This window comes from Tenrec ecaudatus, chromosome 5 (genome assembly GCF_050624435.1).
Source record: "Tenrec ecaudatus isolate mTenEca1 chromosome 5, mTenEca1.hap1, whole genome shotgun sequence".
NCBI lineage: Eukaryota > Metazoa > Chordata > Mammalia > Afrosoricida > Tenrecidae > Tenrec > Tenrec ecaudatus.
The window spans coordinates 72,140,888-72,201,835 of record NC_134534.1 but is presented as its reverse complement, the minus strand read 5'-3'; the positions used below and the strand labels follow the sequence as shown (position 1 = coordinate 72,201,835).

The 60,948-nt window shown below is 41.3% G+C and overlaps 1 protein-coding gene, 1 long non-coding RNA gene and 1 other non-coding gene across 3 annotated transcripts; 1 reads left to right on the top strand and 2 right to left on the bottom strand.

The window, feature by feature from the left end:
• Positions 1-4,243: 4,243 nt before the first annotated feature.
• MCMDC2 (minichromosome maintenance domain containing 2) lies at positions 4,244-33,918 on the top strand. Its single transcript, XM_075549609.1, has 14 exons — positions 4,244-4,406; positions 4,498-4,628; positions 4,705-4,764; positions 7,136-7,331; positions 8,820-8,942; positions 10,050-10,154; positions 14,086-14,211; positions 16,531-16,768; positions 18,717-18,922; positions 23,645-23,811; positions 24,393-24,572; positions 28,224-28,366; positions 30,436-30,545; positions 33,577-33,918. The coding sequence occupies exons 1-14, from the start codon at positions 4,313-4,315 to the stop codon at positions 33,741-33,743; spliced, it is 2,046 nt and encodes a 681-aa protein (XP_075405724.1). The 5' UTR covers positions 4,244-4,312; the 3' UTR covers positions 33,744-33,918.
• A 202-nt stretch (positions 33,919-34,120) lies between these two features.
• On the bottom strand, positions 34,121-36,897 carry LOC142448098 (uncharacterized). Its single transcript, XR_012784502.1, has 4 exons — positions 36,748-36,897; positions 34,775-34,883; positions 34,464-34,528; positions 34,121-34,255 (listed from the first exon to the last, which is right to left on the bottom strand). It is a non-coding gene; the product is annotated as an uncharacterized LOC142448098 (long non-coding RNA).
• On the bottom strand, positions 34,597-34,683 carry LOC142449693 (small nucleolar RNA SNORD87). Its single transcript, XR_012784812.1, has one exon. It is a non-coding gene; the product is annotated as a small nucleolar RNA SNORD87 (small nucleolar RNA).
• Positions 36,898-60,948: the final 24,051 nt, after the last annotated feature.

Here is a 60,948-nt window from a genome sequence, read left to right as displayed (position 1 = left end):
GTGGGGCTTGAGACTAACTCTTTATAATAGAAAGCCGCATTTGGTGATTTCGAACATCTGGCCTTGTAGTTAATAACCTAAATGTAAGCCACCAGGGCTGAGTCAGAATCGATTCCGTAGCAGAGAATTTGGTCTGGTTGTGACATTTCCTGGGTTTCCTATTTCCTTTAGAGGCCCATCACTTTGAAACCAGAACCACGCCCACTGACATCCAGTGGACTGACTTAGTGATCCTCTAGGACAGAATTCCTGTCTATTGCTGGGGCGTGAATCTGTAGCGCAGAGATATCTCTTTCTCCTCAGGAGTGGCTAGTGCGTGTCAACCTGTAACGTGGTGATTAGCCCACTAGGCACGAGGCTCCTTCCATTTGCTCGTGCCCATATTAAAAACCCAGTTGGTGCCTGGCTACTTCCTCATAGTGTGTAAATTGGCTCCATGGCCAGTGCGAAATCTGTAAAAGTCTAATCCAGTCCATTTCATCCCTAGTCTCTTAATCCAGGGTTTCTTCAATCTCTTGAGAATATTGCAAAAATTAGAAATGGATTATCACGTTTTGATCCAGTTTTCTCACTGGTAGCAGGCACTAATTTACCAAATAAAAACCTAGCTATGTTAATCTAGGTTTTCACAAAGCTTGATGGCCTCCCTTTCGTGGCTCTCAAGAAATTCCTAATCTGGGCTTCACCCAGACATTGATAGTCATCCAGCTTCAGAAACCTGTGTTCTGATGTAGCAGAGATGAGATGTCAGATACACAACATACACTGAAGATTATTTAATTGATGTTCACGAAGAAGTAAAGTCTGAGGTTTTATCCCTACTACTACTGAAAAGGACAGTCTCAATTACTTTTATTTGGAAAATGGCTTAAACTGCACTTAGGGTTGTGGTCCAGTCGGGCGTGGTTAACGGGATGAAATAGTACTAGTGGAAAGTAACCTCTATCTCTGGAAAACTTTCTCCTCTTTTCCTTCCCCTTCAGTTTGTTCAGTCTTACTCATCTGTCAAATGTCACCCATAAAGTAGCATATGTAATTTCTCTGTGACACCCACTGTATTCTATCAAAATGTCTTAAAATGTTATAATAGAAAATACTAACATGACCTCCATATAAAGCTGAACCCAAACTGAAATATTTCATATAGATTATTCTTTCTATGGTCCCTAATATATTCATATTTCTATAATAGCACTTATTTTGTGCTGTATTGTTGATATGTTTGATGTTTCTCACTGAGCTCTTTCTAAATAAATTAAAGCCTACTACCATTAAGTCAATTCTGAGTCATAGCAACATTATAGACGGCAGGGTAGAACTATTCCCTTGGGTCTCTGGGATTGTAAAATTTACATGAGCCGACAGCTTCATCTTTTCCCCTCAGAATAGCTTGTGGGTTTGAAATACTTGGCTTTGAGGTTGAGCAGTCCAGCTCCTGCCCCATCATGCCAACAGAGTCCCTGAAGATAAGGACCATATTTTACCTGTCATTGTATCCTGGACTTTGTCTAGGACCCATTGGTATCCAATAAATAGTATATGGTCAGCAAGTATTTGATAATGAATAAATGTATTACCATATATACTCATGTATTAGCCAAGGTTTTCAGCACAAAAAAATGTGCTGAAAAACGGGTTTGGCTTATACACGGGCCAGTGGTACCCCAGTGAGGTGTAACAACTCACGGGTGATTGCGTTCCTCCGCTGTTGATTCAAAGCCCTGCTGACACTGCAGGGCTTTGAATGTTTGTTTACTCACATCTAACCAATCAGAGCTGTCCTATGACATGGATGGCTCCAATTCGCAGAAGCACCCATAGTGATTCACTTACGCTGGCAGCTGAACTGGTAAGGACGTGTCTGTGGCTACGCTCTGTCTCTCCCCTCTGGTCTCTGTGTTAATTCACATCCTGCATTTCCCACCCCAGGCTTATACTCGAGTCAATCAGTTTTTCTGCTTTCCCAGGTAATAATTAGGTACCTCGGCTTATACTCAGGTTGGCTTATATTCGAGTATATACCGTAGTCATCATTTCCTCTCTTAATTGGCAACCCCTAGAAAGGTGGGTCCAATCATCACAATGGCCAAGACACATTTTAGTGCCTCAAATGTTACACATGTATCTGGGTATATTTTACTTACTGATTCCAAAAAATAGCACTAATTTTCCTCTATCAGCTCTACTTTTGGAGATGCAGAGCATATAAGACATACCATTCTTCACTCTGCTTGCTCATAAAAAATCAGGGCAAGAAAGAAAAGGTACATGCTGAATGTACTTAAAGTATTTTGTGTTGCACTAAATATTTAGGTCAAGTTATACTTTTCCTGGTGTCCTTTGCTTCTAAGATATATTTGAGCAGTAAAAACTACCATGAACTTGGAATTTCCCCAATATCACTTCACCTTTATGAAGAACTAAATCATAGGCAGTTCCAATTTGTTTTTTTTAAAAGGGGGACCAAAAATGAGAGTTACTGTCTATAAATAAGGAGCCTGATGACGTAGTGGGTTATGTACTTGACTGCTAACAACCAGGTCAGCTATTGAAGCCCAACAGCTGCTCTGCAAGAAAAAGTTTTTGGTCCCATAAAAATGTATAGCATTAGGGACTCACAGGAAAAGTTCCCCTCTATCCTACAGGGTGGCTATGATGAACCATAATCCACTAACTGGTAGTGAGTCTGATACAATAGATAGAGATTTAAATGTTCTGAAACCCAAAATGGGTCTGAATTCAAACTCCTTTATTAAATTTAAAAGGTTCCAGTCTTGTTATAAGTTGGTACAATTTTTCTATCTGTTCACAGAAATTTTCTTAAATTAGAATTTTTCTTTAAAGAAATTTGGGGGGAAAAGGAAAAAAGTTAGGGTCAATCTCACCACTGAAACATTTAACATGAATTATCCATTGACTTCTATACATTAAAATGTGTTCTGAAATGTTCATTGCACATTTTGAAGAACAATTTTGATCTTCAAAATATTTATGAAAATTGCTATGAGGTCTTACAATTTCAATATTCTAAATTGCCCTCACACATTCCATATATGTGCCTTTTCAATTAAATTTTTTTCACACTTCTCAAGTTGTGTTTCAGCTTTGCAGTCTCCAGCTTGTAGTCTCTCAATATATTACACAGCCTCTCATTCCAAGAAGAAAACTGCTCCCATCTAACTGATCTAACTCATAGTGACCTTCTAGGACAGAGATGAACTGCCCCTTTGGGTTTCTAAACTGTAAAGCCTGCAGTGACTGGTATAATTGGTAGCTTGATACAGAGCCAAATAGCCATCAGGGGTTCACGTACAGCATCCCTTGGAAATCCCTTAACACGTAATTCTTTTTCACATATTTCTTACCTTTGGGAGCTTATACTGAAATTGTGGATCTGAATTATCATATTTAAAACTAAGGTGTAAAACAAATAAACCAGTAAAACAGCTGAAAATATAGTGGAACACTTATCTAAGAAATGAGCTGATGTGGTCTATTGAATGCAATTTTCGGATTCAGCACCTCAGATAACCTCAGGAACAGGCCAAAAAACCAAGACACCAAAAGAAAAAAAATTGTTGTTGCTGTGCTGTGTAATCGTTTTATGTCTGGCACCCACTACAATCACCGGCAATTAGCCTTTGCTGTCTTTAAATGAATTTTATACCCGCTAGTAATTACTGTAGTTTAATATTTTATGTCTGTCACTGACCCAAGATTTAAAGCTGGACAGAATTTTTAATCACCGAAAACCCCTTCATTTCCTACAGATAACAATATTGAGCCAAGAGAGATCAGATTTTTCTCAAGGCAACCAAGCTATTGTTGAGTGTAGAACCAAGATCTCAGATTTCTAAGGTTAATATTCTTGCTACTACTCTATTGCTTTCACTGAATTTATGAAATAACTTCTACCACTTTAAAAATTGCCTAAAAATAGACCTCAACATCTGATATTGTTTATTTCAGCAAGAATTTTTTGGAGTAGCTAATCTGTAAAGAGCAAGCCTTGGTGACACTGTGAGTTAGGTGTTGGGCTGCTAATTGCAAGGTTGGTGGTTCAAATACAGTAACCACTCACAGGAGAAAGATGAGGCTGTCTACTCCCATAAAGATTTACAGTCTCGGACACAATATATAGAGTCATCATGAATCAGAATCACCTTGATGACAGCCTAGATTTTCCTAACAATATATTTTTTTAATTTCTAGGAGGTCTCATCCTTCCTATGAGTTGTACCTTCTGTACTTGTTTACCAACAACGGTGATTGGATCAACTAGTAATAGAAAGGAACAACCAACCAGGTGATAATGTCAAGTTTAAAAATGAAAGAAGCAGCACTTATCTATCTAGACAGAAGTGGAGGCCTCCAAAAATTCATTGAAGATTGCAAACATTACAATGGTATATTCAGTAAAAGGAACTATATTTTAGAAAATTAAAATAAATTCATACATAGGATTACACTAACTTTTATATTTGTGTGTTTCTACAGATTCAAAACATAGTTACGCCGTCTATCGATTCAACATTTTAATAAATCCCTCTGATGTTGTTCAGTTAGATGCTGAACTTGGAAATCACATTTTACATCAACCCTTGAAAGCCGCTCATGTTTTTCAGTCAGTAAGTTAAAAAAATAAATAATTTTAGGTCACATGGATTTTGGAGTAATTTTTGTTTTGTTTATTTCAAATCACAGGTCTGTTTTATTGCGGTTAAGACCCTCTCATTAATTGGACAATTACAAACTGAAACTCAAGTAAGTTTTAGTTTAACAAAAATAAGCTAAGTTGTACTGCTTTTTCAACTTCTTTTTAAAAATTTCTTATAAATTAAGGTATTTATATTCATAAATTATTTTGTTTATTAAAAGTATACTACATCTTTCAAAAGTTCAATGGGATGTTTTACACATACATGTATGTTTCCTTTATAATTACCTATAACATTAAATATTTTTATAGTGAAATACTTCAAACTTAAAAAAGTAAAAATAATAATATAACGAACCTTCATGTACATATCACTCAGGTTCAATATTTACAAGATTTTGCCAAACCTCCATCATCAATTTCAAATCCCTAGGATTCTGCCATTTTATCTCTACATAATTCAGAATCTACCACTGAAAACTGCACTTTTTTCTTATATAAGTACAATGTAATTTTTACCCCTTTAAAATTATCAATAATTCCTTAGCATTATGTAACATGAGACCTCAAGCAGTTTATGAAAATGTCATTATCTTTTCATTTATTTCTAGAAACTTTTTTTTTTCTAGAAACTTTTTAAGCCCCCGCTATATAATCCATATTTAAATTCTCTAATTGTCTCAAGAATGTATTAATAGTTGGTTTGTTCAAGTCAAGAGCCAAGCAAGTTCCGTACATTATAATTGACTCTTAGGACTCATTAAATCTCTTAATCTAAGACCATTAACTCTTCCCTTTTTATACCATTGATCTTTTTTTTTTTTAACAAATTGGTTGTCATGTAAAATATTTTATAATCTGGATTGGTCTAACCAGACAAATCCTTGTGGTGCTATTTAATTTATACACCGAATTTCTATAAAATAATATTTGGCTCTAAAGAGGGACTTAATTTAACTTCTTTCGACAGATATCCATCATAGTTAACATCATTGTATTTTACTGTGCGCTATGTCAAGAGAACTATAATATTTCTTCTCCCACTTTCAGTAAATTCACAATTGATCAGTGGGTTCAGGTGACATTAGTCTGATCATTTCATTAAATGAGGGTAAGTCAGAAAGTATTGATACAAAATCAAGTAGCTCTAAAAGCAAACATACCAAGATGTGAAATGATTGCTTTCCATGTGTTCTCCTCTAGCTTTATGCGCTTCTGAAGGCGCAGTTTCCGCCCTCAGACACTTCCCCAAAGAAGTTTACGTTCTTCAAGTCTTCTTAACACATCAGAATGACAGTTTGGGCTTCTTCAGAGGACTCAAATAATGTTCCTTTCTAATTATTTGAGTTTGGGGAACAGAAAGTCTGAGGGGGCAAGCTTAGGGATGGATGCATGGGGTAAGGATTCCCAACAAAATACTCTTGGGATGGCCTTGCTACCCTTGAAGAATGAGCAGCTGTATTCTTTGGCACAACTTTCTGGCCCTTTAAAAAAAGAAGTTGGTTTTTTTTCAAAGTTCATTATTTTGTAGCAACACCGATGCAATTTTAGGTTTTCTGAAAACTTCTTAATAAACTTCCATGATTGTCCTGTGTTAAGAAAATCTATCAAGATTATCCCTTTGGAATTCTAAAAATCATTCACTGTAATCTTATAAACTGACGTACTGTAATCTTATAAACAGACCTCGCTGCTTCCGATCTCACTGGCCCCGCAGATCCCCTCAGAAGCCACTGTTTTAACTGAACGTTTTTCTTAAAGGCACCAAATGAGACTGAGACAGGTGTATAACTGACAACTTATGTGCAGCCATATGCTAATTATACAAACATGTTTAAACATGGGTGGTTTTTTTTTAGTTAACTATATAAGAGAGCTTTCAAAACCTCATGGAAGACATGGAGCTAAAAAATGATGACATCATCTCTTGAACTGTTTGAAGTCCCCTGGTCTAACCTGGAATTCTAGTAGCTGTACTGTTTATGTACCTGCATACGGTTTCCCAGCCGTTCTTTCCTAATGGCTTTATAGCCACAGATGATCATTACCTAAACCCATGCTTTCATTATCCCACACCCATTCCTGCCTTTGAGTTGATGATCCAACTCAGACTGATCCCACATAGCGTTTCCAAGAAGGTAATTCTTTATGGAGCAGACAGCTTCATCTTTCTCCCTAGGAGCAGCTGGTGAGTTTATTGCTAATGGGCTGTCATTGTTTTATAAATGTTTTTAGTGACTCTAACCAAGAATTTAAGAATAGAAATCATTCATAATGATATTTCATTTTAAAATATAAGTTTTTAAAGTTTTAATTAACTTTAAAATTTTACATTTGAATCTCATGCTTAAAATTTTGATTCCTAACTATACTAGCAAGTCACTTACTTAGTTTGCTCTATAATATGTTTACATTTATTAGATTGTAGTACAAGACCAATTGGATCTACAAGTTTTATTAATATTATTTTCTCATTAGATTAATATAGTGCTGAAATTAACACATTTACCTCCTCTGCCAAGTTATGGGCTTGATCTTTGTAAGTTTCCACTTGACTATACATCCCAGAGATTTTATATGATGCAAGGAATTGTAATTGCAATGACAACTGTAACCAAGTATACACAAGGTGCAAGATTCCTTTGTTCAGATGAAGCATGCCCGCTTTCACAAGGTAAATATTAAAATGTAAGATACACGCATTAAAGAATTAATCTTTAATTCTAAATCATGTTTATAATTAGTTATGAAATGTCCATGGAATAGCAAATATGGAATAAAATTTGGCACGCCCTAGTGTTTATAGGTTGATTTTGTATCATCTTGCAATACGTCCTTTTGAGGTTCCACATACTGACAAGAGCTCCTGTAACACTGATGTCAGACAGCAATGGAAGAGCGGGACATGTTCTTCTCACGCCTGATTTTATGATTGGTCTTGCTCACGATTTCCCATTGCCATACAATGTCCTTTCCCAGTCATTTCGCTTAATAACAGTTCGTTCCTTCTGCAAGGAATCTTTCCTATTTGTTCTCTTATTGCAAGATATTCCTCCTCTACTCTGCCTCAACACGCTGCAAATAACTAGGCACTGTGCTACTAACTGAAAGGTTGGCAGTTTGAGTCCACCCAGAGACTTCTCAGAAGAAAGACGTGGCAAAATCAGTGACTTTGCCTTTGTGACTGATCACACTTACACTAAGCACCAGATCAGACAGATGGAAATGAAGATTTTTTAAGGGCTTTAAACTTTGGCCTGGGACGCCCTCTGCCCGTGCACTTCCTCCAGAGACACCCAGGGTTAGAGAGGTTGATGTTGAGTGACATACTTTGGTCAAATACCTGATGGAACTGAGTGTGTTGAACTAGTACTATATGGTGCACTTTCCTCCTCTGATTGCAGCAGGAGCTTTTTGCTTAGCACTGAAAATTCTTGATAATGGTGAATGGACACCAACTCAGCAGCGTTGCCTCTCATACACTGAAGAATCTCTTTATCCTGTTACGCAGCACCTGGCTAAGAATTTATCATGGTGAATCGGACTTACAAAGCACATGACGATCAAGAACAAGTATGCCACATGTAAACATACTGAGATCAGCACTCTAGCACAGATGAACTCTGCGATAGTTCAAGATCTAGTCCAGGCTGTGGCCAAGGTGTAACTTGTGAACTCGAGTTGGAATATCTTAATATCTACAAATAAAATTGGCACTATGTGCTATCTGTAGATATTATATGATACATTTATATTTAATAAAGTCTACAGCTCTTTTTTCTTTTTATAACTTAACTCATTTGAATGTGATTGCTTCCTCATTTGTTGGCAATCTACTTCCCAAAGACCCCAGGCATGAACACTGTATGGAAGACAGTTTTACTGCCAGACACAGGGAGTCACCATGTGTCAGCATCCACCTAATGGCAACCGGCTTTTCTCCCCCCCTTCTAAATTTTATTAATGCAGTTGTCACATATTAAAATGATCTGTTTAAGCACTACTGAGCACAATGCCTAGTAAGAAAGATGAGTTCAAGAAATGTTCATTGAACTGCTGTTCCCACATGCAAAATTTATTCAATTATACTTTGAATTAAACTAATTTTAAAGGATTAGAAATGAATGGCTGAATCAAATTTAGTTAACCCGTTTTCTTTCAGGATTCCAATATATAAGAGTGCATGTGCCTGGTGCTACAGAATCTGCAACAGTAAGAAATGACTTCTTGTGTAAGCTGTGTGCTTCTTCACTTCAAGAAGACAGAAAATTTAGAGTACTTGGTGGTAAAATGCTTTTGTATTTTTAATTGCAGTATTTATTAATTTATAACAATTTATTGGGGCTCATACAATTCTTTACACAGTTCATACATATACATACATCAATTGTATAAAGCACATCTGTACAGTCTTTGCCCTAATCATTTTTTTCTCTTTTCTTCTTTTACATTTTATTAGGGACTCATACAACTCTTATCACCATCCATACATATACATACATCAGTTGTATAAAGCACATCCATACATTCCCTGCCCCAATCATTCTCAAGGCATTTGCTCTCCACTTAAGCCCCTTGCATTAGGTCCTCTTTTTTTTTCCCCTCCCTCATGTGCCCTTGGTAATTTATACATCGTTATTTTGTCATATCTTGCCCTATCCGGAGTCTCCCTTCCCCCCTTCTCTGCTGTCCCTCTCCCAGGGAAGAGGTCACATGTGGATCCTTGTAATCAGTTCCCCCTTTCCAACCCACTCACCCTCCACTCTCCCAGCATCGTCCCTCACACCCTTGGTCCTGAAGGTATCATCCACCCTGGATTCCCTGTACCTCCAGCCCTCATATGTACCAGTGTACAGCCTCTGTCCTATCCAGCCCTGCAAGGTAGAATTCGGATCATGGTAGTTGGGGGGAGGAAGCATCCAGGATCTGGGGGAAAGCTGTGTTCTTCATCGGTACTACCTCACACCCTAATTAACCCATCTCCTCTCCTAAACCCCTCTATGAGGGGATCTCCATTGGCCGACACTTGGACCTTGGGTCTCCACTCTGCACTTCCCCCTTCATTTAATATGATATATATATACATATATACATATACACATATATACACATACATACATACACTTATATCTTTTTTTTTTTGCATGATGCCTTATACCTGGTCCCTTGGGCACCTCGTGATCTCACTGGCCTGTGTGCTTCTTCCATGTGGGCTTATTTGCTTCTGAGCTAGATGGCCGCTTGTTTACCTTCAAGCCGTTAAGACCCCAGACACTATCTCTTTTGATAGCCGGTTAATTGCAGTATTTAAAATAGTGATTGTAACTTAATGTGGAAGTTGACTTGGATATTATAGTCTAATAACTCCCCCACTTTTTTTTTTACTCTTAAGATAAACAGATTGTTGAAGTAATTTCCACAAAGGCACTCCAGGCTTTTCAAGGAGTTTCTAACAACCAGCCATTTAGGTTTCAATCTCTTATAATATTCCTGAGAGGTGAGTAAATAGCATTTGACCTCAAAATAAATTGCTATATTTAATTGGTTTATCCTGATATTGAATGATATTTTCTAACTTTGTTTTTGAGACACTTACGTGTTAATATTCCTGAGGGTTTTTTTTTTAACATTTTTTTCTTTTTTTAATTAAAAGATCATTTAAATTGGGGATGCTTACATCTCTTTTTTTTACTCTGTATCTCATTTCTTTTTCTTTATTTTAAGATCATTTTATTGGAAGCTCTTACAATTTTAATAATCTATACATCAATTGTATCAAGCATATTTGTTCATATATTGTCATCATTATTTTCTAAATCTTTACTTTCTATTTGAGCCCTTGGTATTAGCTTTTTTCCCCCTCCCTCCTGCACTCCACCCTCGTGACCCCTTGATAAATTATAAGTCATTATTATTTTCTTATCTTACATCACCCACTGTCTTCCCCCATGGTTTATATTGTTCATCTCCCTGGGGTGGTGAGTGGTGGTGATGGTTATGTGTTGATTGTTGCAATTGGTTGCCCCTTCCTCCCCTCTTCTTCCTATTTTCCCCTCCACTCCTAGTATCACTACTCCCACTCCTGTTCCTGGATTCCGTGTGTCCTGAGCATTTATCTCCTATCTGTACCTGTGCACATGCTCTGGTCTAGCCCTCAGTGAAAGGAAGGACTGGGGTCATGAGAGTGGGGAGTGAGGAAGCCTCAAGAAACCAGAGGACTATTGTATGTTTCAGCGGTGCTATACTGTGTCCTGGTTGTCCCATCCCTTCCTTGTGAACCTTCTGTGAGGGGATGTCCCATTGTCTACAGATGGGTGTGGGGTCTCTGCTCTGACCCCCCTCATTCTCAACAATGTTCTGTTTGTTTGTTTTGGGTCTTCTGATTCCTGTTACCCCATCCCGTGGATACCTCATGATCGCACAGACTGGTTGCTATTTCCATGTAGGCTTGTTGCTTCTCTGCTAAATGGCCACTTGTTTAACTTCAAGCCTTTAACATGAGTATTTTTAAATTCTTGTTTCGCTAATGCATCAATCATTTATCCATTCATTCAAATAACAGTTATTTTAAAAATATTATTAAAATGAATAAAGATAATCATTATCTGCTATTTCCCAAGCACTGTGGTAAGTTCACAGTCATTTTAAGCTAATGGATCTCCCATCTTTCTATGTGTATATGTCAAGTGTAAATCTTGGGGAATTGTAAGGCACCTTGGTGCCACAGTGGTTAAAGTACTCAGCTCCTAAATGAAAGGTTAGGGGTTCAGCTTATCAGCTGCTTCCTGGGACGAAAATGTGGCAATCTGCTTCTATAAAGATTTACAGCCTTGGAAATCCCATGGGGCAGTTCTGCTCTGTCCTGTGGGGTCTCTATGAGATGGAACCGACTCGACAGTAATGGACTGGACATGGGGATTTTGAGTTAGAGTAGAAGCTTCATGAGGGTAGAGATGTTAGTATCTTGCTACACATAGTAAAAACTCAAAAATGTTTGTTAAGTGAATGAATGAACATTGCAATAGTCAGCTGGCAAGGACTACCTGGATAGAGATCTGACAGTACCTGACAAAAAGGGCATTCACTCAGCAAAGAGGTGAGTCTTCACTGAGAGACCAGATTTGTGGAAATAAAAATGGTTTTCAGACTACTTCTTTTGTCTAAAATTGAAAGAACTAAACTGTTTAGGAAGAGAGGTTATATATATATAAATCATGTAGAGGAAACTCTCAAGATTTAGAAAAGCAGATATTCAAATTAAGAACTCTTTTACAAAGTTTGAAAAGCTCAAGATAGACACGAAGCTCAGATGATAATAGGTGAATTTTATATATAGCAATTACTAAGGGTCCTATTACATATATTAATTAATTTAAGCATAGCAACCCTATAAGGTAGGTTCTACTGTTATCTCATCTTACAGTGAAAAAATTGAGGCACAGAAGCAGGTTACCCAAGGTCATATAGTTACTAAATAGCAGAGCAAGAATTCAAACGCAGGCAATCCAGCCTCAAAGTCTACTTTAACTACTATATACTGTATTTAAACCATACATTGCAATATAGATATACAACTGGCTGCCCATCTCACAAGCTAACTGCAAGATCACCAGGCACTCCAAAGGAGCAAAGCTAAGGCTGTTTGTTTGCGTAAAGATGGCCAGCTTGGAAACCCTAGATGGGGTTGCTGTGGGTCAGAATTGACCCTATGATAGCAAATTTGGTGTGGGTTTTATCCAAATTATATTTTAGTAGAAAACACTTTCTTTAAATAAACTCTTGCATAGAGCCTAAATAAATAAGTGGGAAAATCAAAATAACAAAAGCAGGTTTTTTCGGTTGACATGGGAAGAGATCCCCAGACGTGCTGGACTTCCTTCTTTATCTGTTCTTCACTTCATGACACATGTTCCAACCTGTAAGATTCTAGGAAACAACTGAAAAGGAGATGATAGTCTCTATTTTTATTTTCACTTGTCATTCATCCTTTGACTGGTGTGTTTGTTTAGTTGGTGGTTTTTTGCTTTTATTTTCCTAACTGTTGAACTTACGTCTTCCCTTTCAGCCTTACATGGTGTGCCGCATATTCTCTGGGGTCAAAAGAAAAGAAAAATAGGAAAATAAAATAATAACTCTTCGCTTTCCTTCACAGAGGAAAATTCATCCTTGTTTCTCTTTAGAAATCTTCCTTTCATAACTTTTCAGCCACCCCGTTTCTAATTGTGGAATGGAGGGCAAGATTTTTGGTGCTTTGGCTTTGGCTTTTTCCAATAACCTTTGGGCTTGTGCCAGTGGTTTGTCCAATCTGGAGAAGTGAGAGAGGAACAGAGTACAGTGTAAGGCTTTGACTTTGGAAATAAACAAACCTAGAAATGAATGACAGTTCTGCCATCAACCAGTTATTAGCCTTTTACCAGTCTCTTAGCTTCTCAAGGACTCAGTTTCTTCGTATAAAAATTGGAGATAGGGCAAGATATGACAAAATAACAATCTGTGGATTATCAAGGGCTCATGAGGGAGGGGGGAGCGGGGAGGGAGGGGGGGGGAAGAGGACCTGATGCAGAGGGCTTAAGTGGAGAGCAAATGCTTTGAGAATGATTGGGGCAAAGAATGTACGGATGTGCTTTATACAATTGATGTATGTATATGTGTGGATTGTGATAAGAGGTGTATTAGCCCCTAATAAAATGTAAAAAAAGAAAATGATTAGGGTAAAGAATGTACAGATGTGCTTTATACAATTGATGTATGTATATGCATGGATTGTGATAAGAGTGGTATGAGCCCCTAATAAAATGTTTTTTAAAAAATTGGAGATACTGTCTAGCACATGGTTTACAATAGAGATAAGGCATGTAAAGGCATCTTGCTTTCATTGTAGGCACTATGTAACACACTTTTAAATTATTTTCTTCCCAAATGGAATTGTTAATTATAAGTTTGTTTTAATTAAACACCTTGCCCTTCATTGCAGATACCAAAAACTCACTATCATGGAGTTAATTCTGACTCATAACAACCCTATGCGGGAGCGTAGAACTGTTACCCAGGGTTCCAAGGCTTCGAATCTTTATGGGAGCAGACAATGTTTAACCCTTTACTCTACCAAGGTTCCTTCAATGTGAAGATAACTCATATCATAAACAATGATTTTTCTCTTTCCCTTTTGACTATAACAGCGTATCTTGCTATGTTACTTGGTTATGGAAGTTCACTTGTCATTTCATGTAAGCATCAAAATTTATCAGCAATAATATTGTTCTAGTTCACATTACTGTTACCACTCTATATGAATATTACAATAAACAAAAGTAAATAGTGTACTGCTAACTCAGCTAGTGAATTGTTACTGTCTCTAGATCTTTTATCCATAGGATCATGTGCATGTTTCATTTAGTGAATAAATATTCAATGTTTAATTATTTTAGATGAATCCGTGAATAAAATGAATGTAGGAAATGAGTATAAAATTATTGGAATTCCAACCTGTGTCCAAACCTCACAAACTGCTGTGTGTGTAGAGGCAAGTAGCATCACTCTTTGTAATCCTAAAGGTAAGGAAAATGCTAGTATCATAATTTTTCAATCTGTTCAGCATATAATCACTCACTAGCTATATGCTACACACTCTTGTAAGCACTACGTATCCAGTTATGCTCTCGTGGGACATAAATTCTATGCTGGAAAGTCAAGAAGCATATAAACAACTATCCACTAGCTGCTTCCAAGGGAGAAAGATGAGGCGATCTGCTCTTGAGCAGGTTGACAGTCTCAGAAGCACTCTATAGGGTCATGATGAGTCAGGATCAACCCAATGGCAGTGGGGAAAATGCTAAGTAAATATTGGGGTCTGAGTGGGGAGAACCCAATAGAATAACATCCTTTTCCCATATGAATTCTCAACCAATTGAGAATTAAGACAAAAGTATGAGATAAATGAAGACCAAAAAATCACCTATATTATTCACAATTTTCTTTACAAACTCCAGCATAATTAGACATTAAGTGAATAACATGAAATCTGATCTACTCTTTTAACTTGGCTGACAAATGTCTGGTATGAGCATCAGCTCAACAGCAACTAACAAAAACTATATGTACACATCTTTCTTCCAAGACATTTCTGATGTACATATATATCACCTATATCAGGAGTGGGGAATGTTTTTTCTGCCATAGACCATATAGGTATTTAGAACAGCATACTGGTCAAACATTTAATTAACTCATCCCTAGTGTGTTGGTTGAAACTGCTTCTCTTTGGTGAGGCAAGTAATGTTAGCCAGCATTGATAATTTCACTAGGGCCAGCCTGCCTTATATCACCCCAGGGCTGAATGGGCCCAAGAGCACTATATGAAAAAGAATACAGCATCAGAATTGGAGGAAGACTCACTACCAGCCTGGGATATGCAGATGACACAATCTGGTTGCTGAGAGTGAAGAGGCCTTGAAGCACTTATAATGAAGATCAAAGACTACAGTCTTCAGTATGGTTTCCAACTCAACATACAGAAAGCAAAAAGTCTTAACAGGGCCAATAAGCATACCATACTAAATGGAGGAAAGGTTGAAATTGTCAAGTTTTTTACATTACTTGGAGCCTCGATCAACATCCACTGAAGCAGCAGTCAGTACTTTCAAATATCACCACCAGGACCACCAATTGCTGGCTAGATTCTTACTAATGGGCGCCCATAGAGTTTTCAAAGGCGGAGTTTTCAGAAGGAAGCCTCTTAATGGACACCAACTTCCAACTTTTGGTTAGCAGCCAAGAGAGTTAACTGTTTGCACCCCATGGACTCCACTTTCAAAATGTTATTGTTTGTTGTCATCCACTTTCAACTCAAAGCGATTCCATGTAACAGAGTAGAACGGCCCCAGAGTATTTTATAAGCGGTAGTCTTTATGGGTGCAGATATCAGATCTTTCTTGCAAGAATACACTGTTTGAACTGCCAACTTTTTGGTTACCCATAGAGCCCCTAATTATCAAGCTACCAGAACTCCTGGTTTTCAAAGTGTGTGTTTATCACGTCGATTCTAACACATAGCAGCCCTGTACGCAGTGGAGACCTGCCCCATATGATTTCTTAGGCTGAAATCTTCATGAGAGTAGAACACCAGTCTTTTCTCCCTTAGACAGCTGAGTTTGAACTGCTGACCTTCCCATTAGCAGCCAAGCATACACCACCAGAGCTCCTTAATCTCAAAATCTTCCCTTTCAATAGCCACATTTAAGTTTGGCTGCCATTCTGCTTTGTAACCCTCAATGAAGGTGGTATTATTCAAACAGAACTATAGGAACAAACAACAATATGAGAAGCCCTTGTTCCAACTTTTCCTTTGTTGTTGTTAGCTGCCATGACGGTGGCCTCATGCAAAGTGGAATTAAATGCTGCCCAATCCTGTTTGGTTGGTGGGTCAGACTTAGTGTGGAGGTTCTGTTGAGCCCTTTCAACATCATGGCAAGAGGCAAACCTCCAAGGCCAGCTGGGTGGTGGGTGCTGTGAGGAGCATTGTCTGGGAATCCAAAAGGATCTATTTCATCAGGCAAGAACCACCACTGCCCCCTGCCTGTGCTTACATGTCTTAAGAGAATGAGGTATGTGCTTGCAACCAACAAAGCTTGTCTAGGTGGACACACTAGGTTGACTGCTTACTTTTATTACATCCCCTAGGATGGAAATAATAGGCCAGTGTGACTGCCCCCTACCAGTCATAACATAATATCATGATGAGAATTCAAATATTGTATCATTAAAAGAAGTGCACCTTGATAATATTTTAGATGAGTGGGATAAAAAAATCTACCATGGTATCTTCTTATGGGTTTACAGTCCTTTCTAATATATGTACTAATGTTTACTTTCAGTTCCTTCAGGAATTAGTGACAACTTCAGGTGTCTTCTCTCCTTAACGTCCAGCTCCTGCTGGAAGTTTACAGCGATACTTGCCAACATCTTTGCATCACAAATTGTTCCTCCTGGGACTTACAATTTGCTCAAGCTCTGTTTGTTAATGAGTCTTGTACAGACAAGTGACCGTAACAAGGAACTGGAAGATTGCCTAGATGTTTTAATTATAACAAATGATACTCTACTTGTAGACAGGTAAAATAGTAGTATGAATCTGTATACTTATAAATCTTTTCCATGAACATGATGACAAGATGAACATTTAATATATCTGAGTATATTTAAATAAACTTTTGTCCATGAAGTTTAAAACTTTTAAAACATGAATTAATAAATGAGTTATTTGCCTTCAGTATTTTAAGTCTAATATTTAAATTTTCAATCTATTTCCCTTCTCAGACCTTTATAAATAAATGTTTTTCTCCTATGCTTCTTTGCCCCCCCATATGCTACCTCAAACTCTATAGGGCTTTTGTACTTTGATTTAATTTTTAAATAATCTACCCTGAAAGTATCAGCAGAAGAGTCCTGATGGCATAGTGGTTATATGTTGAGCTGCTGACTGCAAAGTTGGCCGTTCAAAACATCAACCACTCTCCAGGAGACAGAGAAGGCTTTCTATTCTCACAAAGTTAGCATCTTGGAAACCCACAAGGGCAGTTCTACCCTATACTATAGTATAGGGTGGCTATGAACCGGAATGGACTGGATATCAATGAGTTTGGTTGTTTTTTGCTTGTTTGTTTTACTTTGAAAGTGTCAACGAGTCTTTATTTTATTAATCTAAAATATTCCATTCAAAAATTGATTCACCTGTACCCAAATAGTCTATGGAGTCAATACCAAATCATGGGGACCCCATAGGACAGTATATAAGGGTTCATAGGTTTTCTGAGGCTGTAAATCTTTATGGAAGCAGTCTGCCTTATACCTTGAGTATACCTTGGAACAGCTGGGGGGTTCGAAACTTGGACCTTTTGGTTAGCCCCCAACACATAACCTATTATGCCACCAGGATTCATGTACACGAATAAACCTCTGGAAAGAATTCTAAGATTGCCATTTGGAGGGAATCTTGAAAGGATCCTCTATTTAACATTTTGAAAGCTACATAAATGCATACAAAGTAACTCTGTGTGTCAGAGTAAAACTATGCTTCAGAAAGTTTTTAATGGTTGATATTTTGAAAGTAGATTACTAGGCCTTTCTCCCATAGCATCTCTAAGTAGACTCACACTTCCATCCTTTAACTGAGCATGTTAAGTGCTTGTTCCAGCTAGGAATAAGTTATTTTCCCATGTTAATATCTTGTATGGAATTCTAAAATCAAAATGCATGTATTCAATGAATTTTAAAATAAAAACCCAAGTGAACATTAATTGCACAGTTGATGTTTTGCTAAGACTAAATTGCCATCAACATTATAATATGGTGCTAACTACTACAGATTGTACCAATTTTTTCTTCCACTAACGAGGCATGAAGGAGTCCTGGTAGTTTAGTGGGTTAAGTGTTGGGCTGCTAACCTACAATTTGAATGCATCAGATGTTCTGTGGGAGACGGATCAAGGGGTTTGCTTATGTACAGATTTACAACTGCAGTAACTTTGGGAAGCAGCTGTATTCTGCCTTACCAGATCACTATGTGTCAAAATCAACTCAATGGCAGTGTGTACATGGATATTCTCAAGAAGCCATGGTAACACAGTGGTGCTCAGCTGCTAACTGAAAGTTGGGTGTTTTGAACCTACAAGCCACCCATGGGAGTAGACGTAGCCATCTGCTTCAGTGAAGATTACAGCCTTGGAAATCCTCTGGTGCAGTTCTACCCTATCCTCCAGGGTTCCTACATAGCAGAACTAAGTTGACAGCAAGGTGATTGTTTATTTGGGCTTATGGGCAATTCTTAAGACATTATTTTAATACTTATCACATTGTATTTTAGATTTTTGTTTATGGATCTCTCTCTAGGCTGTGAGTTTTCCAAGTTAAGGGCTAAGTCTTACATGCAATTTTATTCTTGGCATCTAGATAGCCTATCTCAACTACTCAATAAACACTGTATTTTGTAATTGTTGATATTTTGTGACCTCTGATGATCAAATATTAAATAATAGTAATGAATAATGTATTTTTCCCCTAGGCTTTTGAATTATAGTATAAACCTTGTACCCCGTGGTATACGCCATCCAGTCTCTTCTGAAATGTTTCCTACTCTGTCCAGGGATAAGTATGGGACTGGAGCAGTTAGCATTCAAGCGGGTAGTGCTTTGTTAGCTAAAGGTGGTATCTGCTATATAGGAGACTTCTCTTTACACAGAAAAGATAAACTTGAACAACTTCAATCAGGTAAGTAATTTTTAAATTACTTTTCACTTATTTAACCTACAGTTTCAGCATTGTCAAGAAGTTGTCTAAAAGTTCTAGGAATTGAGAAAGCATAATAAATAACATTTCAGTTTTATAAATAAAACCAGAGAAATCTAATATGCATATGCAGTTTTAATTTTTTCTCTAAGTTGTGCTAGCACATGACTTTATTTGGTCTAGATTTATAACTAAAAAGAAAATAAACAGAGATGGACAGAGCAAAGAGCAGCTAGAGCTTTGTACTCTTGGCAAACTTGTAGCCTGTGGCAGGATCAAAGTAATAAAAGACCATGCAAACTAGAGCCTCCACTAGCACGTGGCAAGGAGAAGTTGATGATGCTACTAGATGGTCTTACCACTGCTGACCACTCTTATTGGGACCATAGAAGGTCTGCTTAGAATGTAAGAAAAATATAGAACAAAACTTAAAATTATAATAAAATTCAGACTTGCTGGTCTGCTAGAGCCTGGTAGAACCTCCAAGACTGTGACCCTTCGATCCCCTTGTAACCTGGAGCTGAGCACAGGTCAACAAATTACCGTTCAGCCAAACAATAGGCAGGCCGATGAAGTGAGCAATAGCACCCATGGAAAACATTTTCCTCGGAACATTCAACAATGCAAGACTAAAAAGGCAATATTTGACCCTAAATAAAGCTCAGAAAGAATAGAAGAAAGGGTGAATAGAAATGAAGAACCCAGGAAAGAAGCAGGAAGAGTGCTGTTACATTGAGAATTGCAAAAAAAAAAAAAAAGAAAGAAAAAAAAAAGAGAGAATTGCAACTAATGTTGTGAAACAAAATGTGTATAAATTTTAACCTGAAAAACCATTTTTCTCTGTAAATTTTTATACAAATCACAATTTTAAAAAAATGTGCAGGGATGCTGAGGACACTTGGCTTAGTACTAAGAATGCAGGAAGGAATTTTTTACCATAATGCCAAAAGAGGCAGTGGAGAAAGGCAAGTTTGTCAAATGATAAAGAAGCAATGGGCTAGTAAATTTGGAAAAACCATACACAATAATTAACTTGAAATGGTGTGTTAGGCTGGGTTTTCTAAAGAAATAAAACGAGTGGCATTTATATATACATATATAAATAAAACATTCCGTCAAACGAATGGCCCACACAGCCACAGAGCAGGCAAGCCCAGTTTGGTAAATCTGTGGGTCAGATGCTAAACTGGAGGCCCGCCTTGACTCATGAAGCTGCCAAGGCCAGGGAACTAAGAAGCAGGGAGATGAACCAGGAGACAAGAGGACAAAGCAGGAAGACCACAGTTGGTGTACACAGAGGTGGATTGGCAGGTCAGATGTTAGACTCTGCTGACTCTAGGGTCAGTTGGCAATATGAGCTGTTGGTAGCTCCCAGGACCAGCAGGATACACGACAGGCTACTGACCCAGGTCTCAAGTAGCCTGATGCAGGATCCAGACCAATAGGAAGAAACAGAGGGGGATTTTTCACATGGTCAGATTATATGCACGAAGTAGGCCATACACACCCAAGAAACAGTAAGAGGCTGTGACTTGATAAGGGGTTGCCTTGTTACGCAGAAACGCCTGGAGTTGTGTACATCCTGTTAGGCCCAAACTGCTGCAGATCCTAGTCCAGCCAGGTTGACACAAAACCTATATATCACAGATGAATCATACCTAAATGTTCACGTTTGAAGCTGCTAGGAGAAAATTTAGAAGAATATCTTCATGAATTTAAGATAAGCAAAGATTCCTTAGAAAGAACCCAAAAGCACTGAATATAAAAGAACTGGATAAATTGGACTTACAGCAAAACTAAAAAGGTTTTGTTGGTTTTTTGCCAGGTGCTCTCTAAAACTAAAAAGTTTTTCTTAACAGATGATACCATTTAAAAGAAATGGCAATAGTATATCTGATAAAGACATAACCAGAACTTATAAAAATTCTCCAAATCAGTAAGTAACAGATCCTAACTACTGCCCCCCCCACCACCATGGGTAAAAAATTTGAACAATCACTTCACAAAGCAATATACAAAATGACAAGCAAACAAAGATAAAGTACTCAACACCATCAGTCACCAGGGAAACGCGCAGCCAGTCGCACACCAGCAGGCTGGCTCCATGGGCATAGATGGAACACGTGCAGTCTCAGGAGAGCCTGGCACTTGGTTGAAAGCTCTAATATCACCTTTGCCGAGTTTCTAATAGTTATATCTTTGAATTTGTTTTGTAAGTAAAGTCCAGTGAGACAATGGAGCTTATGCATAGGCAGAGGTGGAAGGCCCAATAGTGCATGGGTCCACTGTGACTTGTCATTCCATATCACATAGCAGCCAAGGCTTCCATAAAACTGATGAATTCCCATGCACAGCAGACCTGCTTGAATTCAGTGCTCCTCTTCCACATCAGCGCAACTTCAACTGAGCAGAAGGGATGCTAAATGGACGCAGAGGGCTTCTCTTTCCTTTCTCACCTAACTTGCTCCCACGCCGAAAGACGGTGCTCTCATTGTGACTCTACAGCACAGGATATAACTGCCCCTGTGGATTTCTGAAACTAAGGATTAGAAAGCCCCATCTTTCTCCCAAAGAGGGGTTGGTGGTCTTGAACTATTGACCTTGTGGATCATAGCCCAACTCATAAGCACTATGCCACCAGTGTTCTTAAGGTATTCTAAGTGAAACAAACAACCGAGGAATCTTACCATATTCTTTCTTACTGGTCACTCCCTTGTGTTTATCAACCATCTATGTTGAAAATGGTGGTATGAAGAAAAGAAAAACCTACAGCAACCCATATAGAGTTCCTTTTCTTCTAATCCTCCATTATTCATCAATAAATCAAAGATAGGTTGAGTGTTGGTGGAATGTATGCCATGAAATAAAAGCGATTTTGTACATCATTCCTACTATTCAGGCAAGAACAAAATATATATACGTTTCCCTGCTACAATCCCAGTGATTCTACATGTGAGTTAAATGCTCCTAGATTTTCATTTAATACTGGCATTGCACAACATAAAGATGAATGGTTAACTTTGTGCTAATATGTTGAATTTTCCATTTTTCTTTATTTGGAATTACAATTGCATTACTTTTTATAAGCACTAAAATATTTTCAAAGGAAAATGCTTTGTATATCTCTAACAGCATTTTCCTCCCCAGCCCCCTGGTTTTGAACAAGGGGCCCATATTTTCATGTTCAATGAGACTTGCAAACTACAAGAGGGTACCCCCACAAAAACCAGAATTTTTTTTCAAAAATATATACTTTTTTACAAAACAACCTTATCACCTTCAAAATATTCTCCATTACACATAATGCATTTGTCAAATCTGCAATTCCATTCTTGGAAACATTTTTCAAACTCATCTGTTTGGATGGCTGACAGCACTTCCCTCGTTTTTTCTTCTCCTCTTCTACATCATCAAATCACTGTCCTTTCATGTCCCTCTCCAATCATGAAAACAAATGGAAGTCGCATGCAGTGAGGTCAGGTGAGTAAGGTGCATGGGGCAAGAGAGACATGCTGTTTTTTGCTCAAAACTGGCACACTGAGCTGGCTGTGAACAGGTGCATTGTCATGGTGGCAAAACCAGTCCCCTGCTGCCACAAATCAGTCCTTTATTGTCTCACACTGTTACACAATGTTTTCAGAACCTCTAGAGAGAAATCTTGATTCACAGTCTGACCTAGTGGAATGAACTCCAAATGCACTGCATCCTTTCAGGAAGTTGACAGACATACAGAATGAGGTTTGTCATTAATTGACATTTCACCTTTTTGAAATGAGAAAACTACTCGTACATACACTTCAGTTTTTCCGATATCACTGTCCTTGTAAGATGTATTCAACATCACAACTGTTTCTGTGCCATTTTTCCCAACCAGGAAACAAAATTTCACAGCTGCACACTGTTCTCTTAAATCATTCATTGCAAAAAAAAAACAAACAAACAAGGTTTGATGGAAATTGCTTTTATGAAAAAATTCACAGTGACCAGAGGGAACCTTCCCAGGTGATGCCACTGGGTGCACTAACTCAGAGCAAGTCTGCACCCAGCAAAATTCTGATTTTTGTGGGGGTGGGTACCCCCTCATATGTAGCTGGCCCTACCAGAATGACAAATTTTAAAGACTGACAAAACCAACTATTCAGAATTACCTTATGTTTGGTGGATTTTTGCTTTGGTATTGAATGTGATAATGCCATCAGATGTTAGTAATATACACAGGAAGAATCATTTGAGGGGGGAAATTATACATCTAATTTTGAATATGTTGAATTTGAGATGCATTCTTCCTCTGCAAGTATAGTTCATATTCTCTCCAAGTCTTTTCTTCTTTCACACCCACATGGCTGTCCCTCTGTCATTTTTTCCTACAAAATAAAATTCATTACTTAATTTCAGCCTCCCTTGTAAGTCTGCAGTGTATGACCAATACTTCTAGTCCTCTGCCTACTCTATCCAGATGCCTGGCCACACAATTCTGGACTCATGCTTTGGAATGCTGGTTCTTGTCAAGCTGTGGGATATTTACACATTCACATATTTGTCTTGCTTTATTCTTTTTAAAGCTGATGTTCTAATTTGGTCTTATCTCATCCTTACCGCTCTAAGTATATACAGTAAAATTCTATGTAGTAATATTTGTTATTAATTTTAGATAAATAGACCAAAATGAACCTAAGTACCAATGGCTAATCTGTTTGGACTTAGTTCTAGAGAACAGAAGCATTACAGTTTACATCCCAGGAAAGAAGTTTGGGGATGATATCGATCAACAAGTAACATTTCCAGTTCAGTGCAGCTTTTGGTCATTTGTTGACATGGATTCATGCCCAAGGAGAAATGCACAGAAAACCAACACTCTCATTGGTCAAATGGTAAGGCATATATAAATATATACTTGTTCAAGTAGTTCCCAGATGGTTACACAACTTGATAAATGTATTCAGTGATGGTCACACAACATGAGCATATTTGGTGCCACTAAATTTAATGTTACATTGGCAAATGTTGTTTTACATAGAAGGAATTCAGGAAGTTCACGAAAAAATTCCATTCTAATTCTCTTTTTGAAGCCCCCTTGTATATTTATAACAGTTGAAACCATTTTCTTAGAATTTACTCACATTTTAAAATATTTTCTTAGTATTTTTGTAACTAACCCATTGCTATTCTTCCCATAATAGAACTAAATAATTATGCATTCAAGATTTTAAAAAAAATTTGTAGTTGTGGGTTTCAGGTGTCTATTCACTAGAATTTACCATTTGAGAAGACAATTGGGAAGCCTTTCGAGAATACAGTGCAAGAAAATACTTAGTAAAGATTATTTTAAAATAATTGATTGCCACAGCATTCCCATGCTTTTAAGGACTCCGTTACACATTTATAATTTATAACTTCCAAATAGCTTGTGAAAATGTCAGTTTGCTTGCCTTTGACATTTGGTTTGATATAGGATTGCAGTTTGATCCCAGCTAATCTTGTGGAAGCATTTGGATTACTGATTAACTGCAATGAATCCTCTCCTTGCAACCCGCTTCTCTCTACTGTACAACATACCCTTAAAAAAGCCATGGATCCTGAAGGGCTGCTTTATGTAGCATCGAAACAATTCCTGACTGAAGATTTTGAAAAGGTAACTAGACAAAATGATTATCCAGAATACTTGTATTACTGTTTCTCACTTAAAAGTAAATAAATATAATAGCATTTTGAACATTCAGATTTTTTTAATTTTAAGATTCCTTTTTCCCACTTTCTTAGAGCTCTTAATCATTTGCAGGGCTTATATAGAAACCATTTAGGATTATATTTAAAATAAACAACTGCAGAAGGAAATGTATATTAAAATACTGACTTTATTTATCTCACGTATCGCTGTCCAAATCAGCCTAGCTTTAAGAATCTCAGTAAAGAGAAAATCAAATTGCTTTTTTCAGATGGGCAGTTCTTTTTTGTTGTTGTTAATTCAACAGTTTTTATTTGTACAATTTAACGAACTTCATTACATTGTTTGAATTCTTCTACTCTCATTAACACGGAAGGTTCCCTTCTAGCCAAGGCATGGGTGAGCCTCTCAAGGCGCTCGTAAAAGGGCGTGAGGCTCAAGGAAGGCTGCTTTTATAAAACGAGGTCAGCTATAATGGTATATACTTTTGACAAGACCTTCGGGGTATCTTGGGCTTAAGGTTTAAAGATTCCTCAGGACAATGGTTTCAGGGAATAGTCCACCCTCCAGGTCTTCAGAAAATCTAGAATCTGTGGGGATTGAAACCCTGTTGTGCACTCTCCACTTTTTGCCCAGCATTCTTCTATGGAGTCTGTGAGGGGACTATTCAGGAGTAATGGGCACCATTTAGTTCTTCTGGTCACATGACAAAGAAGGCAGTTGGTCAGAGAGGCAATTTGCCATGTTTCCTCTTCCAATTCCTGATTCTCTTTCTTCTCTTACTCCTGGCGAAGAGAGATCAATTGTTGTTTTTCTTAATCGTTTTATTAGGGGCTAAGCAACTCTTTTTTCATACAACTCTTATCACAATCCATACATACATTAATTGTGTAAAGCACATTTGTACATTCATTGCTCTCATCATTCTCAAAACATTTGCTCTCCACTTAAGCCCTTGGCATCAGGTCCTCATTTTTCCCCTCCCTCCCTGCCCCCACCTCCTTCATGTGCCCTTGATAATTTATAAATTATTTTGTCATATCTTGCCCTGTCCGACATCTCCCTTCACCCACTTCTCTGTTGTCCGTCCCCCAAGGAGGAGGTCACATGTAGATCCTTGTAATCAGTACCCTCTTTCCAACCCACTCTCCTTCTACCCTCCCAGTATCACCACTCACACCACTGGTCCTGAAGGTATCCTCCCTGGATTCCTTGTGTTTCCAGTTCCCATCTGTACTAGTATACATCCTCTGGTCTAGCCACACTTGCAAGGTAGAATTCGGATCATGATAGTGGGTGGGGGGAGGAAGCATTTAGGAACTAGAGGAAGTTGTATTTTTCATCGGTGGTACATTGCACCTTGACTGGCTTGTCTCCTCCCCTCGACCCCTCTACAAGGGGATCTTCAGTGGCCGACAAATGGGCTTTGGGTATCCATTCTACACTTCCCCCTCATTCACTATGGTAAGATTTTTTTTGTTATGATGCCTTATACCTGATCCCTTCGACACCTCGTGATCGTACAGGCTGGTGTGCTTCATCCAATGTGGGCTTTGTTGCTTCTGAGCTAGATGGCCGCTTGTTTACCTTCAAGCCTTTAAGACCCCAGACACGATATCTTTTGATAGCTGGGCACCATCAACTTTCTTCATCACATTTACTTATGCACCCATTTGCCTTCAGTAATCGTATCATGGAGGCGAGCACACAATGATATGATTTTTTGTTCTTTGATGCCTGATAACTGATCCCTTCGGCACCTCATGATCACACAGGCTGGTGTGCTTCTTCCATGTGGGCTTTGTTGCTTCTGAGCTAGATGGCTGCTTGTTTACCCTCAAGCATTTAAGACCCCAGACACTGTATCTTTTGATAGACGGGCATCATCAGTTTTCTGCACCACATTTGCTTATTCACCCACTTTGTCTTCAGTGGTTTTGTCTGGAAGGTGAGCATCATAGAATGCCAATTTAATATAAGAAAGTATTCTTGCATTGAGGGAGTACTTGAGTGGAGGCCCAATGTCCTTCTGTTACCTTAATACTAAACCTATAAATATAGGCATATAGATCTATTTCCCCATCCTCATATATAAATATATTTGCATATGTACATGTCTTTATCTAGACCTCTATAAATGCCCTTTGCCTCCCAGCTCTTTCCTCTATTTCCCTTGACTTTCCTCCTGTCCCACTATTATGCTCAGTCCCCACCTGGGTTTCAGCAATACCTCTTGGTTACATTACCCGTGATCATGCCCTACCAGGCTTCCCACACCTACCTCCCCACCAATTTGGATCACTAGTTGTTCCCTTGTCCCTGGGTTTACCAACACCACTTCCTTTCCCCCCACCTTGCCCTATCCCATGTCCTCCCGGAACTGTGGGTCCCATTGTTTTCTCCTCCAGATTGTTCATCCAGCCCATCCTATTTAGACAGACCTGCGGAGATAATAACATGCACAAAAACAAGACAGAGCAAAACCAACCAACAATATACAACAAAACAACAACAATGACAAAAAAAACCCCCAAAGCAAAACACAAGTAAGAAAAGCCTGTAGTTAGTTCAAGGATCGTTTCTTGGCCTTTAGGAGTGTTTTCCAGTCCAGTCTGTTGGGGTACCAAGGCCTAGCCCCAAAGTCCACCCTTCAGCATTCCTTGGGGACCTTGCCGCTCCATTCCCTTGCTGTACCGCTGCATTCCCCCAGTGCTTTGCAGATGGGCAATTCTTATGAAAGGCTGCATAGATGTGGTCATTTGCATTTTACAGACTAGTCAAGGAGATTTCTACGCGGATGCTGTCAGCATTTTGACTTCACAGAACGTCCAGCAGCCCAGTACATAAACTACTGGGCCACCACACCCTGTGCATTCTACTCAAGGAATAAATTCTGAAGGGCCAGTGGAAATTGTGCAGCAGAAGGAGAATAAAGAGGGCAAGATCTAGTCAAGAGCCATCCCTTTTAAAAAGTTATATGTCAAATATAAACAACCTTTTTGTAGTAACAATCTTATCCTTTTTTTGTTTTGGTTCTATCTTAAATAAGCTGAAAATAGCTTAAATGAAGTCTGGAAATTATATCAGAGGAGGAGGGTCTTCCTAACAACAACAGCCCACAAAACCACAATCGCTATCGTGCTGAAGATTTATTCTCGACTCAAAATCCCATTGAATCTCTAAACCACCGTAGTTGTTAACACAGTGCTCTCATATTGCAAGTGTTGGGTAAAGTGTTCTTTAAAAGGAAAGAAAGGAAGTAAGGAGAGGAAATAGTTTTAGGGACAATGGAAGAAAATTAGAAATAAACTGTTAGGAGAATTAAATCTAGTCCAAGAGAAAATGAGCTCATGAGAGGTGAAATTATGACCTGATAATCACTCAGATCCATTGCAGAGGGGGGGAAATGCACTGGGAGAAAGAGGTTATTCTGTGTGAACTTTAATATTCTTTCCAAGTATAAGATTATATGTTCAATGGTTTTAGGAAAGCCGCAAATACTTGCCCAATGTTTATGTAAATAAAATATGCAAACTCTTAAAATGTTAGTGTACTCTGGATTATTTGTAGTAACAATTCCACAATGAAAACTTGAATCTTACATTTCCATACTTTTAGCTACTGGCTTTTGCAAAAACTTTGAATGTAGAATTCAGCTTGGAGGCAGAGAGAATGATTCATGGCTATTATCTAGCAAGCCGCAGAATCCGAACAGATTCTATATGTGGATCAAAACTGTCAACATCTGCCTTAAAATATTTGTAGGTATTTAACTTTTTAAAAAAGATTTTTAAAATTCGTATTGATTAATCAATGTGTTTTGGTTTAACCTCTTTATATTCCACTTGTTTCTCCATTTGTTTGTTTGACAATCTACCTGTTCAAAAGAATTTTAGAGGAAAAAAAAGAATTTTGGGTGACAACCATTTGATGATACATTTTTAATAGAAAGTGAAATTAATGTGTTCTACTTTCTAATGTAATATTTAATAGACTCAAATCATATTGAGCTTAAGAACTTTTTAAATGGTATATTCCACTTATTTAGGAATTTATTTAACTTTCTTCTATATCTTGAGACTTTCAGCACACAGGTCTTGAATATCATTGACATTAAGTACTAAATATTTTACAGTGTGCTTAAAAGCTGTTAAAATTCTATTTTCCTCTGTTTTTCCTCTGTAGTAAAAAGATATCTTGTATTTAAACTCACACACTTTCGTTTACATGACTTTATTATCTATACCTGATTTTTAATGTGAAAATTCTATTTTTTCACACTGTAGAAATAAATACTGTGAATGGGGGTGGGGTGTTTATGAAACCAGCAAAGCAAATAATCCACCACTCAGAAGAGTCATAGCCCAACATCTATTGCTCCCACATCCATCGGCAGGTACCTAATAGCACCCCACCTTTACTTCTCTAGTGAAGTGGAGCAGAATGACACGTCTTTCTCTGGAAGGCTGTGTGTACATTCTTTCCTGGTCAACATTCTTAGAAGGGGCTTGAAGATTTCAAAAACATAACAATCACATTTATAAATATGTAAACTGGAAAGATCTTCACAGGCTCGATGATGTCCTAGACTAAGAAATAATAGGATCAATATAAAGCTCTCAAATCCAAACTCCACAGTGAATATGTAGGTAAGAAAGGATATAGCTTACTATCAAAAGATACAGACTTAAATTTTCTTCATTTTTATATTTGACGCAAAAATATATTTATGAATAATACTGAGATTTAGGACTGTACTAGAATATCTAGAAGCAAGAAAGTGCTTCTTTTGCCTTTACTCACACCTGTAGTACTGTACTGACCAGAGTATTACTTAGCAAATGCCACTGACAAGAAGAGTAGCTAAGATGGTGAGGGCCTGAAAATGATGTCTTGTAACATAGTAAAGGAACTGGGAATGTTTACCTAGGAGGGGGAAACTGTTAAAGTTGTCTTGAAGTGGTTGAGAACTGTTACATTTAAGAAGCATTAGGCTGTTCTCTTGTCCTAGAAAACAGAATGAGGGGCCAATGGACAGAAATTTCAGTGAAGCTAAATTTGTAGGTTGGTTGAAAACTTTAAAATGGCTTTACTTACGTGAACTCATAATGCCATATAAATTACTACTATCTCTATTTTATAGAACTTAAAAAAAAATAAAGCCTTCAGAACTTAAACAATTGATAAAATCACACAGCTACTAACTGCTAGACTCAACACAGGTTTTCTGTTTTTCAAGTTATTCACGTAAATCACTTCTCTCTTACTGAAAACTCAAGGGAGATCTTTCAGGTCATTGATCTTATTTATTTTTAAAATAGAAAGAAGTTTATAAAAAGAATGAATTGCATAATGAAGCAGTGAATCCTAGGAGGGGGTTCAATAGGACTGAGTACCATGGGCTGTTACAGAAATTAATTTATCTGATGAGACTTTGAAATCTAAAATCCCTTCTAACTCTGAAATTCCAGAATTTTCCGAGGACTCCAGATAGATGAACAGTGAGAAAATGTCCAGGATACATTTCTAAGAAAGAGATAGATTAATTTCCACAACCACATATTTACCTGAGCAGAGATTGGAAGTAGGAGAGTTGGAGGGTAGAATGATAACAAGAAGTCAGTAACTTTTTCAGAATCCATGTGTTATAGAACAATCTATTCAAACTAGTAGGTGGAGGATGGGGAGTTTCAAAACAGAACAATTTTTTTTAATGTAAGCTTATGATCGTTAAAAGTGTGGCTAAAGCTCGCGTGTCTTGTTTTGCAGCCCAAATATGTATTGCTTTCATGTAAACATTCTGAGTGGCATTTCCCCCTTTTTCTTTTAGAGTTTCCCTCTCTGAAGCACACGCTCGACTAAACTTGAGGAATAAAGTGCTTCAAGAAGATGTGCTAATTGCAGTCTTACTGTTTGAAACATCTCTTACACTGAAATATGGTAATTATCCTTATCTAGGACATTAAAATGCTACATGTACACGTTAGAAAAAGGTATCTTAATAAGCCTTTATCCAAAAAATTATGGAAAAATTTTAAGTTTTATTAGCAATAAAACTTTATTAGCTTGCTATCCACATAATATACAATTCAATAGTTCCACCATATCAAGAAGAGTTGTACAATCGTTACAATTTTAGAACATTTTCTTCCTTGCACTAATTGTTACTCATGTAATTTTTTCTCAATTGTGGCAAAAATATACACAAAACAATCGCCCATTCTACATGCCTAATTCAGTGCCATTAATGATACTCTGTGGTGGGCAACCATTATTCGGACCTTGCCCATATTATTCCACCACAGGACCTTGCCCATATTATTCCACCACCTGACTGTCTTCCTTAGCGAAGTATCTGCTCATGTTGGCTACGAGGTTTGAAGTTTAATTTAGCATCCTTTAAAAATAAAACAAAGCATTGGTTAAGCAGTGCCCACAAGGATGAGGTATGTAGCCATAGAAACTGTGATCCCCTTGCATTGCCACTTTTCTTGAATTGCTCTTTTAACACCATCCTATAGCGTTTGATTATTTAAACTTCGCGGAGCTCACGATGGGGCTCAGGAGTCCTGATGGGGTAGTGGTTATGCGTTGGATTGCTAACTAACCTCAAGGTTGCCTATTGGTATTGATTTAAAAATACAGAAAAAAGATGAGTCGCTGAAGTGAAAAAAAAAGAGTAATATTGTAATATTAGATTCCAGTGGTAGAACGTGGCTGAATATTTTTCCATGGTAGTTCTTTAGGAAAGACTTATTGAGGGGAAAAAAAGGCATTTCTTGAAGGAACTAAAACTGTAAAGATTGATTTTCCCCCATTTTGTTTACAAAAAGTTCCAGTTAACTATAATTTTAAGAGTTCCTTAAATGCAACTAAGTATACCAGGAAAATGGTTCCTACTAAGGGATATTAGAGCACTAAGCCAGGTGTACCACCGAGGGACTTGGAGACTCTCTAAAAAGTTCATGGGAAAATTCTACTACCTTTTTATTCTATTTTCCCACAGGCTTTTTGAAACTTTCATGTATGATTTATGATTATTTCAGTCAACAAAATATTTATTCAGTAGTAACTAGGTGTGTAACACACTGGGTAAACATGGTAAACAAAATGGCCTTGGTCCAGATAGTTTACTGGCTGAAGGAAGATATTAAAAAAGTAAATACAAATATGTAAGGTAGATTGAGATAGATTCTATTAGGTAATGAAGAGTATGCTATAAAAAACAGAGCTATAAAAGAAGAATCGAGACTTGCTTTGACTGGTTTATAGGGAGATCTGAGATTGTATTTGAGCTGATACCTGAGGGATGAGAATTCCAGGTAAAGACCTTTTTTTTTTTTTAAGAGAGCAGATACTAAAGCATTATGTGCAGTAGAGAGGAATCTAATGGTATTACAGCAGTGGTTCTCAACCTGTAACCTGTGGGTCGCGACCCCTTTGGGGGTCAATCGACCCTTCCACAGGGGTGACCTAAGACCATCGGAAAACACACTCTATTGTCTCCAGGCAGGTCCGCCCACATGAGTACCCGGCATGAAAACTGTGAACCATGCTACACCATGCTTCAAGACAAAATTTCGTTTGTCAATAGAAATAATTATTTCACAATATATAATTACAATGTTTTTGTGATTAATCACTGTTTTAATTATGTAACAATGAGAATACATCCTATCAGATATTTACGATTCATAACTAGCAAAATTATGAAGTAGCAACAAAAACAATGTTATGGTTGGGGGTCACCCCAGCATGGGCATCAGGAAGGTTGAGAACCACGGCCTCATAGGAAAGGGAAGCTCAGAAGTCCTTAAAAAGGTGGAAGCAGATGCGGTCTAGAAGTCATTCAGTTGATGGGAGCAACTAAATGGCTGCAACGCAAAACCGGTTTACAGATTTGATTATGTGAAGGGGCTCCTCATATATTCTACGTGTGATCAGCTGAAAATTAGATTTGAGAAGAGTGGAATGTAAGCTATGGGGGAGAGGTCAAGTTTACTAGAAAAATTTGGCAGTGGGCTTGCCAGGCAGTGACTGCTTTAAGGTTGATTAGGATTCCCCAGATGACCCAGTTATATGACCAGGTCAGAGCTTTAGGTAGATGAGTGTGGCAGAAAACTGTGGAGGGCCAAGGAATGGAAATAATTGCAAGACAATTTAAAGAAGGTATGAAGTAAAATATCTGGCACACTAGAGCAAGTGAGTTAACCATATGGTGGGGGAGGCATTTGCTAAGTATGTGATGTCTCATGGGATTATTTGTCTGAAAGTGAGGTTAGGACACTGCTCATCCAGACTCAATGGTTGGTGGGGAAGATCATGCACCAGGTGCTGAGGTGGTGGCATCACTGTGGAGTAGCATGAGAGGGATTTACACCAAGGGAAAGGTCTGGAAGCAGCAAAAGTCCCATTAAATAGGTTCTGTCAGGTAATGTGAAGGTATGGAGAATTTACAGAAAAAAACTTGCTCCCTTTAAAGACTTCAGACTGTTCTGAATTTTCCAGTAAGTGGTGCCTTACGGCTGATGACAGCTTTTAGTAGAGATTGACCAACTATATTCCTGATCTGCCTTATTCACCCATGAAATGTAGAATATAAAGTTCAATGTATTCAACCCACAGAAGTAATGGTCTGGAAAAACTTTAGCTTCCTCCTTAACTACCCATTTAGCCTTCTATCAAACTCCCCCCCCCCCAAAAAAAACCCAATACCTCAAAGCCCAACTTCTACCCCCTCACTCCTCAGCTTCAAAATGACTCAATGGTAAATTTTACATGCAACAATCAGCACTTTCCGGACGGGTCTGGTTATCTACTCATTTTACCAAGCCAAGAGTTCAAATTAAAGTCAGCTTTAATTAAGTATTAAAATACTCTCTAAGTTAAGCGGATAAAACATTAGATTTTGGTACAGTATGTGACAGTATTTCTCATGATCCAGCTACTCAGTATCCCCTCTTCTTTTTAGGGGCTACCTTATTTTGTGTTGCTCCAAATGCAGTATTTCCATTCGATATGTACAATGAAGAATACTTGGAAAAAAGGGACATGTATCTGATTCAGTGTCAACAACAGCTTCATCAGTTTATTGCCACTTATGGACCTGGGACAACTATTTTCTCTAGTGATGAATAAGCAGCTTGAGCTTTCTCATTTCTATTTAATTGGAAAAAAAGGAAATTGATTTTTAGTAATAGTTCAGGTAGAACTATAATGAGAAATATAAAACGCTGAACTATGTTACAGGATGTTGACAATACTTTAGAATCCTTCCATTTAAATTAATCCTTACACTTTTGAGGATTCTTTTCTCTACCCACTCATTCAACAAGTATTTACTAACACCTACTTAACAGTGCCAGGCTCTAGATAAAGACAATTTGAATTTTCAGAAAGCAAATATTTAATGGACTAGACTATTTCATGCCAAAGATCAGAATGTGAATATCCCACAAGTACGTTAAAAAAAACAGGTCTAGTTAGTTACTAAGAATCAAAGTTTTAAGACTTGCTATTTTTAAAAAACAAACTTTATTTCCCATCAAACTAGTATCCAAACATGTTCTTTCTTCATGACTACGAAGTCCCAATGTCAAATAAAGTTTTCTTCACTTGCTCCATTTGCCGTCTTCATGATTTCGCCAAACCTCAAAAACAGAAACCCCACAAATATAAGAAACAGTAAAAAGCATTCTATATTTAAAAGCATTACAGATGACCCTCAAAAACCTAACATCCAGAAAAAAAAGTCAAGAGGCTCTCAATAGAAAATGGTTTCTTAAAGACCTTTGGAGTATTTATTTATACTTGTAAACTGATAGGTGTATGATTGTTAGACAAATCCTGTTTACTTACTTGATACAAAGCAGAATACCACTGGGTCAGGGACTTGAACATTCACCAGCAGCTACACCTACAGGCTGAAGAGACAGAACATTTCATCTACTATATTAAAAAAGTACATTCAATAATGTATTGAAGATGAATTACTGGCAACTCAGTTTCAAGATGTTCTTCAAAGGAACTCTCAGATGGGTAAACGGCAAAAGTAATTGGAAGTCATCATAGTGCCAGTTATTAAACCTATCTATGTAAAAACATATATAATTTAGATATTGTTCTCCACGGACAATACCATTTTAAAAAACATACATAGAGTAACTCACATGTGATTCTTGGTTCCACATGTAGCTGCCATCCTCGTGGTTTTTCCAGACATTCTTGACAAATTTGGGGTGACCTTTATGTATCTTCCAACCTCAGACTTTGTTGCACCTGTAAATTAAGTAATTCCTTGTGAATTCTCATTTGTACTTGCATCTTAAAAATTCAGAGATTAAAAAATAAAAATTTTAAGTCCTTCTTATGTAAGATCTATACTGATCAAGAACCTTAAATCTACAAGCCTTGATTCCCAATCTACTAACATTGAGATTATGAGTAATTTTTTACTCATTCTATGTAAGAGGCTTGCTCAATTATCTTCCAACCTCAGACTTTGTTGCACCTGTAAATTAAGTAATTCCTTGTGAATTCTCATTTGTACTTGCATCTTAAAAATTCAGAGATTAAAAAATAAAAATTTTAAGTCCTTCTTATGTAAGATCTATACTGATCAAGAACCTTAAATCTACAAGCCTTGATTCCCAATCTACTAACATTGAGATTATGAGTAATTTTTTACTCATTCTATGTAAGAGGCTTGCTCAATTTCTGTAGTCAAAACTGACAAGCGCAAATTATAAAGTACAATTTTAGTCGGTTGGTAATTTATTATATGAAGTAGCACCAAAATAAATAAAAATCTAACCAGATATCACCAATAAAATTCAGAAGAAAAACATTGGGGAGGGGAGCCACACAATACTGTGGCAAAAACACTGTACAAGCCATTTATGATATTCAGCACTGTGGCAGTATAGATTTTAAGACATAATATTCCTAATGAGAAAAGCCTACTTGCTTTTCTGAGTTTGACAAGGATGATATATGAGCTGGGTTAAAGGTTATAAAAGTGCGCATGCCTCCACCTAAAAACCTATCATAGCAAACCTAGATCAGTCCCAGGCTGTATTATATTGGCATCATTATCAGATGCAGCTCTACAGAATTAGATCCAAGCTGCCCAAGCATGTTTAGGAGCAGCAAAAGGCATGGTCAAAGCATGCAGCCCCCCCCATACTCCAGAAAGAAAAATCACTGAACCAGGGAACCACTGGGAATGATTGATGTTGATCCATTTGCATTGTGCTTAGAAACTTAATGCATCGTTTTAAATTTTAAAAAATTCAACACTAATAAATGAATATAGCACTTATGCCACCTAGTCCTCAAAAAAATAAAGACCAACTAGAGATACCAAATATTAACTATTTTAAACCTCACACCACCAGTTAAATGGCTTAAATAAAGTAATGGGCCTTGTTTGAAAGGGGAGGCGCATTTCACGCCAACCATATCTCACCTAGACATTTGTTTTGACAAAGTCCTTGTCTCCTGGCTATTAGTTTTCTACTGTATCAATTATTTGTAAATACAAGCATCTAGAAAAGACACTTAAACTCAGATCCAGGAACAAGGGCCAGTGCCTGTCTCTAGAGGGCAGCGTGGGCCGGCTGCCCGAGGTCCCCGCCAGGCAGGCAGGGGCTGGTGACCTTGGGGACAACAGCCCAACCCCGAACTCGCTAGGCCAGAAAAGACGGCTGTAACATCCATGATAATCCTCCCCTTTATGAAGGGCCCCCTTATTTCAGAAAAGCCCACTCTGAGCAGTCAAGCAACCTCCCGGTTGCGCACGTGGGTGCAGCGGGGACAGAGCGAAGCCACTGGTCACTCCAGCCTGCCAGCAGCCGAGGGCCCTTCGCGGGCTTCCTTCCAATTGGTCTCTGCTGCTGAAAACCACCCAAACCGGAGTCCTGCCTCGGAGAAGGGCCCCTCTCCAAAAACGCTGCCCGGGGGGCGCAGGGGTCGCGCAGGCACCCCGAGGGAAACCCGTCCGTCAGCTACCCAGTGGGGGAGGGCGGCCCCAAGCCAGCCCCGCGGTCCCAGCGCTTCCCACCGCCGAAGAGATGGGCCGAATCCCGGGGCGCACAGCGTTGGGGGCCCGAAGGATCAGGGTTGTAGCCACAGGGAGCCCCACCTTAAACAGTCCGGCCACCAGGCCCGCCGCGAGCGCCCAGCCACGCGGCTGGGGCCAGAAGGCGCGTCCCGCTCGCTCCGCAGCCATGCCGAAAAGGAGGAACCGGGGCTCCGGGCCGCACTTAAGGCCCCCACCCCATCCAGGTCAGGGCCCGCCCCTTCCGGTCAGGCGCGCCCTTCCTTCCGGATCCGCCCCTTCCGGTCTGGCGCGCGCCCTGGGCGTGGCCACGTCTGTCGCCCGCCCCCTGGGCCAGTTTCCCAAGTTTGGGCACATTTCAAAATTCTGACGGTCGCTTAGAACCCACAGAATCTTAAAACTCCAGAGTATCTCTCCTAAAGCGCTTTGCATTGGATTGCAAATGTATCGTGTTACAATACAAAGAACAGCAACTGATCTACAAAAGGAGGGCTCCTATTTTTAGTACATTGTTTTTATTTTTTTAATTATTATTTTTTAAATACATTGGATTTCTATTCCACGATTTTGTGTCTCAAAACTGGTAGTACGACGTATTAGAAAACATATTTAGATAAGGCGATCTGGAATCTGCTCCTTTACACACAGAAGAACCAATGACCAGAAACAACTCACTGCCTGAAGTCATTTCCTACTCAGAGTGACCCTATAGGTCCCAGACCTGCCGCATCTCAGAAAGGCTATATTTTCCTGTATAATATAAATCACTACCATTGTTATTTTTTATAATAGATGATTTCTTTGAAAAACCATTTATAAAGCAGTTACCTTGTGTATGAACATGTTCTGTTACTGACTTTTTACCTTTGTATTTTTTATCACCCTTGTTTCTCTGGATCAGGGGCCCTCAAACTTTTTAAACAGGGAGCCAGTTTACTGTCCCTCAGACCCATTGGAGGGCCGGACTATAGTTTTAAAAAAAACTATGAACAAATTCCTATGCACACTGCACATGTCTTATTTTGAAGTAAAAAACCAAATGGGGCAAAAGCACCCGGCGAGCCGGATAAATGTCCTCGGCGGGCCACATGTGGCCTGAGGGCCATAGTTTGAGGACACCTGCTCTGGATCATGATATAATCAATCCTGTTTGCAAAGCATTAGGCTTGGTGCAGGAGGAGGCGGATTTATGATCTTGTTACCTGATGATATGTGTAACAAGCGGGGGGGACACCCTCAAACTCACTGTCATCAACTGGATGGTGACCCCATAGGACAGAAATTGCCCTGTTGGTTTCCAGAAACTATAACTCTATAGAGGTAAAGAGAGCATCCTCCTCACGCCTTCTTGTTGCTCGGTGCTGAAGAGTCAGTTTGATTCATAGCGACCGCAGGTAGAATACAATGAAATACTGCCGGTTCAAAGTCATCCTCATTCTTCGTGGGAATAGAAAGCCTCCTCTTTCTCTGACGGAGTGGCTGGCGGTTTCAAACCATGGTTTCAGCCCAGTGCATAACCACTTACACCACCAGGACTCCTACACACACAAGAAAAACGCCAAAACAAACTCACTGTCTTCAAGTTGATTCCAACTCATAGTGACCCTACAGGACCGGACAGGCCTGCCCTGTGGGTTTTCAAGACTGTGTAACTCTTTCCAGAAGTAGGAAGCCTTCTCTTTCTCGCAGAAAGACTGGTGGTTTTGAATAGCTGACCTTGAAGTTTGCAGCCGAACGCATTCACTATGCCAGCAGGGCTCCTGTGTACACGTAAGAGAGTCTATTAATAATGGCTCAAGGGCAATGTCTGACTGCCTCTGACTTCAGGAACCAGAGAGGGAAATTCAATTCAACTCAGTCCCAGGTGATTCCTACAAAACGAAAGACCAAACGTACTGCTGTTGTGTGCTAGCATGTTGAGTGGCCACTACCACCCCCAAAGTTCCAATTTGGAGTCTTTATTAGCCAGGCTGCTTGCCGGAGGACCTAATGTCTCTCAAACCCCAGCAGCCCCTCACTGTGGCAAGGGGTCAGCTTATAAAGGTAAAAACCACAGTCTGGTTAAGTGGTAGGTCCGGGTTTTTCCTACACAGCTGTGCAAGTGAGTGAATGAAGCCCAAACCCGCATTGGTTAACAGACACTGAGTGGGGCCCTTCCGGGAACAGTGGTGATTGTGAAGGACATTCTGATCACACAGTGCATTCAGAGAACATAGGCAGGAGGAGTTTAAACATTCTTAAAATGGCATTCCTTATATCAAATCAGCTTCAACACTGCATCAAGTGGGTGACAATGTATCGTGACCCCATAGGGCAGGGTAGAACTGCCTCTGTGTTTCCCAGGCTATAACTCTTTATGGGAGTAGAAAGCCCGTCTTTCTTCCGCAGCGCGTCTGGTGGGTTCCAACAGCCAGCGCAATGCATAGCCACTACACCACCAAGACTCCTACAAGGGAAAGGTAAACCCAGCCTCCACCTTTCAACATTCTTACTGATTCTGACACGCAGCCTAGAGGCCCCGCCTACAGCACCCTACTCATTGCAATGGTCTGTGTGCAGAACTCATTGACCATACACACTCAATGTTATGCCACTCCTCTGGTATCACAACTGAGGTAGTTTATTGTGCCAACCTGGCCAATAAACACATGTGAGGTTAATTGAAGGGCAGAGGGATAAATGGCTCCGTGAGCCTCGCCTTTCTAGTTCTTGGGTCTCTTGCTTTGTGATGGTCGGACCAGGGTGCAGCTGCCTTAGACAGTTCCTTTCAGCTCGCAAGGCTCACTTCCTGAGACATCCCTGAGGAAAAGCCACCGGGACCTACCCCGATGCAGCCCTGGGTGCTGGAGCAGCCATGTGGAGACCCCTGCCAGTACTGAGATGCTTACACCTTCACTGACTCGGCTTTCCTCCTGCAGTCAGCGTCATAGTGTGTGTTTTGTGAGATGAAGGTCTTTGTGGATTGGTGTCAGGCATATGGGTTAATGTTGGACTTGTGGGCTTGGGCAGCCCTGGGTTGGGATGTTTTCTTGATGTGCACTTAACCTTTATATAAAACTCTCTCTTATACATGAGTCTCTGTGGATTTGTTTCTCTAAAGTACCCAGACTAATACAACAACTTTCTGTCTCCTAGAGCAAGGGCATTTAATGTTCATGAATCTCAGAGTCCAAAAGTTTTGCTCCACACCTGGCTCACCTTTTTGACGGTAGCAAAATTCCCCATTTCTTCTGAGGTGACTCATTTTTGGCCAGCAGGATGGCAATACTGACTAATCCCCTTGATTGGCATTCATGTTTTACAATCAAAATATTAATAACCATTGTCAACAGTTACTCTCAACTAAATCATATAAACCTATCAGCATCTTCCTCCACCTTCATTAACTTACCGTAGATCCATCAGGAAAAGAGGTATATGGGAGCTTAAAATTCTGATCTCCCCATTTGCAGAAGGCTAGGAAAAATACAAAACTCACTGACAAGGAAAACCCAAAAACTCATTTGCAGAGTCCCCATGTAGACTAAGCGTCCGCTGAATTCCTTCTGATCATTAGCGAAGGATGTGCACGATCTGGCCCTCTGGGAGCGTGCACTGGGAAATGGATTACCTCCACCCCTCTCCAGTCAGCCCAGGGAGGGCCAGTCTGTCTTCCGGGTTTGCCTGGGTGTGTCCTTAATGGGTTGTTAGTTGTTGTTGTTTTGTTTGGTGGGGTGTGGGGTTGCACAATAAGTGTGGTCATATTATCATGAGTCATGCTCTATAGTCCTGTGCTGACTACCTTGGTTAGAAGACCCTTTCCTGGACCAAGCTTGTAAACTTTTCTGCCACTGTGATGTATCGATGCGCCACAATCATGCCATTACTTGTCCGAGGCGTCCTGACTATAAATCCTTGGATGCTATTCCGATCTCCTTCTAATGGTCCTGACCTCATCCAGGTCATGTCCGTGTCTTTGTGTCACCTTTATCCCGCTGAAGACTAAATGCTTCTGGTTACGCAAATAACACTATCAGTGCACCGTGGTTAGACATTCGCCCGCTAACCTCAAGGTCAGCAGTTCAAAACCACCAGCTAGCTCTAAGGAGGAAGGGTGAGACTTTCTACTCCTGAAAGATTGGCAATCTCAAAGACTCACAGGGGTGGTCCTACTGTGTCCTACAAGGTCGCTATTAGTCATCACTGACTCAATGGCAGTGGGAATGGTGCCCCAGGAGGATGACCGATAATGTTCTCTAACATAAAATCACAATGATACCCCTAAAGTGAAATATATATACTGTATGTACTTGTGTATAAGCCGAGTTTTACAGCACATTTTAATGCGGTTTTAGTAGTAAAATCAGGTGCCTTTGTTGATATTCAGGTTGGCTTATATTCGGATATATATATATATATATATATATATATATATATATATATATATATATATAAAATATCTGAGTGGATTTGGGGCTTGCACTTAATTCTAGCCCCAATCTAAAAACAATTAGTTCTGATGACATGGCCCTGCTTGATGTTTGACCTCATGAAGAGATCACTGAAGATATGGGTGCAAAGTGCGGTGAAGAAACTAGATGGTGCCTGGCTATCACAAAGAATTGTGTCTGGGGTCTTAAAGGCTTGCCTTTAAACAAGCCGCCAACTAAGTGAGGTGTCAAAGGAGTCCACATGGAAGAAGCACACCAGTCTGTGTGATCCAGGGACTGTAAAAAAACATCCAAATTCAAAGGAAGAAATGGCATCAGAGCTTAAGTTGTGAACAGCTGGTTTTAGATGACAGTGGAAGACCAAAGTCCACACATGGATTAAACTTCAGGTGACTCCCGCTGATAATAGTGGAGGGCTGTGACTAGTCTTATCAGACAGCACTGTAAAGCCAATTAATGCAGACTACTTACAGTACAATAAAATGTAATATCATTTGTTTTCCCTCGTGACCATTTTAAAGCTGTTTCGGTTAAACATTTAAAAAAGTGATTAAGCTCTCACCATAGCTGGGGCTGTGAATTGCCTTGCTATAATGTAGAATACATCGGAACATGGATGACTGCAGATGCAGTTATGCCAAAATGTACACCTCATCATGTGTACTAGTTTTTATTATTTTCTGCTTTCTTTTCGATTGAGGTGTTTCCTCTGTATTTGTTATTGTTATTAGTTTATTGTGTTGTTTGTATGTATTTTTTGGTTTGTTTCCTGTGTATGAAATCACAGTGGACTGGATTAATGTAATGGTTCCTTGCGGGTAAGGCAGGGAGGTTGGGAGAAACGGGGAGCTAATCCCGATGAGGACAAGAAAGAAGGAAATGTTCTCCAACCGATTGTGGTGATGAGTGTACACCTCTTCTTGATGTGACTGAACTATTGAATTATATGATAGATTCGATATAGCATTATCTTCAGATTAGATAAAACTTTTATAAGTAAAATGTTTTCCTTAAATTATATTTGAGACTGGGGTCTCTTTTGTACCTAAAAGAGAGGAAACATACCAATCTACATGACCCCACCCAGTTGTTACAAAGACTACTGAAATTCCTAGCGCCGCCACCAAAGAAAGGCACTACCATCCAGTCCATTGCAATTCAAAACGGCCCCGTAGACTATGGCTCGGAGAGCCAGCACAGGTCGATCACGGCACCACTGCGTGTAATCAGAAAAGTGAATCAGTAAGCACAAGCCGTCTCTCCTTTAAAAGCCAGGCATCTCCAGAATTCAGTACAAGTTATGTTTGAGTCAGCTACAGAAACGTAGGCTGTGAAAATTTAACCTAGCAAACACGCTTGATGGGGTTATGCTCACTTTGCAAAAGGACGCCTCTCCATATAAAAGCGTTCGCTCAGTAATATCCAGGGGCTTAAATCCTATGTTTCAGACCCAAGTGAAGTTGTCTCTTCTACCAACGTGTGATTAAAATCCCTGTTTCCTGCCTGGATCTGAGTCTGCATGTGTAACCACTGCCCTACACCATGTGCCTGCCTCTGTGGGAGCTGGGATTTACAGAAAGGCTTAGAGAAGGGTTAGTGTGGTTGCTGAATCCAAGACCTTTTTTTTTTAAAAAAACATTTTATTAGGGGCTCATACAACTCTTATCACAGTCCATACATATACACACATCAATTGTATAAAACACATCCGTACATTCTTTGCCCTAATCATTTTCTTTCTTTTTTTTTCCTTTTCTTTTTTTACATTTTATTAGGGGCTCATACAACTCTTATCACAATCCATACATATACATACATCAATTGTATAAAGCACACCCGCACATTCCCTGCCCCAATCATTCTCAAAGCATTTACTCTCCACTTAAGCCCTTTGCATCAGGTCCTCTTTTTTTTCCCCCTCTCTCCTTGCTCCCCCCTCCCTCATGTGCCCTTGGTAATTTATACATCGTTATTTTGTCATATCTTGCCCTATCCGGAGTCTCCCCTCCCCCCTTCTCTGCCGTCCATCTCCCAGGGAGGAGGTCACATGTGGATCCTTGTAATCAGTTCCCCCTTTCCAACCCACTCACCCTCCACTCTCCCAGCATCGCCCCTCACACCCTTGGTCCTGAAGGTATCATCCACCCTGGATTCCCTGTGCCTCCAGCCTCCATATGCACCAGTGTACAACCTCTGCCCTCTCCAGCCCTGCAAGGTAGAATTCGGATCATGGTAGTTGGGGGGAGGAATCCAAGACCTTTTGACAACACTGGGGACACGTTCTTAGGGCCACTGAGCCCAGGGCTATACAAGAAGGAATTGGAGGCGGACATGGATGCTACTCCTGCCCCAGTGCCCTCGGAAACGCCCGGAGTGGCTTACAGCCTTCTATTTCCTGTCTGCTGGCGCTTACAGGACACTCAGGAGCACGTGCTACCACGAGATGCATGAACTGGAAGAGTAGACTATGGCAAAGGACTCTTCCTGAACAACTTAATATGTTCTCTCTTCAGATTAAACACAATTAAATTTCTTAGGTAACATGTAGGTATTCCTAAAACTGCCCGGCTGCCAATTTACAGATGATCATTTTAGGTTTGTTACTTTGATGGCTGATGCCATTCATGAGTTCACTGTGTTTACGCTGCCAGTAACAGAACAAACAAACACAAGCTCGCTGCCATCGCGTCAGTGCCGACTCATAGCGACCCTATGGGCAGGTAGAGCTGCCCCTCTTTACAGAAGTAGAAAGATCCATCTTGCCACCACGTTTCGACTGGTGGTTTTGAACTGCTAACCTCGAGGTTAACAGACCAATACATACCACTATGTCCCTAGGGCTCTTATGCAACTAAAGTTGGCTTTTAAAAATCAGAAGAGAGCTGCAGTGTTTGATATTATTACAGCTCCAGGAGCAGGTGACTGTAAAGGTGGAAAAACAAAACAAGAGGAAACGCAGAGTTGCCGCCTTGTCCAGTGTGTCTCATGACGACCGGCCCCAGTCAGCTGTGGTCCACACATTTCCCTCGGCGGATTGCATTGGGCAAATTGGGGAATTGGGCAAGGCATCAAAAGGAAGGCTTGACCAGACATTCTCAAACCACAAAGCTCACTGCCGCGGAGTGCACTCCGACACATAAAGACCTGACAGGACAGAGCAGAACTGCCCCGGGGGCTTTGGAGGCTGTACATCTCTACCAGAGCAGAACAACGTCTGTCTCCCTTGAATCGGTTGGTGGGTTTGAACTGCCAACCTTGTTAGCAGACAGCCCAATCTGTAATTCCCCATGCCACCTGAGCTTCTTATGAATTCTTTTAGGGAATAAACATTGGGGACTGTGGGGAGATTTATATTTCTATTTAAATCTAGACTACTAGGATTTTTATTCTCTGTATGCATTGATTTTATCATTAAGTTAAAGTAAAAACTAATTATTATTATTATATACCATTTCTCTTTAGGGGGAGAAGAGTGAATAAGGATGATCTAATTCCTTGTAACTGAAACATTTTAGCAGTAGAGAGATAGTTGCTTTTACTTTAAAGGATCCCCCCCCACACACAAATTATATACAAATGATACACCATTTCTAAGATGTGCCCCTTTCCCCCTTAGCCCATCACTCTTGTTTCACCCCCGGGGGGCATTATGAAGAGCGTTCATTCTTCTCTGGTAAGGAGTCCATGCCTGGGGGCACTGCACGCTGCTGAACGGAATGAATGCTGCCATTTGCAAATACAACTAAAAGCGCCTCAAGGGAAATGCTTCAGGGTTTAAATATAAAATCGCAGCTTACAAAATACTATGTATGGCATCTAGGAACTGTGATAATGTAGTCATTCTTAGACAATATAACCAGGATTAATCAGGGCCCTGCTGGCATGGTGGGTTGGGCTGTTGGCCTGTTTAATCACAAGGTCAGCAGTTCGAAACCACCAGCTGCTCTGAGGGAGAAAGATGGGCTATCTACTTCCGTAAAGAGTTATAGTCTCAGAAACTCACAAGGGCCGTTCTACCCTGTCCTATGGGGTCACTATGAGTCGACACTGATTAGAGGGCAGTATATAGCCGGGCTTACCCTAGCAAGTTTACATTTCATAGACAGATGTGGGTGAAAGGACACAGAGCTATTATATGGCTTATAAACTGTCACTTATAGTCTGCACTTACACATGTAAATCTCATTAGTAAATGAATATGTTTGGCCATCAGTCCCTTTTCCTATCAGTAAATGATTTGGAAAACCACCCAAGCCCCCTAGATATTTGCAGCGGAAAATCTGGTTGGAAGTGGAAGGAAGCTGACTGTAATAGCCATATCCCTGTATTTCCCTTTGCTGAAAGGCGAGCCTATCTAAACAGAGTTAATGCCAGGGAAGCGTAAGGGATCCTGGTCCAAGAATGCACGGTGTTTATACATAAGGGCCTTTTACCTCAGGCAAGATTGTTTTTAAACATAATATTGACATTGAAGTAATCATAGCATTTATGCCTCTCATGAAATTAAAATCCCAAATCTGTAAAAAAAGAAAGTATGAAATTGTCAGGAAACAGGGCACTGATCTGAATGAAAGTTGACTCTGAAGCACTTGACGGACATGAACTTGACTGAGAGAATTTTGGTGAGAATTACCTGAATTCCTTCTGAGCTCTGCCTGGATCTAAACTGCTGAGTAGCCGCAGTGGCTTTCACTGTAAATGTGAGACACTAGGGTTTTCCTTTTCTGTCTAAAATGTTAAGAACTTTTATGTTAAGAACCCACTTGGCAGATTACTACTTAAATCCTCTCATAAATTCTAAAGGCAATTGAACGTTCTAAAACTACTCAAGTGAGCCAATGGGATCTGCAAGGAAGTGTGCTGGGAGACTGCAGGCTAGTGTCCTTCTGCAGAGCCAAGGGGCGCATGCGGAGGAGCAGCTCTTCTCCCCCAGACGTGACTGGCTGTGCCGTCATGCCAGTCGTTGGGGCATCACCAGGGGATGGTGCCATAGAGAGGAAGGGTGGGAACCCAGGAATTTAAACCGTCAAAGAGTCACCAAATTAATGAATCAGAGCATCCCTCCAGTTAGGGTTTCTTGTCATGGAAAGTAATCAACTTTCTTCTTAAAACTATTGACTCCACATTTACATAGAGAGTTACCAATGTGGAATTGCAAAACTAAAGCTCAGGTCAAATTATGATGCTATTTGTTCTCGTGTATAATTAACATCTATCAGATGCTTTAATTAGTTACAATTAACCCCTTCTTAATTTGCTCCAAAGTTACCAACATCACTCTTTAAGACACAAATAAGCCTACTGTTCTCAAAAGCCCCGAGGGAAAAACAGCGATGATTGACCAGGAATATATTAACTGGAAGGAACAGTTAACCAGAGGGCATTATACTACAATAACAGCTGTTAGAAAACAAATTCGAATACCCACAGTCATGTTGTATTTGCACATTTCTTTATGCGTGCGAGCGCTTGTGGGCATATTTTTCAGAGACTCCTTATGTCCAAGACCCCTACGCACCCAAAGATGAAAGTCACCTTTCAGACGATGTCATACTCTGTGTACTTGCTCCCTTTCCCAGGAACCTGGGGGTGTCAATCCACCAGTGGGGTCAACAAGCTGACATCAGCTCCCCGCTACCTGGTAACCAGATAAGGCACTAATACACATAACAAAGTCTCACGCAAAGAAAAGGAACTGCTCTCTATCTCACAACAGCCAACACACATCAGCCGACAGTTCTAATCTTGAGTTCTCTAAATCAACAGCTTTGCCCCATGTAGGTAAGCCTTTGCCCTCCCTGGGTTCTGGGTCTGGCACACCTTGTTGGTGCTGGCTCCAAGTCATCATGCTGCAGGTTAGGCCCTGGACTGCCAGCCACAAGGTTGGATGTTCAAACCAACCAGCAGCTCCACACAAAAGATGAGCCTGACTGCATGCTGAAAGACTTAGTTCTGGAAATCCTATGCAGGGTCGGACTTGCTTCACAATTAGCAATGCATTTCAGTTTGGTTTTTGATAAAGCCTTACAAGTAGCCTGGCCACCAAATTCTGGTAGTTTTTCTATTTATAATTGGTCCTGCATGTTAGAATATGTTGTTGCTATTAGGTGCCACCAAGTCAGCTCTGACCCACAGCAACCTTATGTACAAGAGAACAAAACACTGCCCCACTCTGAGCCATCACCCAATGGTTCATAAGCACATTGTAGCAGCCACTATGTCAGTCCATCCCATCAAGGGCCTTCCTCTTTTTCTCTGCCCCTCCGCTTTTCAAACATCCTTCTCCAGGGACTGCTCTCTCCTGACAACACATCCAAAGTATATGAGATGAAGGCTTGCCACTCTTGCCTTTAAGGAGCATTCTGACTTTACTTCATCCAAGACTGGTATTTGTTCTTTTGGGAGTCCATGGTGTAGTTCAAATGCATGATTCTCTTCTGTCAACCTTAGTCAATGTCCAACTTTCCCATGCAAACGAAGCGATTTAAAGTACCATGGCTTGGGTCAGGTGCTCCTTCATCCCCAAAGCACTTTAAAGAGGCTTTGGGTACAGAGTTACCCACTGCAATCCATCATTTGCTCTCTTGACCACTGCTTCCATGAGCATTGATTATGGATAAAACAGAATTAGAATATACCCTTATGCAAACAGCTGACTCTCTTCCCAAGTTGGTACTCTTTCTTCCACAGTAGAACTTTGAGGACAAGGGAATGAGATAGTTAGTAAAGACTAGGACTGGTCTCACATATCACGTAGCTGGCAGGGGCTTCAGATCTACACTGTCCTGCTTCCGATTCTTCCATTTCTTTCGTCCATTTGGCAGAGTGGTTAATCGAACTAAACTGCCTTTGTGTAGATCATCTTTTACTAAAACAGTAACAGCCTCAGTCACGATGATCTCCTAGAGCAGGTGCTGATCATATACCGTTGAGTTGGCTCCAACTCCCAGTGACCTAAGAACAGAACTAAACACTGCCCAGTCCTCTCACTCTCACAGCCAACCCATGTTTGAACCTATCGTTGCAGCCGCCGTGCCAATCCAGCCTTATCTTTTCTCTCACCCTCTATTTTACTAAGCATGATGCCCGTCTCCAGAAATTGGTCCCTCTCGATGACTAGGAAATAAGACAAAGTCTTGCCAGCCTCACTTTTAAGGCACAGGCAGTACTTTGTCCAAGACAGATCTGTTCATTCTTTGACAGTCCATGGCGCAGTTAGTATTCCTTGTCCATTCAAAAGCACCAGTTCTTCGTCAGTTATCCTTATTCATCAAAAGTTAGCTAACAGTTACCCAGTGTTTGCATACATATGAGGTGATCAAAAACATCATGATCTGCGCCAGGCACAATGTAGTCCTTAAAGTGACGCCTTTGCTCTGTAACACTTCACAGTGCTCTTTGGCAGCTGATTTTCCCAATGGGATATGTCATCTGCTTTCTTGGCTGCTGCTTCCAGGAGCACTGAGTGTGGGTCCACGTAAAATGAAATTCTTGACAAGTCCCATCTGTTCCCCATTTATCAGAAGGTGTCTATTGGTTGGTACGGTTATGAGCAATGTTTCCATTATGTTGACGTCGAATTCCTACAGAAGGCTGTAGTCTTTGACCTTCATTAGTAAGTGCTTCAAGTCGTCTTCACTGTTAGCACACCAGGGCTTGTCATCTTCCGGTAGCAGGTTGTCCCTTCAATCCCGAGGCCCCCCTCTTCGTCATGCAGTCCTTTCTTGGATTATCTGTTCAACATGGTGAGGCACCCCTTTCCTGACTTCGAGCCACGAAGCCCCTTGTTCTGTATGAACAGCTGCCTTTGGTCTATGAAGAGGGTTTGCAAGAGCACAAGATAGTTTTCTAGAATTCTTTGCAATGTGATCCATAGTTTGTTATAATCCACAATCAAATGTCTTTGCATAGCTAATAAAACGCAGGGAAACTTCTAGTATTCTCTGCTTTCTCAAGATCCACCTTACACCATCAATGATGTCCCTTGTTTCACATCCTTTTTTTAAAATTCAGGCTTGAATTTCTGGCAGCTCCCAGGTGATGTCCTGTTATAACCATTTAGGAATTATCTTCAACAAAATTTTCCTGGCATGATTTTAGTGATATCTTTGCATTCCATCGGATTACCTTTCTTTGGAATGGACACAAATATATGGATCTCTTCCAGTCAGTGGGTCAGGTAGTTACCGTCCAGATTTCTTGACATAGGTAAATGGTGGGTCCCTCTGTCCTTTTGTTGAAACATCCCAATTGGTAGTCGTAGTTTATTCAATGGCCGCAGTGTGAAACTTGGACTTCTTCATCCGATACCATCAGCTCTTTATCATGTATTACCCCAGAAACAGTGGAATGCTCACCAATTCTCTCTAGACATGATCCTTTCTTCCCTCTTCGTTTGATGCTTCCTGTGCCATTACAATGTTGCCTACATTGACGTTAGATGCCATCAATGTGTTCCTCTTTACTGCGACCCTGTGTGCAACAGGACAAAGCACGCCTGGCCCTGAGTCGGCCTCACAATGGCCATGTCGAGCCCATTGCTGCAGCCACTTTGTCGGTCCATCTGGTTGGGGGGCTTCCTCTTTCTTGCTGATCCAAGCACGATGGCCTTTTCAAGAGGCTAGTCATTGCTGATAATAGGTGCAACACATGTGAGACAAAGTCTGGCCATCCTTGCTTCTAAGGACTATTTATTCTGGTCTAGCCCACAGTGAAAGGCAGGACTGGGGTCATGATTGCGGGGGGGCTGGGGGAAGGAAACCTCAGCCTTCTGTGAGGGGATGTCCCATTGTCTACAACATGGTTCTTGGGTCTCTGCTCAGACCTACTTTGAGCTCAACATCAGCTTTACAACTTCATTTTAGCTACTCTACATTCAAAATTGTTTCAGAAGCAATTCTCACATCCATTTTAGCCTCTTTTTTCTTTACTGTCTTTTTAATGACCTTTTGGTTTGGGGGAGTGCGATAGTTTATTGTGCCAGCCTGGCCGATAAACACAAGTAGGATTAATTGAAGGAAAGAGGGATAAATGGCTCGGTGAGCCTTGCCTTGCTTGTTCTGTGCCTCAATTTAAAGGGTACACTACCTGTGGGATGCCTAGCCTGTAGACTGTGTCGCTGTAAGTTGAGGTCCCTTTAATACCACACGATTGGAATGTTCGTCTCTGGAGCTGGGGACCAACAGTTGGTGACAGTTGGTGACCTGCCTTACTGTTTGCTGCCTGGGTATATATAGCCCAGCTCTCTCTACAGAAGGGGACTGGCAACTGGCGACTCTCAAGCCTTAAAGGACTGCTAGTGTCTCACTGCTTTATCATTTAACTGTTAATTTCTTGTATTATCTATCTGTATATAATTTAACAGTTCATTTATTGTATTATATATCTATCTTTATAAATATATTTATATACAATTACTAGCAATCTGGTTTTGTCTCTCTAGAGAACCCTGTCCAACACAGGGAGCATGTATGAGTGAAAGCCGTTTGGGAGTAGCCTGGAGATTCCAGAAACCCTAGTCCCTCTCCACTTTGAAGGGGGTGGGGGTGGGCAGAGGGACAGGGGCAGAGGCAGGGTGATTGATAAAGCTAAGGAGTGGAAAGAAGGCACTGGTGGGCGTTATCTCGGAAGGGGGAGGTCAGGGGGTGCTGGCATCCAGGCCTGGCCTCTAGTTCTTCCCCGTCCCCTTCTTGGCTTTGGCATTGGGGTGGCAAGGCTTCATCGTGAGGATGGTATCTGGCACTGGGCATTACACCGTGCCCTCTTCAGGGTGCCCTGACGGGCCTTCGTGCCTCTGCCCACATCACACACACCCCCAGCTCGCAAACGTGCCCTTGCAGTCGGCTCCAAACTCCTGCTTCCAGTTTCAGGTTACTCTGCACTGGCAGTGCTGAGTCTGGGTCCCGCAGGCGCCCTCGCAGAAACCCACACCAGGGTACCTCTGCGAGGGCGAGGCACAGCAAGGCTCGGCGCTAGCCCGTCACCACCACCTGTCCTGTGCCTCTACTGTGGCCCTGATAAGATCACACGGTAGACCTAGCCAGGCACCATATAGTTCTGTCTCCGAGTAGACGAGGCTGTCGTTCATAGTGACCATTAGTCCTGTAGACTAGTTTCTTCTCTGAGCCTTTGGATTATTTCTCTCGCTTCAGACAAGCAGAGATCCGTATCACAGTTTTCTTGTTTCTAGTATCTACCTCATCTTTTCCCAGAACCTCCCATTCTTCAAGTGGAAAAACACCTTTCACACAGATCTGTTGTCATATTATTCTCTGTTCAGTATTTAGCCAGTGAGAGTTGAAATTCTATCAGGCTGTGTTTGCTCCCTGCCCCCATTTTAGGGAGAAGCCAGGCACGTGCGCAGGAGTGTGGGGGCCGAAGTCCCCCATGTGGTCTGTTCTCTAGCATACTCCCTGGCTCATCAATGGCCAGAGCACAACCTGTTTTGGGGCCCATACCCAGTCATCCCCCTAACACTCAAGAGTTTCTACGCCAAGCGTCAGTAGGCAGGGCTGCCGTCACCACCACCACCCTCCCCCCCACAGTGGGTCTGGCTTGGGTCAGCACGCAGGGGGTTTCCTGAGGCCTTCCACCCATATAGCCTGCAGAAGTGTGGTACAGCCAACTAAGGTCACCACCACCGTTCTCCCTGAGCCCCAGGGCAGGGCCCTTTCTCCGCCGCAGCCACTAACGGTCAAATTCCATTTTGTTGTTGAAGTGTACCTGCAAACCAACAGTAACTCTACAGCACAGAGAACTGCCCCAAGCATCCCATGCCGCACTCGACAGGACTAGGCCACCAGGTCTTTGCTCCCGCAGAGCTGGGAAGTCCCTTCTCTCTTCCTAAGTCTGCTTCTACGTCTTATTACCTTGCTAGTTGGTTTGGGGACCTAAAGGTCTGCATTCTCGGCTTCTTCGTTCTAGGAGCAATCTGCTCATCACCTGCAGCCCCAAACTCAATGAGTGGGGGAGGCCCTGGGTCTCCAGTTCAGCTGAATAATATAAACACAGATGCCAGTGACCTCTACTTAATGAGCTGCTGCAGGCCCTAAGGAGCTCCCCAGCTCACTCCTTTCAAGAAGTGGGGTCTGATGTCCTGCTGGGACCTACATCTCTTACCACCTCATCCTGCGACCCCACGCACCCTCCAGTTTGATGACACCTGGATACTGAGTGAAGTGCTTACCTCCCATGACTGAGGGCGGCTATTCACTCCTGCAGGCTCTGCTGTTTCACTAGGGAGGCGAGAACACTACCGTAAGCGAAGTCTGTAGCCGGCGTGGAACAGGCCTGGGTGGGGCCTGCGTGGAACAGGGCTGGGTGGATCTGCGTGGAACAGGGCTGGTGGGCCTGCGTGGAACAGGGCTGGGTGGGCCTGCGTGGAACAGGGCTGGTGGGCCTGCGTGGAACAGGGCTGGGTGGGCCTGCGTGGAACAGGGCTGGGTGGGGCCTGCGTGGAACAGGGCTGGGTGGGCCTGCGTGGAACAGGGCTGGTGGGCCTGCGTGGAACAGGGCTGGGTGGGCCTGCGTGGAACAGGGCTGGGTGGATCTGCGTGGAACAGGGCTGGGTGGGCCTGTGTGGAACAGGGCTGGTGGGGTCTGCGTGGAACAGGGCTGGTGGGGTCTGCGTGGAACAGGGCTGGTGGGGTCTGCGTGGAACAGGGCTGGGTGGGCCTGCGTGGAACAGGGCTGGGTGGGCCTGCGTGGAACAGGGCTGGGTGGATCTGCGTGGAACAGGGCTGGGTGGGCCTGTGTGGAACAGGGCTGGTGGGGTCTGCGTGGAACAGGGCTGGGTGGGGTCTGCGTGGAACAGGGCTGGGTGGGCCTGCGTGGAACAGGGCTGGGTGGGCCTGCGTGGAACAGGGCTGGGTGGATCTGCGTGGAACAGGGCTGGGTGGGCCTGCCTAGGTCAGCAGTAAGGGAGAAATGCTGCTTCAGGGAACAAGTCGTTTTGCTGGTGGTGTGTCTCCTTCTGTTGGGCCAAGCCCATCACCCTTACTTGAGACGTGGTGACTCAGCCTTTGGCACCGGTTGTCTGCTTGAGGAGAAAAATGAGTCCACCTGGGCCTAGTCCAAGGAGTGGGGCAGTGGTTATGCACTCAGATGCTAACCTGAAGATCTGCTGGGAGAAGCCGCAGCCACTCAGAGGGAGGGAGGCTGGTAGTCTGCTTCCATAAAAGATCTATGGCACGGGACCCCTCGGAGAAGTGCTATTCTATCCTATCCTATATGGCTGCGCTAGGGAACCCGGGTGGTGCAGTGGTTACGAGTTGGGGTGTGATCCGTGTGGTTGGCAGTTCAAAACCAGCAGCAGCTCGCCAGAAAGACTGGGTTTTCTACTCCCGTAAACAGTCTCGGAAAGCCGCCGGGAGTCGCTCTAAGAGCTAGCACGGACTCGGTGGCAGCGGGTTAGTTATGGTGCAGAGTCTGAATTGACTCTTCAGCAGTAGACTTGAGGCCTAGTCGCACATGAGAACTGACTGGCAGCTCTCTGGCTCTCTCAGACTGGGTTTGGCCCAGCATTGTCAGTTTTACATTCACATTCTGAAGTCATGTGTCCTCTTTAAGACAGTGTCTCCCGGTAGCTCCTAGAAGGCCACATCTAGATCCTGACTGGACTGTGTAATGGCCCACTCTTCCTGATGGGAGGATCTGAAAACAGTTCCCCACCTCCCACCTCTCTCCTGTCCGGTACCTGCCTCCGCACACCTTTCCTTCCTTGCTTGTGGCCAGCACCTGACACAGGGCCTTCGTTAGCAAGGGAGGGGGGCAGGTGTGTCGCACACAGACCAGAGATCATCCTGGATGGGCCCCAGGTGTATGGACTAGGGGAGGAAGGCCCCAGCGACAATGCAGATGCTCCACGTGTCACTTGCTTTGTGGTTAGAACTGACCCAATGTTCTGGAGGCCGCTGCTTCCTGTTGACTGCAAAAGAAAAAAAAACAACAGCAACAAAACTAGGGGCAACCAACTATCGTCTAGTTTCAAACTCTCTTTTGGGTAAAGAGGACTTCAAAGTTAGACTCTCCACTGAGACTCTCTCCCACTTGCTTTCTCCTGTGTAGGAACCTTACCTAAGTGTCCGACCCGACCCGCATGATGTCCTCTGCGGGCTGCTACTGCAGTGGGAAGCTCACTGTGTTCATGCACCGGTCTCTGTCCCCTTTGAACTCACCAACCCGTGTCCACGATGCTGCAACCAGGGACCTCGCCTCGGGAGATGAGGCCACTACCGTCTTCCATTTCACCAGTGCTGCTGGCTTACTCATGAAAACTAAGTACCCCTGACTGTGGAAGAATGTAGAATCTCTCGCTTGTTTCATGACAACCGGCTTTTTAAATATTGATGGTCTTTTGTTTCTGACTCATTGTTTATATATTTCTTTCTATTACTATTGCTTTCTCTCTACCACTTTATTTCAGTTTTGTTCCTTACTGTTTGTTGGGTTTACCAGCTTGTGGGGGACAGGAGTGGATGCACAAAGAATAACTGAGGCAAGAGGGGTGGGGAGGCAGAGGGGAGGGTGAGGTGATTTCAGGAGTAAACAAGGAAGGCAGGAGGGGAAGGCATCAATAGAACTGAATGTGATCACACAGTCATTTTAAAGGAAATTTAATCATGGGGGTGGGGGATAAATGTTCTAAAATTGGTGGTAATGATTGTACAATTCTTCTTTATATGATTGAATGATTGTATGACAGGTGGATTATATGCCAATGAAACTGTACAAAAAAAGGAATGTAGGGATTCCAGGCATTGAAAGCCCTCACATACAGTTGCCTGGGGTAACAGAGGTTTGAACTTCATGCGTCTACTTACATGGAGACTGTGTTGTCATGCTGTACTGTGAGCACAAATGCCGTGTGATGTGTAGTTCATAAGCAAGCTATTAAGCACTAAAGTGATCTGTTTTCCATGTGCTACGTGACAGATTAAAAACTCAAAACTCGTTGCGTTGATTCTGGCTCATAGAGACCCTATATGACAGTAGAACTGTTTCTGTGTGTTTCCAAGACTAGCTTTTACGGGAGGAGAAAGTCCCGCCCGCCTGTCTCCCATGGAGTAGCTGGATGTGTCAAACTACTGATCTTGTGAACCGAAGGCCCAACATATAGTCACTACGCCATCAGGGCTCCTGTCTTGGTAGATGAGGCCGAAGTAATTGCTAACAAATATTTCTGTAACTTTAACAAGTCCCGTATGAGGCAGGCCTGGGTACGGAGAGATCTGTGTTGCCTCACAGAGTAATTTCAAGGAAGCCTGGTGGCACAATGTGTTAAGTGCTGCGCTGCCAACAGCAAGGGTAGCAGTTCAAACCCACGGGCCCCTCCACGGGAGATGGGGCTTTCTGCTCCCTGGAGACGGCAAGCCTCCAAAACCACAGGGCAGTTCTTCCCTGTCCTGTACGGCGATCACGAGGCAAAATGGACGTGACGGCATTGAGTTGTGTTGGCTTAGTTTACTAGTGACTTCAGTATCTATATGAAAGTAAAAGTGGTTTCAAACCAATCCTTATTCCAGCCTCATTGTTTAGAGGGCCGCTAATCCCCAACTGTCCATAAAAACTAGTGATTTAAGTTCATCCCCAGATGTACATACTTCTTCGTCCTGAGAGAGAAGGAATGAGTTTCTTCAGAAACATTCATGTGCACAGGAAATGACTACTGACATAATCGTTAAGCCTAATAATTAAGACTATTCTCCAATTTATAACTGAAAAGCTCTGACAGCTAAATGGTGTGGTACAATGAAAGGGTTTAGAGTGTGGTGGGTTTCACTGAGCTGGTCTCTCCTGTTGAAACTGAGGCTTGAGTAAACACAGGAGGGGGAACTTTTCAAAGGCTCATGCAGTTAAGCACGCACCCTTTCTCTCCTCGTTTCCAACTGCACTGCTGTACCAGGTGCCATACCAGGTGCTCCTGCTTAGAGGCGGATCTGCAGGACTTTAGGCGCCCACCCCACCCCCTGCCCCAATATTGCTTATAGAGAAGCCCTGATGAGCTGAGCAGTTCAAAACCACTACTGGCTCCACACGGAGGCTTCCTCCCGCGGTCAAGGGCTACAGTCTCAGAAGCCCACAGGGGCGGGTCCACCCTGTCCCAGAGTTCCTATGAATTGGATGGAATCGACTCGACAGCAAAATGAGTTTGAATCGTCCGAGTTGTTCCCATGATGAATTTTACACAAAAGTACAGAGTAATCTGATACACATCGTCATGGTGTTGCTCTCGTGTTCCTTTTTAAAGTTTGAAATCTCAACTACTGGCTACTCGGAAAGTTACAACAACAGATCAGAACTCATCAACTATAAAGTATGTACGAGGGAGAAAGTTAGCTGGGAAACGACAGCGATCACATCCACCAGCAACGACCAAACACAAAAGGAATTTGTTACCAGGTTAGGATGGAACCTGCCAGTGCTGAGAGAGTCACAAGTTCATAGCTTTTCAAAATGACTCGATGATTGATATGATTTGCAATAACCAATACAGTTAGGGATTTCTAGATCAAGACATCCTCCCAGAGGTCTTTGATGTATACATTTTGAACAGAAGTGCTCTGATTTATCATTTCTTCGTCTTGCCCCCTAAGAAGAGCAACCGTGGAACTTTATGTCGAACCAGTCAGCAACCGTCTTGTAATGATGCCAAAGACGACAGGTTCGATTCCCACCTTCGTTACATGTTGGCCACAGCAGATACTGTACCTTGGCTCGCGTCCTTGGGATGGTACCACGGTTAGCGGAGGCCTAAAGAAAAAGGCTAGACAATATGATGGAAGAAAAAAGAGATGCAGTCAGTTGCCATGTGGATTCCCGCTCCTGGCAAGTCCGTGTATCACAGCAGAACCGCATATTCCATAGGGCGTCCAAAGGCTGACTCTTCCGAAACAGCTTGACCGCCAGCCCGACCTTTCTGCTGAGGAGTCTCTGTATGGGACTCACACCCAGACTCTTGGTTAGCAGGGTGTCAATGATCATCTCACTCGGGGATTCCTACATAGAATTAGGCCCCCAAAAGAGCTTATTAAAGCCGGGGTATTTTCTCTTTAATTGATAGTAACTGGTTAGTGGTTTTCATAAATATAAAATGAGGCCCACTGGGACAAAGGGAAATTACTGAATAATTTAACCTAACAGTAATTTCAACTAAAAATTTTTTTCTGTGTGCATTTAAGACCAATCAGCATTTTTAAGCCTTTCCACAGGTTCTCCTAAGTTTAAATAAACAGGCTCAGTGAACAGAGGAGGAGGTTGCTGCATTAGGTAGTCTGCAACTAGGAAAGCTGAAGCCACTGGGTCAAGAGAGCCTATACAAATGCAAATCCACACTTTTTTCTTTACCAAGTGATGTGTCCAGCACACACTCCCACTTCCCCCATCCCAAGTACCCACTTCCAGTATAGACTTTCACTTTTCCTCCATTCTTGATTTTTAAAAGCGAGTGTGTGTGTATGTGTATGCACAACAAAAAACAAACTTGCTGCCATAAAGCTGATGTTGACTCATAGCAATCCTATAGGATGGGGTAGAATTGCCCCTATATGTTTCTGAGACTGTTGACGGCAGTAGAAAGCCCTGTCTTTCTCCAAGCGACTGGTGGTTTTGAGCTGCTAACCAAGGTATAACCCCCAGAGCTCCTGTGTGGACACATGCTTCTTCTCTCGGCCCTGACCCCCAGCGATCTCAGGTGCAGAGCACGTTCCGCTTCTGGCTCTTGCTGGTAAAGAGAGCCCTCTTACATACACTCCTTATAAAGCTTTATTGATATAGAGTAGACCCACAATAACTGCCTACCGTGTTTCTGACCGAGAGTTGCAGACTAGAATTGCTCCATCGTGTTTTCCAGGTTGTGGACTTTCAAACATAAATCACCAGACCTGGCTGTGGAGGGTCCTCTGGATGGATGGGTTTGAACAGCCAATCTCTGGGCCTCCTCCACCTATCCTTTGTTAATCAAGAAAAGAAACAATAGGCTAAGTATTTGGACTGCTGTCCAAGGTAGGCAGTTCAAGTCCATCGGTTGTTCTTGTGGGAGAAAGATGAGGCAGTCTGTTTGCACAAAGATCTGCAGCCTTGGAAATCCTTGAAGAAACAGCTCCACTCCATCCTACAGGGTTGCTACTACAATTGAGCATCAACCCACCCAACAGCGCCAGGCCTAGGTTTGATTAGCACTGGCTTATTAGAATCTCTAAAAGAATTTCCTCCTTCCCCCAAATAATTACCAAGGAGTTTAAAATGTGTATCACTGGTGCAGCTGAATTGACAGTTGAGGATTTTCCATGCAGCTAGGGGATAATACTGAAATCTAAATACTATACCCTCCCTGTCAATCCTGTTAAGAACAAGACGGTGAAGACACAGCCAAGCAGGTAACGATCTTCTAGGAAGATTTTCAAATGCACCTTCAGTGACTGTGAAACACCCACAGAGACAGTTGTGAAGTTAACAAGCAGACTAATTTTCAAATGCGTGCTTTATTTAATTTTGGGAATACTGTTTTTCTTGACCATGCAACATTAATTAAAACAGCATGCTCTACAAATAAGCAATTTCTCCTTTGAAATTTTCCAAGCTACCAAAAGCTGTTAACATATTTAGGAATTTAATAAAATTCCATCAAACTATAACAGAAACACACAGGTCTCTGGCATTAAAACATTTATAATTTGACAAGGAATAAAGAGTAATAAAAAAAGGGAGTAATCTCAAAGATGACACTACAATATGTAACAAGCATGATTTAGATAAATCCAGTAATTCAACAAATGTCATTTTCCCCCTTAAAAGACTTTAAACCATAGCCACACTAATATATTAGTAATATTAGAAAGTTACATTATTTCTATGACTTCTTTGGCTATCAAAATTTAGTGTTTAAGCCTCGGTTTTAGGTAACTTTAGATGTTTGGATTAAAAGCTAATAAGGATCAATTAAGTATGTCCATCACATTGCTATAAACTCACTCCATTCCTAAAATAAATTCCTTTTGACACTGAACCCAATTTTCATTTTACTTTTATTCATTCCTTTTAATGGTATATATTATGTGTGAGTACATATATTGACAAATATTTAAATATACACACATTTGTGCTATACAAACTAACATGTAGAAAGCTTTCATTATGTCTTTTTTAAAATAGACATGCTTTGGTCACATTGTAAGGAGCGTATTCACATTAAAAGTAATAAAAATGACAACTATCAGACAGGAGTCACAACATAAGGGTCCTATTCTCCTGAATCAACCGAGTAACAGTTTCCCCTTGTGCTTCAGAAATCCACTGTCAAAGCGGAAAGGAAACGGAGGTGGAGAGACTAAAATGGCTCGCCCGCTGCCTCAAATCCATCCACTCTGAAGGAACCTTTTCTCTGTCGCTAACCTTTTGTCAAGTTCAGCAACTGTAACGCCTTGACGTTCTGAGAAGTAACTGAATGTCCTAACTGGAAAGGAACAGTGAAGACTGAAGAAAATCAATCAAATATACAAAGATTGTCCTGACCAAGTGTCCCCTAAGAGACATCCCCTGTCCTGAGGGAAATGAGAGAGCGCAGGGGTGCCGGGGCTGCTTCCTGGGCACTTGGTGCCCAAGGTGGGGGGACTTCCCTGGTGGTGGCTCACACTGGGAGGGGATGCTACTCAAGCCTGAGTTTCATCTCAGGGTGGTCACTCTCGGTCCTCGGGTCAGTGCCAGAGCTACCTGCCCACTCTAGGAGAATCCCTGTCATTTTATAATGGCAAAATGAGAGTCTGTGAACAGAAGCTGATGGGGAAGAAGAAACCTGGTCAAAGTCGGACTGAGGAGGTCCCTGGGGGACACCCAGGGGTTCCCGAGGCCCCTGGCAGGCCTGAAAGTGGAGAAGACACTGTATCTTCAGGGGCCACAGCAGATTTGGCTAAAACACGAGAAAGGTCTTCTCAGAGCAACTATAAACAAGGTTTTTTCACAAAAACGGAAGCTGGTGGATTCCAAACATACCCTGAAACAAACAAACAAACAAACAAACAAAGTAGGAAAGCGACCGATAATCAGCGTTGGGTTTATCATAGACACATTACAGAGAGAGGTCTGGATTCTTTGGACATATGCACAATTCTTTGGCTTTTATGTACATGGTTTCCTCTGCCCTCTTTAGTTGTGACTACTGTGCACTCATGCTGGATAAGCTACATGTCTTACATGAGAGTGAAGATTTCATTCCACATAACTTAGACTGGACAGATAAATCGGAATACCCGACTATGCATTCGCATAGAAACATTCAGGAATGATGTTTGCTGTGGCTGATCTAATAAATATAGTTATTTCATACTGTTTAAAAACAATCCCTTCTAGTGCCTCCCGCAGGCGCGTCTATGGCTGGGAATCAGCTGGAGTGTGGCCGTGACTCGCTTTTTCTCCAGGGACGGAATGCTTCAGAAACTGACCGGTGGCACCGATGTATAACCTTGATCGCATGGGCCATTTCTGAAAAAGAGTATTTCAACAAGAATCCAAAAGTTAAGTCTCCCAAGCATTCCTTCCAGGTATACCTCAATAGAACACAATATCATGTAGCCAGGAACACATGATTGATTGCCATTACGGCGTCTAATAGTTATTTTAAAATGTCTACTAATGTTAACAATAACAATGAACGTGAACCCCAAAAGTTGTGAAAATCATGGAATTGTTGAAGGGAAAAGTACACCCACCAATGATGTTTTCAAGTTAATCCTAAAACAAAATGAAACCTAAAATTGCATTCTTGGTTATACGGTACACACACACACACACACACACACACTTATTAGCTATATGCTATTTTTAAAAGTTCTTTCTCCTGAGGCATCCGGTCCACTGGGTG

Coding starts and splice junctions, on each gene's coding strand:
- MCMDC2 (XM_075549609.1), top strand. CDS start 4,313: ATGTCAAGTTTAAAAATGAAAGAAGCAGCACTTATCTATCTAGACAGA. Junction 4,629..4,704: donor CCGCTCATGTTTTTCAGTCA/GTAAGTTAAAAA, acceptor TTCAAATCACAG/GTCTGTTTTATTGCGGTTAA. Junction 24,573..28,223: donor TGACTGAAGATTTTGAAAAG/GTAACTAGACAA, acceptor CCATACTTTTAG/CTACTGGCTTTTGCAAAAAC.